Source organism: Malania oleifera, chromosome 8 (genome assembly GCF_029873635.1).
Source record: "Malania oleifera isolate guangnan ecotype guangnan chromosome 8, ASM2987363v1, whole genome shotgun sequence".
In the NCBI taxonomy this organism is placed as follows: domain Eukaryota; kingdom Viridiplantae; phylum Streptophyta; class Magnoliopsida; order Santalales; family Ximeniaceae; genus Malania; species Malania oleifera.
The window spans coordinates 7,220,426-7,292,514 of record NC_080424.1 but is presented as its reverse complement, the minus strand read 5'-3'; the positions used below and the strand labels follow the sequence as shown (position 1 = coordinate 7,292,514).

The 72,089-nt window shown below is 34.8% G+C and overlaps 1 protein-coding gene across 4 annotated transcripts; it reads left to right on the top strand.

Annotated features, from left to right (window-relative positions):
- Positions 1–18,026: 18,026 nt before the first annotated feature.
- On the top strand, positions 18,027–71,416 carry LOC131161947 (histone-lysine N-methyltransferase ASHH2). 4 transcript variants are annotated; one of them, XM_058117994.1, is made up of 19 exons: positions 18,027–18,193; positions 18,376–18,444; positions 18,524–21,423; positions 21,612–21,819; positions 25,273–25,439; positions 25,602–25,681; positions 39,073–39,204; positions 39,307–39,423; positions 40,741–40,833; positions 46,578–46,655; positions 50,353–50,409; positions 55,029–55,983; positions 56,066–56,121; positions 56,744–56,823; positions 56,957–57,039; positions 57,143–57,222; positions 57,794–57,873; positions 61,255–61,300; positions 70,056–71,416. In XM_058117994.1, exons 3-19 carry the CDS (start codon positions 18,648–18,650, stop codon positions 71,292–71,294), a joined length of 6,327 nt encoding a protein of 2,108 aa, XP_057973977.1. In that variant the 5' UTR covers positions 18,027–18,193; positions 18,376–18,444; positions 18,524–18,647; the 3' UTR covers positions 71,295–71,416. The 4 variants fall into 4 exon arrangements, with proteins under 4 accessions (XP_057973977.1, XP_057973976.1, XP_057973980.1 ...); XM_058117993.1 differs by having other exon boundaries at positions 18,030–18,193; positions 18,604–21,423; XM_058117997.1 differs by having other exon boundaries at positions 18,056–18,193; positions 18,604–21,423; positions 25,273–25,376.
- The last annotated feature ends 673 nt before the right edge of the window (positions 71,417–72,089 follow it).

The window sequence follows — 72,089 nt, the reverse complement described above, 5'->3', positions numbered from 1 at the left end:
TCGGCCACATCAACAACCCTACTTTCATCCATACGACTCGACCTGCATTGGGTACCGGGTAAAAAGTCATTTTATTTATAAAACATAACAGCAGAGGATAATATATTTATATCATCCAGAATACAATAACCAGAGTATCAACATACATATTTACACAATACTATCTCATACCCAAAAACAATACAACCATAGGGAATCACACCTCCTTAGTCCAAACTCACCTTGTATGTCAGGGTCCCAACTCCCTATGATCACGGAGCTTTATTACCCGGTCTATCCCTGTTCCTTGAAAAATTTAGATAATTTGGGTAAGACACATCTCAGTAAGAAGGAATAAATTATTTATAGTATGTGGTCATATGAGTTCAGTTATAACATGCTTTACTTTTCAAAATAACATTTCATATGAGAAAATAAACTGACAAATATATTCTTATAGTCATATAAATATACAACACAAACTTTTATAAGCTTTAAAATCATTTCTCAAAATCAATCATTCCAACACATTTTGACCTGCGAAGTTCCTGAGAATAGGGAAGATTACCCACCTATACAGGTAGTTTCCCTCTGGTCTAACACATTATATAGCTGGGTATGACCACATCTGATACCTATCAGGGCACTCACCTTACTCAGTAAGCCCTCAGGCGGAGAGTTTCACTTCGCCTCAATTATTTATGTCATTAACTCACACAGTTCATTTCTCATATTTAACATTCTTTATTTCTCAATTTCCATTCTTTCTTTATTTCTTATTTTAGCCAATTTTATCATTATTTCACTTTCTGTTTTCATTTTACTTTCCGACTTATGAGTATCCTTGGTATCAAATACCATGGCCACCTTGAGGATCTTTCTATCCACACCATGCTTCCCCCCATGGTCAAGGTTGTGTAGCCCGAAGGCTGGATCTAACCGCAGTTGGTTGACCCGGTTAGATCAAAGTATCATATCACATATGGCGTCTATAGTACGACTGGCTGACCTATAACCTTGATCCGGACTCAGGGGGCCTAACAACCCTACAAAATGGCTCAGTCGACTGTCACACCACACGCTCCAAGAGTCCGTGTGGTTGCACTAACACCACTAGCAACGGTACCGTACTCAATATCATAACTATCCATCAAGGTTCACTACCACATACCCGCAATCATTATGCGGTATTGGCATTTCATCAATCATATTTCAGTATATCTCAATTCAGTTCACTATAAATATTCTCATCATTTTCTGTGCACATTCCATCATTTTGTAATAATATATATCATATTTCATGTATTTTCACATTTTTGCAAAATACTCATATCAATAATTTGTACAAACTCATTTCTCATGCAAATAGTTTTCACTCATATATAAATACCACATTTTATTATTTTCTACTAATCACATCAATCATTCTCATTTCAATATTTTCTCAGAAAATACTCATCGTTATATATCACATTTTTCAACACATGTCATGTGCCACACAATTTTCATCTAATATTCATAATATATTAATTTCAGACTCCAAAGTATCACAAATTAATATTACTCAAATGCCACACAATTTATCTGATATTTATATCATATTAATTTTCAGGAAAAATACAATATGCTCATTTTCATATATTAATTCAAACGGTAATTCTAAAAATACTGCTATAATTTATTCCACTTACCTGACTTATTGAGAGTCTCGTTAAGACCCAAATGTTACGCCCTTGACCTTCGAAATTCAAATCTTGCAATTTCACATTTTTTCTAGATTAATTAACTCATTTCCCCCAAAACAATACTCAACTAACCTTCCTTAAACTCCATATGCGCCAAACTATCATTTAAACTATTATTTAATACCCCCACTTAATTTTCTGAATTTTGCTTGCGGGTCCTTAAATTACACTCGCGACGCTCACGCGGACCCTAAATTTTAGAAATCCTACTTTAACCCCAGATGCTCAATGTTTTAGCATTTCTAAATTAATACTAATTAATTAAAAATAAGCACCTTAATAACCCCTGTATCCCAAATTTGAGGTTTTACCCACGATGACCCCACGAGAATTTCGTCCCGCTAGACTTGTAGAGAATCATCCGTAGATTCTTATGGTGGTGTCCATTCGTCGATTGGGCTTATAATTTGCAAGAAATTAAAGAAAAAGGGAAGATTTGCTTACCCAAGGAGATACGTTTATGTCGCTCCTACCACTGATCCACTCCGGTAGAAATGACGGCAGTAGAGAATAGAGTCCAGCGGTATCTTCCGATTTTTGATCGGGCGAAAATTCGCCACGAAATCGAGGAGAGAGGGAGAGAGAATGAGAGGAGAGAGAAAGAGTGTGCGCAGGAAAAGAAGAAGAAGAAGAAAACAAAAAATATATTTTATTAATATTAATAATAATATATTTTATTAATAAAAATAAAAATAAATTTTAATTATTTTTTTCTATTTTTAAATCTGATTAATTAATTAATTAATTTTTAAATTTTTATTTTTATTTTTATTTTTTATTTTTTTGGAATTACTCCACTAATCTTCTATATCTCTTTTTGGGGTTATTACACCAACCATCCTCGTGATCGGTATTAAATCATCAAATTCACAATGAAACACATAATAAATATAACTCCGTAAAAATCCCAACTTTGCTCAATTATATAATAAAATAAAATAAACTCATATCACACAATTTATATAATAATTATAATTTCATAAATTACCTGAGAAATTTTCACAAATATTTATTCAGTAAATTTAAATAAAAATACGGGTATGATCAATTTCATTTTTTAAATTTAATTCCAATATATTCCAAAAAAAATCGAAATGATCAAATCCCCAAAGTTTTATTTAATTCCAAAATTATTCCCAAAAGCCCGCTATAATCAAAACCCTACAATTTAATTTAACTCAGTGAATATAATTAAATTTACATAATCAATTAAAATTAGACATATTTTTAAAATAAAATCTAAACATGGATATAATTAATTTCACATATTCAACTTAAATCGAGCATATTTTAAATAACATAAATCTAATTAAATTCACGTACTCAAATTTAATCGGGAATATTTCAAAATAAATTGACATAATCTATTCCCCTTACCTTAACCCTAGAGTGGTGCCTACGACGTCCAAACGACGAAATCTCTTTGGTTAGAACGTTGAGGAGCGGAGTTAGGACCCGAAAATTATGTTCATTTTTCAATTTGGCCGAGAAATGGAGGAGAAATTGAGAGAGAGAGAGAGAGAGAGAGAGAGAGAGAGACGAATTGGGGGGTGAATGAAATTGATTTACTCTTGAAGCTTAGGAAGGTTATATATATATATATTATAATTTTATATTATATTATATTATATTAATATATTATTATTTAATTAATAATTAATAATAATTAATTAATTAAATTTTTTTTTTATACTTCCATGCATATTATTTTTGGAGTCGTTACATGAACACTTTCTCATACGATCACAAATAAACATAAAGTACACCTATATTTGATTGAGAAGTTATTAGAATTTAACACTATCTAAGCATAGTAGTGTTGTATTGATTCTATTGAAGTTCACAATAACATGTAAAGTTTCTAACTACTTCTAGTGGTTAAATTGCCTTAACAACATTTAGACTTACTAGTAAATATATAAACTTAACTTATTTCATGTAAAACTTTATGATTGTACATTTTAAACATCACTCATTTACAACTTGCTTTAAGGAAAAAAATTGAGAAAAAGGGAAATTTTGTTTCTTTATATTTGACTTTTTCAAAATATAACTTATCCACAATTCAAATAATATCAAATGGAAAAACTCTTCGAGATAATAATTTGCAGAAATCCATTGAAACGTGAGGACCAGGATACGACAAAGCTAGCAACACACATGGTTTGTTCAGCAGGCTAGGCTACAAACTTTTTCTGACAATGTTGCCTCATACAGTTATTTTGTCCATTGCCTTTAAGTTGCATCATTAGTAATTGAACCTAAAGAATTTATCTTTGTTCTTGAATTCTTCACAATAACTAGTATTGTGAATATTGTCAGTGCATTTTTGCAAATGTCAAAGCAAAAATGAAATTTAGAACTCTTAATAGGAAACATTACTTGGGTATGTGCATTGTCATATATATAATAAATTTCTCATAAACACTTTCTCACAACATCACAAATCAAAATAAAGTACACCCATATTTGTTTTAGAACTCATTTGAATTTAACACTACATAAGCATAGTAGTGATGTATTGAAGTTCAATGGGTAAGAATGAAATGATAATACCATATCACAATAACATGTAAAGTTTCTAACTACTTCTAGTGGTTAAATTTCCTCGACAATGTTTAGACTTACTGGTAAATACATAAATTTAGCTTATTTCACGTAAAACTTTATGATTGTATAGTTTAAACATCACTAGTTTACAACTTGCTTTATGGAAAAAAAAAAAAACTAATAAAAAAGGGAATTTTTGTTTCTCTATATTTGACTTTTTCAAAATATAACTCATCCACAACTCAAATAAAGTCAAATGAAAAACTCTTTGAGATCATAATTTACATAATATATTCTACTGAAATGTACGTGTGGACCAGGATATGACAAAGCTAGCAACACAGGTGGTTTATTCAGCAGGCTAGGCTACAAACTTTATCTAAGAATGTTGCCCCATAGAGTTATTTTGTCCATTGCCTTTAAGTAGCATCATTAGTGATTGCACATAAAGAATTTATCTTTGTTCATGAATTCTTCACAATAACAAGTATTGTGAATATTGTCGGTGCATTTTTGCAAATTTCAAAGCAAAAATGAAATTTAGAACTCTTAATAGGAAACATTACTTGGGTATGTGCATTGTCATGTATATAATAAATTTCTGATGAACACTTCCTTATAACATCACAAATCAACATAAAGTACAATTGTTTGAGAATATAAGCATAGTAGTGATGTATTGAAGTTCAATGGGTAAGAATGAAATGATAATACCATGTCACAATAACATGTAAAGTTTCTAACTACTGCTAGTGGTTAAATTGCCTCCACAATATTTACACTTACTAGTAAATACAAAAATTTAGCTTATTTCACATAAAACTTTATGATTGTATATTTTAAACATCACTAGTTTACAACTTTCTTTAAGGAAAAAAAGTGATAAAAAGGGAAATTTTGTTTCTTTACATTTGAATTTTTCAAAATATGACTTATCCACAACTCAAATAACGTGAAACGAAAAAACTCTTTGAGATAATAATTTACAGAATCCTATTGAAACGTGTGGACCATGATATGACAAAGTTTGCAACACACATGGTTTGTTCAGTAGACTAGGCTACAAACTTTTTCTGAGAATGTTGCCCCATGCAGTTATTTTGTCCATTGCCTTCAATTAACATCATTAGTGGCAGCACCTAAAGAATTTATCTTTGTTAATGAGTTTTTCACAATAACTAGTATTGTGAATATTGTCGGTGCAGATCAACCAAAAGATCTACAACCTACTAAAATAACAAACATGGTAGAGAAAGTTGAAATTAAATCATGAAGAGTGCTTAATGAGATAAGTGTAGTGAAATGAGTAGGACATATAAGGTTCTTATATGGTATGATGAATATGTACAACTTAATTAAATGTCTAGTTCTTAAGTGCGTAATTAGACAAGTGCCCACATACTCACAAAGAGGGGATGTGCATTCAACTTATTCATTCAATTACATATTTTGAATTTGTGGTCTCTTTTTTCGTCTCTTATGAAATAAATGATGATATTAATTATTTTTTCCTGCGTAAGTCCTAATATATTAAATGTTATGCAATTATCGATGCCTAATAAATCATCCACTCAAAAAGTTAGAGAATATGGAATAGGATGATTTTTGTAAGAAGGTGGTTTCTTTTCATAGGAATCACGACGTAGAGATGTTGAATATATATATTTGTTAATAGTACGATAATATCATAATTGTGCTTCATTATAATGGAGTTGCTCAGTCTAAGCTCCTTTTATGGATCTTCAAAAAAGTTGTATATTATTAAATATTTATCATTTTTGGCAAGTATATGTTGTCTCGCTGACTTTTGTGACCAATACAAAATACATTTAAAAACTTAGCTGTAGCTTTTATCTAGTTGTTATTAGTCATGCATCCTCTTATTACAAATTCATAGAAATTTATTATCTCGAATGGACCAATTATATAGATAGATTTAACTTGTATTCTTGTCAATTTTGTGTTGTGTAATATGTAAGTTGGATGTCTAGTTTAAAAGAAGATGATGGCAACTTTTAAAAAATTTTAGTAAAATTAAAGGGTAAAATATGCATAACGTGATGGCTTTGATTTATAGTTATGAATCAAGACAAACAAGCTTATATAATTGTCTTGGTGACCCCAAGGTCATGGGTTCAATTGCCCCTTGAGATTTTACCCCAGTGAATTGCCAAGGGTGCGTCAATGGGCAGGTGGCGTTTACCAGCCCTCCTTCCCGAGTTTTGTGCCACACCATAGTGTCCAAAGTGACGCGATGGTGGCTGGAGTCCCTGGGTTATAAAAAAAAAATTGTCAATTTTATGTTGTATAAGTTGTAAAGGAAATGTCTAATTTCAAGGAAGGAGTTGTTCCCTTTTTTAATAAAAAGTTTAACAAGATTTATTGGGGAGAATGTGTCATTGACAATGAATTATTATAATAAAAAATATTTTTTAATATTAAACGACTATAAAAACTAAAACAAAAATTGATATTTTATATTTTTTGTAACTTTTTTTTTTTGTCGAAATCTATAAAGGTTGTGTTAAAATCATATTTTTGGAAGAATGTAAAGATAAATAATTTCACTAAGAATACTTTCCAAATACATTGAATTTCTCCTCTTTTTTAGCCTTGGCAAGATTAATTTTTTTTAAAAAAAAGATAACCACAAAATTCGAATTTTATAAGGAATAATATCATTCTTAAATTTGAAACCTGCAAGACATACTTGAACTACTCAAACTCGTATAGCCAAAAATCCCAATGGTTCATTCAAACAAACAATCCAAAGTTGTATTTTAAGATCAAAATCTTTGTTGATTCAATCAACTAAGAATCCTAGAGAATAATCTCATGTCTAAGAACATATATACATATATAATAGATTAACATAATTTGAGAATAGATAAGAAACAAAATATTGTGAATGATTTATTCAAGAGAATTTTGTAAATTATAATTTGTTTTATTAAATATAAATGATGCAACAAATGACATCTTTATTAGTCATGACATGTGACTAGCTTGAATTCATAAAAATATTTATAACTAGTGAATAGTTAGATTCACTTTTTAGTTAGATTCAGGCATGATACACTTTTTAGTTATTGGGAGAACCCAAGTACTCTCTTCCGGATCCAGGAAACAACTCTTAGAGATCTTTTTTCCTTTTGGAAGATACAAGAGCGAAACAATCAACCTATTGATATTGGAAAACACAAAAGATTCTTCCAATGTATCATTTCTAGGTCCAATGGAATTCATAGGTATAGGAAGAAGCCCTATCAAATAGACAGTTTTTCTTTCGACCATATTTTGATTCTCTTCATCAAGAAGACTATTTTTGAAACCCAAATACATTTCCATTTATAACTTTCATCCAATTTAGTTTATTAGTTTATCATGTTGGCAAAAAAATATTTTATTTCAAATGAATTTGCCCTGCTTCAAAAATTAAATCTTAAAGCAAAAATGAAATTTAGAACTCTTGATAGGAAGAATTACTGGGGTATGTGCATTGTCATATGTATAATAAATTTCTCATGAACACTTTCTCATAACATCACAAATCAATATAAAGTACACCCATATTTGTTTGAGAACTCATTAGAATTTAACACTATATAAGCATAGTAGTGATGTATTGAAGTTCAATGGGTAAGAATGAAATGATAATACCATATCACAATAACATGTAAAGTTCCTTACTACTTCTAGTGGTTAAATTGCCTCAACAATGTTTAGACTTACTACCGGTAAATACATAAATTTAGCTTATTTCACGTAAAACTTTATGATTGTATATTTTAAACATCACTGGTTTACAACTTGCTTTAAGGAATAAAATGATAAAAAGGGAAATTTTGTTTCTTTATATTTGACTTTTTCAATATATAACTTATCCACAACTCGAATAACGTCAAACGAAAAAACTCTTTGAGATCATAATTTATAGAATCCTACTGAAATGTGTGGACTAGGATACAACAAAGCTAGCAACATACATTGTTTGTTCAACAGGCTAGGCCACAAACTTTTTCTGAGAATGTTGCCCCATAAAGTTATTTTGTCCCTTACCTTTAAGTAGCATCATTAGTGACTGCACCTAAAGAATTTATCTTTGTTCATAAATTCTTCACAATGACCAATATTGTGAACATAGTCGGTGCATTTTTGCAAATGTCAAAGAAAAAATAAAATTTAGAACTCTTAATAGGAAGCATTGTCATATATATATATATATATATATATATATATATATATATATATAATAAATTTCTCATGACCACTTTCTCATAACGTCACAAATCAACGTAAAGTGCACCTATATTTGTTTCAGAACTCATTAGAATCTAACACTATATGTAAGAACCCGAATCGTGATATATGAATTTAACTAACTAAGAGAAGGGCAAATTGGGAATTGAGCAGGCTTCGTCGACAAAGCCAGAGTTCATCGAAGAAGGCCCCATGTTTCTCGGCGACAAAATTCAGGTGCTCATCGATGAGGAGAAGCCAAGGGATTTCGGGAAACCGGGAATCTCAGGCTCGTCGACAAGGTCACCGCTTCGTCGATGAGATGTCTATATGGGCTCGTCAACGAGGACGGCATTCGTCAACGAGGATGGCCGAGTCAAAGATGCTATAAATATCAGTTTCCATTACTTCTCGGCTAAGAAATCTCATTTTCTCTCTCTATCTCTCTAGAAACTCATCCTACACACTCTCTCGCTAGATTTCTTCGTCGTACGTCGTGGGAATCGTTGATCCAACATTACCACGAAAATCGTGGAAGGATTCTCTACAAGTTCTACCGATCGAATTTTCGGTTCAGGCATTTTTTGGGTTTTGGTAAAATCGAGGTAAGACTCGATTTTCATTTTTGTTCCAGTAGTTTTGTAGAGAATGGAGTCGTGAGTATATTCTGTACTGTGGGTTATAGGTTTTGGAACTCGGTTCACTGTTTATGGACCTTGGAGTTCCGGATTTGCCATTGGGGAAAAGGTAAGTGGATTCAGTTTATGTTGGTTATTTTTGAAATCGGACTCGGTGGAACTATGGTCCATGGTCCTGTGTGCGTTTTGGTTACTCATTTAGGGGGACCTAACAGGTAAAATTATAGGTTTTTCATGATTATAGTTTTGAGAAAAAGGGGGTATTGGGTTGCATCCCTGGTTTTGTTGGAAAAACCGTATGTATATGATGATTTATATTGTATAATAGGGATGATCGTGACTTCACTTTATTTAAACTGTATATGTTTGGAAAACCATGATCTTAGATTACCAAATGGGTGTGGTATGTTTGGTTATATGAGCATGCATAGTTGTGTTTTGTGGAATGCAATTGGAACTAGGTTCTGAGTTGTTCCAGGTACTGAGAGTGTTCGACTCTATATCCAAGGGCGTGAGCCTTATCGTCTGATCACCGAAGGGTGTGGATCCACCAGTTAGTGCCAGTATGATGCCATGGGAGTCTAGGACTAGCCATGTGCTGGTGATGCCATGTATCATGAGTCAGTTATGGGCTGACACCAAGTATTGTGGGCCGGCTTTGGGCCAAAAGGTGTAACGACACCGGGTTGCTTGATCATGTGTGTGTGTGCTTGTATGCACTGCTGTGAAATTAGTACTGGAACTGCATTTAACTGTGTATGTGTTGTGTATCATAATAACACTCGAATGTCACACACCGATATAACCTGTATTCTTCCTTACTGAGAGGTGTCTCACCTCTACTATACGTACATATTTTCAGGTCCTTCGGATAACTAGAGCTAACTTCTTGGTGTAGGGGCGTAGTGGTTGGTATACCGCGGATAGCGCTTGGGTAAGTGCTAGGACTTTTGTTCTTAGGTTGTCATTTTGGGGTATGGTTGATAACCTATTGAGCTATGGAAAAAATTAGAATAGAGATACATGTCAAAATCTCTAACAAACAAGCTATTTTTTAAGAAGAAACTCTATCAGCTAAAAATGGAAGAAGGGGTAAATATTTTTTACCATATAAATGATTACAACAAGATCATGACCCAGTTAATGAGTCTTGGTGTAAAATTTGAAGAAGAAGATAAAGCGCTTCTTTTCCTGGCATCTCTACCACCTTCTTATGATAGTCTTGTCACATCATTACTTGTTAGTAAGGAAACCTTGAATTTGGAAGAAGTGATGCCTTCACTACAGGATACTGACATCCTAAGAAAGCCAATCGTTAACCTCCAAGGGTGTGTCTTAGTCACACAAGGTGAGAAACAGGAAATCAAAATAGAAATCAAAACTGTGGAAAATCGAGAAGCAAATAGTCCAAATCAGGAGCTCTAGGAAATTCCAACAATACTCAGAGCAAAAAGTAGATCGAGTGTTGGAATTGTGGTAAGATTGACCACTACAAAAATCAATGTCGACCCTAAAAGAAGGAGCCAAAAAATAAGACTGAAGCAAATGTCGCCTCTTCTTTAGGAGAAGGAGATGCACTGTTATGCTCTTTGGAAAGGAAGGGAGAGTCTTGGGTATTAGGCTCTAGAGCCTCGTTTCACACAATAGGCAACAAAGAAATGCTTAACAGGTATGTACCCGAAAATCTTAGCAATGTTCATCTTGGTGATGACAAACCTTGTGAAATTGCAGGAAAAGGAGAAGCAAAAATAAATTTGACAGGTACCATATGGACTTTGACTAATGTCAAATATATCCCTAATCTCAAGAAAAATTTAATATCTATTTGACAGCTTGCAAGTGAAGGTTACTCTACAACCTTCTACAGCGATAGTTGGAAAATTTCCAAAGGCGCAATGACATTCTTGCGCGGTAAGAAAACTGGTACTCTTTATATGACCATAGATGCTTGCATGACAGTTTTAGTTACTACAAGGAATGAAGATTCAAACCTATGGCACCAGAGACTCAATCACATGAGTGAGAAAAGTTTGAAAATCATGAACTCAAAGGGAAAGATATCAGGTCTCTAGTCAACTAATATTAACCAATGTGAGAGCTGCATCCTCAGCAAACAAAAAAGAGTTAGCCTTCAGACATCCGACAGAGCTCCAAAGAAAGAAAAATTAGAGCTGGTGCACCCCGATGTTTGGGGACTGAGCCCAGTTTCATCCATTAGCAGGAAATCCTATTTCATCACCTTTGTTGACGACCATTCTAGGAAGGTATGAGTTTATTTCTTAAGACATAAATCTGAAGTGTATGATGTTTTCAGGAAATGGAAGGCCATGGTGGAAAATGAAACAAGCTTAAAAATAAAAAAACTGAGATCAGACAATGGTGGTGAATATGAAGATAGAGAATTCAAATGGTTTTGCTACGAGCATGGGATCATACTTGAAAGAACCGTGCCAAGTACACCCCAATACAATGGCGTAGCAGAACAAATGAACAGAACCTTGACTGAGAGAGCCAGAAATATGCAATTACAAGTAGGTTTACCAAAGCAGTTTTGGGCAAAAGCAATCAACACAACTGCTTATCTAATCAACCTGAATCCACTAGTACCATTGTAGTTCCAGTTCATAGAGGAGTTATGGAGCAAAAAGGAGGTAAAACTTTCACATTTAAAAGTTTTCAGTTGCGTTGCTTATGTACATATTAGTGATCAGGCTAGGGGCAAGCTTGATCCAAAATCTAAAAAATGCACACTTCTTGGATATGGTGAAGATGATTTTGGTTGCCGCATCTAGGATGATCAAAATAAGAAAATAATCAGAAGTCGAGATGTTGTTTTCAATGAAAAGGTTATGTACAAAGATACGACATTATCAAGTAATCTCACACTATATAACCCTAATATTGTAGAGTTGGATGATTACACTAACAACAACGCGGCACAACAAATTATTGATAATTCCTAAACAGAGGAATCTATCATAGAGGAGTGCTCTGAAGTACCACAGACTCCAACTCCGACACTAAGGAGGTCTTCCTGACCCCATGTACTGAATAGGAGATATTTGGATTACTTATTACTAACTGATGCAGGTGAACCAGATTGCTATGATGAAGCATGTCAAGTGGATGAGGTTAGCAAGTGGGAAATTGCCATGAAAGATGAGATGAAATCCCTCTCCGACAACAGGACTTGGGAGCTAGCTAGATTACCCAAGGGAAAAGAAACTCTTCAAAACAAATGGGTGTACCGCATAAAAGAAGAGCCTGATGGTTCGAGAAGATACAAAGCAAGACTCATGGTCAAAGGTTTCCAACAAATAGAAGGTATTGTTTACCCAAAAATCTTCTCATCAGTTGTGAAACACACAACCACTTGGATAGTTTTGAGCATTGTTGCAGTAGAGAATTTACACCTCAAGCAGTTAGATGTAAAAACTGCTTTCCTCCATGGTGATCTAGAGGAAGAGATATACATGCACCAACCTGAAGGTTTTGTAGATAAAGAAAAAGAAAAACTTGTTTTCAGGTTGAATAAGAGTCTGTATGGTTTGAAATAGGCTCCAAGGCAGTGGTATAAGAAATTTGATGGCTTCATGCAAAAGAATGACTACTAAAAATGCAACGTTGATCATTGTTGCTATTTCAAGAGGTATAAATTAGGTTACATAATTCTTTTGCTTTACGTTGATGATATGCTAGTTGCAGGATCATACATGGACAAGATTAGAAAATTGAAAAGGCGGTTGTCCACTGAATTTGAAATGAAAAACTTGGGTCCCGCAAAGCAGATGCTTGGGATGAGAATCACTAGAGACAGAAAGGAGGGAACCTTGTAGTTGTCTCAAGCCGAGTACATCAAGTGGATTCTCAGAAGGTTCAACATGAGTGATGCTAAGACAATTAACACACCATTAGCCGATCATTTCAAGTTATCAAAGATTCAATCTCTAGAGTCAGAGGAAGAGAAGAAAGAAATGGAAAAAATGTCATATGCTTCAGTTGTAGGAAGCTTAATGTATGTCATGGTTTGCACAAGTCCATATCTCAGTCACGTAGTGGGAATCATTAGCAGATTTATGTCGAATCCAAGAAAAATCCACTGGGAAGCAGTAAAATGGATATTTTGATATCTCTGAGGTATAATTAACAAATGTTTATGCTTTGGCCAAAGTGATCTGACATTGCAGGGATATGTAGATGTAGACTTTGCTGGCGAGATAAATCACATAAGAAGCACTACTGGATATGTATTCACAGTAGGTGCTACTGCCGTTAGTTGGGTATCACAGATACAGAAAATCATTGCTCTATCCATTACAGAGACAGAGTATGTAGCCTTGACAGAAGCTAGTAAAGAGATGATTTGGTTACAGGGCTTGTTGACAGAGTTGGGTTTCAAGTAGGTGAAGAGTGTTTTGCATAGTGACAGTCAGAGTTATACACTTGGCAAAAAATTCAGCATTCCACTCAAAGACCAAGCACATCAGACTCCGCTATCACTTCATCAAATCTCTTCTAAACGAAGGGGTATTAGCAGTTAAGAAGATCTTTGGTAGTCAAAACCCAACAGATATGTTGACAAAGATAGTGACTAGAGAGAAATTAGAGTTATGCTTAGACTCAGTGGGTCTCCTAGATCTATTGAAATCATCCAGAAGATGATCCTTGCATGAGCACCTCAATAAGGGGGTGTGGGCACTCTTTCGAGGGGGTGCGGATGCCTAGAGACTAGGGCGAGGTCATAATGTTGCAGCATCAGAGTAGCGGACAGTTGGTTGCCCACACATGTTTGGAGGGGGTGATTTGTTGACCAACCCATGTGGGTGCCTTTATTTTTTGCTCAGGAAGATACAGCTCGTGGAGCATGTGCAGCCTCAAGCATGTATTTCGTCTTTATTGCTGCTCCATCTCAATGCTTCTCTCCAACATATATACATACACTGCTTTGTAAAGTTGAATGTGTGTGCAAAAAAAAATATTCAGAGTGCAAAATCAATGAGCTGTGTGTTGTGTGCGTGAGGCAGAGAGGTTTGAGCTTGATTTGAGTTAGATTGTGTTCTCCTCCTCCAGTGTATTTTTCTTATTGATCATACAATACGTGAGACTCCCTCTCTCCCGTGGACGTAGGCCGAGTTTGGCCGAACCATGTATTTCTTTTGTGTTCTCTGTGTGATCGTGTTGTGTTTGTGTTGCTGGAATCATCCTCTTTTTCCTTAACAAATATAAGGTTCTTATATGATATGATGAATATGTACAACGTAATTAAATGTCTAGTTCTTAAATGCATAATTGGACAAGTGCCCACATACTCACAAAGAGAGGATGTGCATTCAACTTATTCATTCAATAACATATTTTGAATTTGTGGTCTCTTTTTTCGTCTCTTATGAAATAAAAGATGATCTTAATTTTCCCGCGTAAGTCCCAATATATTGAATGTTATGCAATTATCAATGCCTACTAAATCATCCACTCAAAAAATTAGAGAATATGGAATAAGATGATTTTTGTAAGAAGGTGGTTTCCTTTCATGGGAATCACAACATAGAGGTGCTGAATATGCATATTTGTTAATAGCACGATAATATCATAATTGTGCATCGTTATAATGTAGTTTCTTAGTCTAAGCTCCTTTTATGGATATTGAGGAAGGTTGCATCTTACTAAATGTTTATCATTTTTGGCAAGTAAATGTTGTCTCGATGACTTTGGTGAGCAATAGAAAGTATACTTAAAAACTTAGTTGTAGCTTTTATCTAGTTATTGTTAGTCATCCTCTTATTGCAAATTTGTAGAAATTTATTATCTCAAATGGACCGATTATATAGATAGATTTAACTTGTATTTTTGTCAATTTTTTGCCGTCTAATATGTAAGTTGGATGTCTAGTTTAAAAGAAGATGATGCAATCTTTTTAAAAATTTTAATAAAATCAAAGGGTAAAATATGTGTAGCATGATGACTTTGATTGATAGCTGTAAATCAAAACAAACAAGCTTATATAATTGTCAATTTTATATTATATAAGCAGTAAAGGAAATGTCTAATTTCAAAGAAGGAGTTGTTCCCCTTTTTAAAAAAAAAAAATTAACAAGATTTATCAGTAAGAATGTGTCATTGACAACGAATTATTATAATAAAAAATATTTTAATATTCAATGACTGTAAAAAATAAAACAAAATTGACATTTTATATTTTTGTATTTTTTTGTCGAAATCTATAAAATGAGGTTAAGTTAAAATCATATTTTTGGAAGAATGTAACAATAAATAATTTCACAATAAGAATACTTTCCAAAAATATATTGAATTTGTTATCTATTTTAGCCTTGGCAAGATTAACTTTTTTTTTTTTATAAAAAAGACACCCACAAAATTCAATTTTTGTAAGGAATAATATCATTCTTAAATTTAAAACCCACAACACATACTTGAACTGCTCAAACTCATTTAGCCAAAAATCTCAATGGTTCGTTCAAACAAGCAAGCCAAAGTTGTACTTTATGATCAAAATCTTTGTTGATTCAATCAACTAAGAATCCTCGAGAATAAGATTTATTCAAGATAATTTTGTAAATTATAATTTGTTTTATTGAATATAAAAGATGCAACAAATGGCATCTTTATTTGCCATGACATGTGACAAGCTTGAATTGATAAAAATATTTATAACTAGTGAATAACTATTCATCGAGGCGAATATTTTTGAAACCCAAATACATGTCCATTAGTAACTTTCATCTGGTTTAGTTTCTTAGTTTCTCATGTTAGCAAAAAAGTATTTTATTTCAAATGAATTTGCACTGCATTAAAAATTAATCTCAAAGCAAAAATAAAATTTAGAACTCTTAATAGGAAGCATTACTTGGGTATGGCAGTGTCATATAATAAATTTTTGATGAACACTTTCTCATAACATCACAAATAAACTTAAAGTACGCCTATATTTGTTTGAGAACTTATTAGAAATTAATACTATATAAGCATAGTAGTGTTGTATTGAAGTTCAATGGGTAAAAAAGAAATGATAATACCGTATCACAATAACATGTATAGTTTCTAACTACTGCTCGTGGTTAAATTGTCTCAACAATATTTAGACTTATTGGTAAATATATAAATTTAGCTTATTTCACCTAAAATTTTATGATTGTATATTTAAACATCACTAGTTTACAACTTGCTTTAAGGAAAAAAACTGATAAAAAGGGTATATTTTATTTTTCAAATTATAACTTATCCACAACTCAAATAACGTCAAACGAAAAAACTTTTTGAGATCATAATTTACAGAATCCCACTGAAACGTGTGGACCAGGATACGACAAAGCTAGCAACACACATGGTTTGTTCAGTAGGCTTGGCTACAAACTTTTTCTGAGAATGTTGGCTCATACAGTTATTTTGTCTATTGCTTTCAAGTAACATCATTAGTGGCTGCACCTAAAGAATTTATCTTTGTTAATGAGTTCTTCACAATAACTAGTATTGTGAATATTGTCGGTGCATATCAGCTCAAAGATCTACAATCTACCAAAATAACAAACATGGTAGAGAAAAGTGAAATTGAATCATGAAGAGCGCTTAATGAGATAAACGTACTGAAATGAGTAGGACATGCAATATAAGGTTCTTATATGATATGATGAATATGTACAACGTAATTAAATGTCTAGTCTTAAATGCATAATCGAACAAGTGCCCGCATACTCGCAAAGAGGGAATGCACATTCAACTTATTCATTGAATTATATATTTTGAATTTATGGTCTCTTTTTTCGTCTCTTATGAAATAAAAGATTATCTTAATTATTTTGAATTTAATGTTATGCAATTATCAATACCTACTAAATCATCCACTCAAAAAGTTAGAGAATATGGAATAGGATGATTTTTGTAAGAACGTGATTTCTTTTCATGGGAACACGAAGTAGAGGTGCCGAATATACATATTTTTGAATAGTATGATAATATCATAATTATGCATCATTATAAAGGAGTTGCTCAGTCTAAGCTCCTTTCATGGATCTTTAATAAGGTTGTATATTATTAAATGTTTATCATTTTTGGCAAGTACATGTTGTCTCGATGACTTTTGTGACCAATAGAAAATACACTTAAAAACTTAGCTGTAGCCTTTATCTAGTTGTTATTAGTCATCCTTTTATTGAGAATTTGTAGAAATTTATTATCTCAAATGGACCGATTATATAGATAGATTTAACTTGTATTCTTGTCAATTTTGTGCCGTATAATATGTTACTGCGATGTCTAGTTTAAAAGGAGATGATGCCATATTTTTAAAAATTTTAATAAAATTAAAGGGTAAAATATGTGTAACATGATCACGATTGATAGCGATGAATCAAGACAAACAAGCTTATACAATTGTTAATTATATACTTATAAGCGGTAAAGGAATTATCTAATTTCAAGGAAGGAGTTGTTTCCCTTTTTAATAAAAAATTTAATAAGATTTATCGGCAAGAATGTGTCATTGACAATCTATAATAAAAAATATTTTAATATTTAATATTTAATATTTAATTGATGTTTTATATTTATTTATTTTTTCTTTGGAATCTATAAAATGAGGTTAAGTTAAAATCATATTTTTGGATGAATATAAAGATAAATAATTTCACATTAAGAATACTTTCTTACAGTATTTTTTTTCGTTTGACTAGTCTTCGATAATACCAAAAAATATTTAAAATTAAAATTATAATTTTGGTTGAGCAATTAAATACATAAATTTTGTTTGGACAATAATAAAATTATTTTCTTTTTAATTATTAATTAATTAATTAATTAAGAAACATGCGACACATGCGGCAACTCCTAATCTGAAATCCAAACATGAACTTCCTTTTTTGGTCAGAGAATTTCCCTTCCTTCCGTGTTCCGTCCCACTTCCTAAACCGTTGATTGACAAACGCAACCCTTCGCTCTCCCTCCTCTCTCCTCTCTCTGACCGACCCAAATTTATATATGAACAGTGCGTCAGAAAACAAATCAATACCTCTTTGCCTTCCTCATTCGGTACCTTCTTCTTCATTCCTCCTTTCCTGCTTCCTGTTCATGTGTTTACTTGCATCTTTGTTTGTGGTTTTGCGTTTGTGTAGATTGCTCAATATCAGAAACTTTGTCTTGAGCTATGCTTGTGTTTCTGGGCACATGCATTAGCGCCCGTAGTTTCTTTACTTAGGGTTTTGATTTTGCAGCGTAACGCGGGAGAGGGGCTCTAGGGTTTTCTCTCTATTTTTCTGATTCTTCCGTGGAAGCTGACACCGGTATTGTTTTTATTTTGTTGTTTTTGTCTTCTTATTTTATTTTTCGTTTTGATTTGAGGGGGAAATTTTGATGTATCAGACTTTTATGTGGCGGGAGGAGGGGACCGGGGGATGCATTGTTTTGATGGGTTCTATCTGTGTGAAATTTGTTGTTATTAGGAACTTTGTCCTTTATTAAATTGTTGGGAATTGGTGAAATTGAGATGGGTTCGTGTGAGCACTCTGCTCTAGTTGATGAATCATTATGTGGGTCGCGGCATTTGTTGCCAGCGGGAGAGGCCAAGGGATTGTTGCGGAGTTCTTTGGCTGAGGGGTGTAGGAAATCTGTTGTTGAGCCACATTCATGCATGGATCAGGTGAATGCAGTTTCCCAACAATTACACTGTGAAGGGGAGGTTAAAGAGCATTCTGTTCCTAAGCAGCAGTCTTGCTCAGAAGTTGCTTGTACATTCTCTAAGAAAAATGTGGGCAATATAGATGTGCCTGATGGGTCTTCGTGTTTGCATCAGGATTATTGTATTGATTTTGCAGCTGGTACATTACATTGTTCAAATGCGGATTGTGTAGATGCACCAAATGAGTGTCAAGGATCATCTCGGAATTGTAGCAGTTCTGTATCATTGGGTAATGCTGCAGAAATGTCTAGTGTTAATAGGATTGGGGTGGAGGGTGAGCATCAAAGAACAAATTCATTGGTTCCTGAAAAAACTTCACACGATGAGTGCGGTGCCAGTGAGCTTTGTTCAAATGGTAGTCAGACTGGGATTAATTCATGTAATTTGGAGACTGACATGTTTTGCTCAGAAAAATTAGGGAATCCAGGGAAAAGGGGCTCGGGATCGGGAAATAATTTAGAGGGATGTGAACTGCCTTTGGAAGTGTTACCATTGACTGCAACAACAATTAATTATTCCCAACAGAATGAAGAAAAGGATGATGGAAATGTCGGTGCTTGCTCTGTGGAAAGGGATGCGGAAGTTGTGGGAGAGAAAAGTGATGTTCTGGATGGGATAACTGTTGCTAGATGCAGCCAAATGTTGGGCTTTCAGGGTGGTGAAATGCCCTCGAATTTATTAGATATGGGTTGTTCACCGAATGATTCTCCTCATCAGAAAGAGCAGGACACTGAGAGTGTCTCTGGCCCCTCCATGGAAAGGGTTCTGGATGTTGTGGGGGAGAAAGATGATGCCTCAGCTGCGATAAAGGTTGATTTTCATGCTGCAATATTGAATACAGAAAAAAATGCCTGCAATTCAAATGTAAGGTCATCTGGGATTGCTCTTGACTGTGCTGTTGAAAAATCAGACAGTGTGCAGTCTTCTCAGTGCTTTGGTGTTGTGGATAACGACACTTTTAAGTACTTGACTCAGCCAAATCTTTCAGGAACACATGCTTTCTGTGCTTTTAATTCGAACAGTGTGGTTGATTGCTGTGGTCAAACAGATCCCGAAGGAAAAGATAGTGGTGGATTTGATTATGCTTCTGGAACTAAATGTTCTGAAATTACTCGCTCATCTCCTCGGAGGAGTGCTCGTGTAAATAACTCAAGAAGGAAGACTCAGACAAAAACAGCTGCTAAGAAATGCAGGAAAGCGGCCAAAGGCATGCTTAACAAACGTGGAATCATTGAAATTTTCTTGAAAACAGCAAGAAGGAAGAGAAGCTGTTTTTGCAAACCAGCTCGTTCTTCTAGTTGGGGACTATTGGGGAATATTGCACGAGTTTTTGAGCAGCTTAATGGTCTTGGTGCAAATCAAGTCCAGAATAAAGCATCACAGATAGCAAGTGCTGGCCACAGAAGTGGAAAGCGGAGTAAGAATCGGGCGGGTGAATGCTCACGAGGGCCAATGGTAAAACACTGTGCTTCAACTAGTCGTATTCGTTTGAAGGTTAAAGTGGGGAAAGAAGCAAGCCAAAATAGTCTGGAGGTCATTATTCCAGATGCTGTTGATTCGTTACCTCCTGTTCATACCAATGATTGCCAGCCTGAGACACACTGGGGGACAAGTGCTGAATTCCCATTATTTGCCAATGGTGTTGAAGATGATTTGGGAAAAGAACTGCCCAGGGATAGGCATTTTCAGTGTTTGATTGATTATCCAGATAAAACAAAAGGACATCCAGATGCGTCAGTTCTGGATGTGAATCTTACAAAAAGGGATAGAAGGAGCACAGTGATCCCAGACAGCTCTGCAGGAAATTCTGGTGGCTGTTGTAAGGGGATTTCCTCCCAGTTAGATGTTGAATCGTTGGGAGGAGCAACTGATAACAGGTATTTAGATCCAGGAACTTCCCCTGATTCAGAAGTGATTAACCTAGCTCCAGATTCCCAAGCTGGTGACAAAGTTCAAGAATACTTGCATGATACCACTCTGAATTCTTCTGGAGGTTTTGCGGCACATGGAGATGTTAGAAGTTCAAATTTGTCAAATTTAAGTGGTAAGAAGGGAAAGAAGACAGGTAAGCTTCCCAAAGTGGCTAAGGCTGTTGTAGAGGGCGGATCACTTCATCCAGCAAACAAAAGTAAAGTAAGATCATCGAAGAAACATAGACATCGAGATAAAAGTGGGGACGCATCTGGCAAAAGCAGCACATCAAGCAGTAAAGAAATTTCTAGGGAAACCTTTCCTTCATCAGGAATGACTGAGTTTGGGGTCTGCCACGAGGCTTTGAAACTGGAACATGATATGGATGCCAGCTTACATTCCAGCCTAGATGTCGGAGTTGGGTCATTTGGATCACAGTATTCTAAGAAATTACTGCCTTCTTGTAAATCGAAGGGGCACAAAGCTCCAAAAAGTTCAAAATCTATTGGAAAGAGCAAATGTAGGTCAGAAGCCCCTGATTCAGAGAGGGGGCGAAGAAGAAATGGTTTTAGACAGAAGGAAAACCAAAGAAAGTCAGATAAGAAGAATAAAGTCAAGGAGAAGAATATTCCCGATCAGCTTGTTTGCAGATCGGATAGTCGCTCAGAAGCTGGTGAGTTTGCTTTATTTTTTTTAAATGTTTAATATGGGTGATAACAAGCCTATGTTTTCACTTTGGTTATTGTATATCGTGAGAATACATTTTGGTTGTCCTATTGTTATGTTTCCTGTACTAGCTAAATGTTGCGTGAGTAAAAAAATTGAAACTCTATTCTTACCCTACAAAAAATAACATTGTAGGAAAGTACATATCAGACAATCTTGTGAAAACCAGTCCTGGCAACAAAGTTGCATCTGAAGATGTATCCAACCTGGACATGTTAGCCAATGGTGTAGGAAGGCGCTGTTTATCACCGAGGATTGCTTGGGTGCGTTGTGATGATTGTCATAAATGGAGATGTATACCAGCTACTCTTGCAGATACCATTGAAGAGACAAACTGCATATGGTACGATATCAGCTATCTCACTTTGTCTCTTGCAAATATGCTAGTTATGTGTCTGCATGCCTGTGTAGGCCGGATCTTCTCTTGGTTTTAAAAACTTTCTATTATATTTACATATTGGTGTTACATAACCTTCCTAGTTACTAGTACCTCTTAGTAACATTACAGGGTGACTCACTGGAGTGTTCTGATTTAGTTGTAATTGTCATCACGGTCTGTTTCCTGCTGTGACGGCTTTTATAGACTATTGCAATGTTTTATTGGCTGTTATGCCGGAGAGTGGCTATGAATTGCTTAAAAATGTTCTTCAGCCCTTTTATTGCATTCTTTTTTAACAAAAAAAATTCAAGATTTTAAAACTTAAAAAGAAAATATTTCTGGACTCAATTAATCACATTTGCTTTTCAGTAAATCAAATTGAAACTCAAAATTGATATTGAAGTCATTGAACTCTCTAATTGTTTGGAAGAAGTAAGAAATCATAATTTCCATTATGCTTTTCTTCAGTTTTCAATTAAGTGAAGTGGAAACTATATTTCTCAGAAAATCTTTTGAAACATTTGTGCATAAGATTTTTGGGGTCACTTAATTTTTGCCAAGCATAATGAAAATAGTTAATGGGTGGGATTCAGTGATGGGATTATCATAATATAGAATCTATGAAAAATTGTTGAGGAGTGTAATTATAAGATTAATAACATTTCTTATTGTGTGTAAGGATCTTGCCTCGAGTGCACATAACAAAAACAAAAAAAGCAGCTTTAAGTGTCACTTTGTGGAGTCAACTATGTGAATCCTAATCCCTGATGTAGTATGAGCAATTGAATTCAGAAATAGAGAGAGATTCAGAGAATTATGGGAGAGAATTAGAAGAAGAGAAGAAAAGGGGAGGAGAACTACAGAAGTACAAAGAGATAGAAAGAGAAGCAGAATTATAGAATACAGAATACGATTCAGAGTAGAATTAGAAGGCAGCAGAGAGAACAGAGAAAGAGGACAGTATAGAGAAAGAGAAAGAGAAAGACAGAATGGAGAAGGGATGAACAGAACAAAACAGAGGTGTGGGAGGAAGAAGAAGAAGGAAGAAGAGGAACCTGTGAAAGAGAGGGAAACTGCAATTGGATTCTGATTTAAACAATAACTGTTACAAAAACTTACATGTTCCTCATTTGTGGTCACGATTACTAACATCCATTTGCATAAAACCCCAAACAAAACATGAAATTACACAATACCAAGGAAAGTCTACTAAACAATTCAGAGGAAAGCCTAATACAAGCACAATTTCCTAAATCTATGCCTAAAATAGTTGTGGCAAAATAGGCGGCCGGAAAGATGTAGGCAATATTTGATTGTTTATCCTCAGCAAGTTGAGTTTTCTCTTGAACATCTTGGGTGGACCTAGGACTACCTTGTGACCATTGAGAAATTGATCTAGGCTGATGAAACTCTTCAATATAGGAAGTGTTGTTATGGGTTGGTAGCTGGAGAAATCTCTCAGCTTCCAAAGCTGAGTGGTAAACCTTGGATAGAGTAGTGGGATGTTTTCAATTTGCAAAATCATATACCGTCTGATTCATCCCTCAACCCTTTCTTGAACAGAATTACCATTCTTGTTTCCTTACTAAGAGCATACCAATATATGAGATCTCTAAATTTAAGGTAATAATTTGTGACGCTAGAAGACAGCTGCTTAAGACTACACAATTGGTCTCCTTATTGCTCCCTATAAGAATGTGGGGCATACTTTTATCTTGAAATATATCTCATTTCAGATCATGTGGTAACAGGGGGTTCTCCATGATAGTATTTGGCCCTTTCAACTTCTTTCCAATATTGCTTTGCTAAACCAAGAAGTTTTGATTTAGCTAAGTAGATAGTGTTGTAGTCAGACAGTCGTTACCAAATAAATTAATTCTCCATCTCATCCAATCAATCTAAGAAAACCTGAGAACCTGAACAACCTTAAAAATAAGGACACCTTGGTTTCATCAGTTGTTGCGAATTGACAACTAGTTGGGAACTAGATATATGTTGAATCAACATGTAGAGGGAGAAGTTGCAGGTGAATTGAGGAGAAATAATCTCAAGAGGATTTTCAGCAATAGGTCCCATAATTAAAGAATTTCCAGCAAACTCAGGAAATTCTAACTAGAGCACCTAGACCCACTACTAACTAGAGCACATATTTACATAAAAGCCCCAAGAAAACAAGAAACTACAAAATAACCAAAAGTGCTTAAATACACAAAAGAGAGAGATAGAGAGGGAAACTGCAATCTGATTCAAACAATAACTCTACAATAACTTGCATGTCCAGCACCTAGACCTGCTACTAACTAGAGCACATATTTACGTAAAAGCCCCAATAAGACAAGAAACTACAAAATAACTCTAAAAGTGCTTAAATACACAAAACAAACCTAAATTGACTAAACTTCTAAAATAACAAGAGTTTTCCCAAACTAAAATATAAAAACCTAGATACAATATGAACATCTAAAATTCTCCATTGGTGGTTCTACATTACCCTTAGATGCATTATCGATGCCCCACCAATAAATTTGAAGAATGGTGCTGTCACACTGAATTTATCCTTCCTATACTATGTACCAAATCGTCAAATTGAAGTGCTTCCTTATTAGTAGCCGCAACTCTTTGCAGGTTTTGGGTTTCATGCTAATTCAGAACGGCATGGCTTATTCTTTGCTTCAAGGCTAGAGCATATACATTCTTTACTATTTGCTGACGCTTGTCTTGTTATAAGTGAGGTTCTCCAAACAATCCGCTTGTCCACCAGAAAGAAACTAGTTTTTGATATTTTTAGTGGCTTATATGGTCATCGTTTCTTGTGGGCAAGAGTGGTGTTCTTGACTTCATTCTGGGTTTATTGTTTGTTTATTTTTCCTAGGTTTTTTTTTGTCTTGGGCTTATCACTGTCTGAGCTTCAAAGGGATTGAATGGCAGCTTTGTTATAATATGTCAGTTTGTAGCTTTTCCATGTTTGAGTACATCTTGTCTTCTTCTTTTGTACATTGGCTCAGTCTTTAATAATTTTTTTTTCTTATCCAAAAATAAAATAAAATAAAATTTAAGTGGCTTAAATTGTTGCTTATCTGAGTGACTTTTTGTTAATGAATATATTCAATTTTCTGTTTTTTTTGCCATTTTAACTGTATCCCCAAATGTTCGTTTGTCCATGGATATTGCTTTACCAAATTAGTTGTACAAAATGTAATTTGGCTGCTTTGAGAGTATACAATTTTTGTCTATACAGTTCTTTGAGTCTCTCTTATCATTCATGTCAAGAAGTTATATAATATTTTTGATTGTGTGATCGTTGTTTTGATCTTCATTTTAATTTAATATCTTCTGTGTGTTTTGGATAATGTTTATTTTGTTGCATTATTTATTTTAAAGGACCTGTAATATTGTTATTTGTGATTCATTTTAAAGGATCTGCAAGGATAACATGGATAAAGCCTTTGCTGACTGTTCAATTCCTCAAGAAAAGTCAAATGCAGAGATTAATGCAGAGTTGGACATATCAGATGCCTCTGGTGAGGAAGATGCATGTGGTGCCCATTTTAATTCTAAGGGATTGGAACATAGGCCCCGAACAGGTAGTGCACCTGAGAGCCTGGCAATAAGATTGGTTTGAGATCCAGCACACCTCCCCCCCCCTGGGCCAAAAAAAAAAAAGGCTCTGATATTTTTGACTGGCCTTATGAAACTTTTTATGCCTTTCTTGATGTCGAGTTCTGACATAGATATATGTTTTGCAGTTTCACAACAGTCAACTTGGACACTTATCAAGTCTAATTTGTTTCTGCACCGTAGCTGTAAAACTCAGACTATTGACGAGGTCTGAATCTGACTTGAGTACATATATATTTTAGAAATTATGCCTCATGACCATAATTATGTTTTGTTATTGGCTACTACATTATTGGTAAAAATAAGATGAACTCAATCCTTCAACTGCAATGATGACTGTTAGAAAATGATTGTGCTATATTTTAGATAGCTTGAATGTGCCTAAAGTCGGTGTCTTGGACATGAACATGACCATCATTCTCAAACTATGTGTTGTTCTGTATTGTTTTAATTTTGTACTGTGTAATGTGAGGTGCATACCATTTTTCTAATGTTAAAAAGACTAAATATATGAAGATATTATCCAATACTAGGGAGTGCTTGGAGGTTTATTTCACAGATTTGTTTTGTTCTTTTTACCCACTATAAATATAAATTGGGCAATTTTTTCTTGATGAGTAAAGTGAGAATTCATTAATAGGGCACCAAGGGGTTGCTATCATACAAGCAAAGAAGAGAGGAAAAACAGAAAGTGTTGAATCAGAGTGTTGAGTACCCAAGAATCAAGAATTGTGTGCATTTTCATGTACAGACCAATAACCAACTTGTCTAAGTTGTAAGCTGTCTATCCTTGACGATTGTGGAAGAAGTATTGTTCCTTCAAAAGCTCTAGCATTTCTCGCTCCATACTATCCAAAGAACATTCTTGGATCCGCTTTTGGGAGGATATGTGGTTGGGTGATAACTGCATTATCTTTTTCTTTTCTTTGCCTTTTTTGTCCTTCCATGTTTCATGATAATTATGTCATTACATCTTTTCTGATTTTTAGTGGAGCTACTGTAATGATTTTTTTTGGGTATTTAAATGATAGGGAGATGGAAGAGCTCTTATTTTTTTGCTTTTGTTGTTTCAGGGTTGTTGTCTTTCCAATAGTTGGGATGTTCAGGTGTGGGATTTGGATTCCTTGGGGTTTTTTTCTTGGCAATCTTTCTTTGACTGTTGACTGGATCTGCCTTATCTTTTTCACTTCATTATAGTATTCTGGAAGGCAAAGTTCCCTCTTAAGATTAAAGCATTTATTCACTTTGATTGTTCTTAATAGAGTTGACACCATTTGAGATTTAAGCATTTATTTGTTTGATTGTTCTTAATAGAGTTGACACAATCTGCTAAATGGGAGGCCTTCGAATCCATTAGCTTTGACATATCAAAGTCTTTCCCATCTCTTCCTACACTGTTCCTTGGAGTGTGGAATAGATTGTCTACCCCTACCACTTCTATTGCCCCCCACAGTAACTAAGTCACTCTTCCTCATAGGTGCACTATGTGGCCTACGTTGCAACCGTCTGAGTCGTCCCTCCCTTATCTTATCTTCTATAGGAGCTACACCTAACTTACCACGAATATGTTCATTCCTTAATTTATCTTTCAATGTTATACCACTTATCCATCTAAGCATTCTCGTCTTGGCAACTTTTACTTTTTGGATATTATTTTTTAGTTTTTCAAGATTTATATTAAAAAGGTAGAAAATAAAGAAATTGTTTAAATGTGCAAAACAGTTTTTCATTTTTATTTCTAGATTTCAAAATAATCACAAAAAACCACTTGTTTTTCAGTTTTTCAAAAAATTTGTATAAGGTAGTATTTGGGATAATGGATTTTGGGGCTTGAATTTGGATTTGGGTGGATTTGGAGGAATTTCAATTTATAATCCACAGAAATCTAAGTCCAAAATCTGAGTCACATGCTCCCATCTGTAGAGTAAGAGTTAGAAATCTAGAAAATTATTAAAAGATGTTTTCCAAATTTTCTATATAAATTTAGAAAATTGGAAAACAAGGTGATTTTTTTTATTATTTAAAAAAGTAAATGAAAAATAAAACCATTTCCACAAGAAAATAGTGCTAAAATTTTTTATTGTCGTTCATTTATTTCATACAAGTGTTTAAAAAATTTAAAATTGGCTAATTTTTGTTGTAATTTTTTAGAAAACAAAAATGGAAAATAAAATTTTTTTCCCACAACTATATGGATCCTAAGGTACTCTAATCTTAAGGCTGTTGTTTAGCTGACAATCCTTAATAGAGTTCACAGCAACAATCTGTTCTGGGATAGGAGGCCTTTGGAGGCTTGTCTCTAGAGATTTGCGTGATGTGTTTCGACTGTGACAAGAATCATTCTCATCTCTTTTTGCATTGCTCTGTAGCCTGGAGGTTGTGGAGCAGGTTGCTTGGCCTATTTGGAGAATGCTGGATGTACTCCAACTTTGGAGGCATTTTTGCTCATGTCCTTCAGCGTTTTTTGAAAGAGCAAGGATGCTAGTGGGTTGTGGAATTGTGGTGAGTCTGCTTCAAGGGACTGTGTTATTTGGATATTCAGTGGGATTGGCTGGTTGTCTTCTGCTTTTTTTTTTTTTTGTTTGATTATTTATTTAATTTCTTCCTTCCCTTTTTTGTTTTGTTTCTTAAGAAGATTCCTCATCCTGTCATTGTATTTTATCTATATTTCTATAATCAACGAAAAACCAAGACTTAAGTCCTAGGGGGAACATGAATCATTTTACGACAATTTACATGATTGTGAGCAATTTCCTTCGACAGTTTGAGGGCCATTAAATCCTTATTCACTATCTCATTCCAACTTAATTTTGGTTTACCCCTACCACATTCTATTGCCACTCACAATCCTGTTTTTGGCCTACATTGTAGCATTGTAGGTGACCAAACATCTCAAATGCCCCTCACTTGTCCTATTTATACCTAGCTTACCGTGAATATGCTCATACCTTGATTTATCTTTTAACATTGCACCACTCATCCACCCTAGCAGTCTCATTTGTGCAACTTTTGCTTTTTGGATATGCTGTCTTTAGTTGCCCAATGTTGTAATTCATATAGCATAGCTTGTCTTATTGACGTCCTCTAAAAACTTTTCTATCACACAATACGATCGAAGCACTCCTCCATTTTACCCACCTGCTTTAACTCTATATATTACATCTTCTCTGATTTCTCCTTCAGCTTGCATAATAGATCCAAAGTATCAAAATCTATTAGTTCTATTAATTTTTGACCATCAAGTTTAATCTTTTTTGCAATATTCCTCCTACCATTACTGAAATTGCTTTTCATGTATGCCGTCATATTTCTAGTTATACTAAGATTTCTAGATTCTTAAGCCTTCTCTCCATAGTTATAACTTAGTTCTACCCCATCAAGTTTCATCAATCAAGACAATATCATTTGCAAGCAAGGGTATCAATGAGTTCTTGGGTAGTGAAGGGCAAGAGTTTTAACTTTATGGGCCATTTGGTATTATTGTAAAAAATTAGGGAAATGATAACCAAAAATGAAAACTAAAAATCAAAGACAGAAACTAAAAACTTGAAGCCAACAACCTGTTTGGTTAGCATTTATGAAACAAATGTGTTGTAAATGAAATGAAAAGAGGGAAAAAAAGTTTGGAGCTATGGAAATTCAACGGTCTAGTTCTTCAGGAACTAGATGTTGCTAATCATCTTATTATCTCATTTTGTTGTAAAGCATGTCTTTATATAGGCAAATACTTTGGCATCCCAAAGGTTAACCACATAATGAACCATTACGTGGGCATACCAAAGGTTGTAATCTATTATCTAGATAATCATCCACATAAATATACATGTTTTACTACACTTCCCCTTGGATGACTATACACTATGAATATGCCTCGTTAAAACCTTCGCTAAGGAAAACACTGTGAGACAAAACCTTAGCGAAAGAAAAAGAGTACAATATTTATACTTTACCTAAAAAATACAATCAATTAAGAAATGTCAAGTTGTCGCATTCCAATGTTATGTACATGCTTCTTGAAAATTGAAGTTGCCAATGCTTTTGTGAATAGATCTGCCGAGTTGTCACTTGAACGAATTTTGCAAATGTCAACATCTCCTTTCTTCAGAAGTTCATGAGTGTAAAAGAACTTTGGTGAAATATGTTTAATTCTATCACCTTTTATGTACCCACCTTTGCTTTGTGCAATACATGTTGCATTGTCCTCGTACAATATTGTTGGCGTGTCATTCTCCAGTATTAATCCACTTGTCCCTTTAATGTGTTGGATTATAGTTCTTAACCATACACATTCACGACTTGCTTTGTGTATTGCCGATATTTCTGAATGGTTTGAAGAGGTAGCGGTGATCGTTTGCTTTACAAATCGCCATGAGATAGCAGTATCACCACATGTAAAGATATAGCCTCTTTGTGATCGAGCTTTATGAGGATCAGAATGATATCCAGCATTAGCATATCCTTTCAACTTTGACTTTACTCCCTTTGGGTAAAAAAAACCCATATCAGATGTGTCGCGGAGATAACGAAGGACATGTTTTACTCCAGTCCAATGTCTCTGAGTTGGTGTAGAACTAAACCTTGCTAGCAAATTTACCGTAAAAGCTATATCTGGTCTAGTGCAATTTGCAAGATACAAGAGTGCCTCTAATGCACTAAGATAGAGTACTTCAGGACCAAGGATTTTTTCATCGTTTTCTCGAGGACGAAAAAGATCCTTTTTCACATCAAGTGAACGAACAACCATTGGGGAGCTTAATGGATAAGATTTATCCATATAAAATTGTTTCAAGATTTTTTCTTTATAAGATGATTGATGAATAAAAATTCCACTTGTTAAATGTTCAACTTGAAAATCAAGGCAAAATTTTGTCTTCCCAAGATCCTTTATCTTAAATTATTTCATTAAGTAGTCAGCAATCGTTAAGATCTCTTCTGGAGTTCCTACTATGTTTATGTCATCAACATAAACTGCGACTATAGCAATTCAGAATTTATCTTTTTAATGAAAACACAAGGACATATAAGATTATTTTCATATCCAATTTTCAACAAATATTCACTTAGACGATTGTACCATATTCGTCCAGATTGTGTCAATCCATACAAGGATCTTTGTAATTTAACAGAATACATTTGCCGTTGTTTTGGATTATATGCTTTAGGCATTTTAAATGCTTAAGGTATTTTTATATATATATGTCATTATCCAATGAGCCATACAAGCAAGTTGTTACTACATCCACGAGGAGTATGTCGAGTCCTTCAAAAACCGTTAAACTAATCAAAAATTTGAAAGTAATTGCATCCATAACAGGGGAATAGGTCTCATTATAATTTGTACCAAGCCTTTGGGAGAAACCTTGTGCTACAAGACGCTCCTTGTATCCCACAATTTTATTCATTTCATTTCTTTTACGTACAAAACCCATTTATACCCAACAAGTTTGACATTCTCAGGTGTTTGTACTACTAGTCCAAATACCTTACGTTTGGCTAATGAGTCTAGCTCAGCCTGTATTGCTTCTTTTCATTTTGGCCAATCATTTCGATATTGACATTCTTCTACAGCTTGAGGCTCAAGCTCATTATCATTAATAATTCTTGAAGTAATCGCATATGCAAACACATTGTTAACAACAACTTCATTTCTTCTCCGCATATGTCCAAATTTTAATGAGATCTCATAATTTTCTAGTACCAGAACCACTTCCGGTGTTGCTTCTGTGGAAATTTGGGATTATTGATCTATATTTCTTTTAACCTCTTCTTGAGTGTTAATGAACTCTTTTGGGGAGTCACTTTTATTCATTTCCCTTTTCTTTCGAGGAACAATATCCTTTGCACCAATTGGTCTACCACGCTTTTGGCGCACTTTAGATTCATTAGCTGCTATTCCCATTAGGTGTTTTTCAGGATCAATCAATCTGGCAGGAATATTTGCAGCCGGAACATGTGATTGAGTGACCCTTTTGGTGTCTGTAAAAACATCTGGCAATTGAATGAATTATTTTTTGAACTTCAAGTTCACATGGATTTGTGCGTGTATCAAGATTAGACAAAGTTGGTGTATCCCAAAAAATTTCTTGTGTTTTTAATCCTTTACCTTTTCCTTTTCCTAATGACGGAAAAAATTGATTCATCAAATTGACAATCTAGAAATCTTGCTCTAAAAAGATCACCTGTTAGTGGTTCTAGATATCTAATGATAGAAGGAGAATCAAAACCAACATAAATACCAAGACGATGTTGTGGTCCTATCTTACTTTGTTGTGCAGGTGCAATAGGAACATATACAGCGCAACCAAAAATTCTAAGATGAGATATATTAGGTTGGTGGTTAAATGCAAGTTGTGAAGGTAAAAACTTGTGATATGCAGTTGGTTTAATTATAATCAAAAAGACGCAACATGCACTATAGCATGACCCCAAGCAGATGCAGGAAGCTTTGATCGCATAAGCATAGGTCTGACAATAAATTGTAAATGCTTAATGAAGGATTCCGCTAAACCATTTTGTGTATAAACATGTGTAATAGAATGTTTAACACTTATTCCTATTGACATGCAATAGTCATAAAATGCTTTTGAAGAAAATTCACCTACATCATCTAAACGGACAGTCTGAATGAGATGATCAGGAAAACTTGATCTTAACTTTATTATTAGAGCAAGAAATTTAGCAAAAACAACATTACGAGTTGAAAGTAGACAAACATGTGACCATCGAGTGGAAGCATCAATTAAAACCATGAAATATCAAAATGGTCTGCAATATGGATGGATTGGGCCACAAATATCTCCTTGTATTCTTTGCAGAAAAGATGGAGACTCTAAAGATAATTTAGATTGAGAAGGTCTAACAAGTAGTTTTCCTTGAGCACAAGAAATACAAAAATAATCACCAGGTAAAAGAACTTTCTGATTCTTTAATGGATGTCCATGTGTATTTTCAATGATTCGTCGCATCATAGTTGAACCAGGATGGTCAAGACGATCATGCCAAAGTGTAAAACTTCTAGGCTCGGAGCACTTTTGGTGCATAAAATTTGATTCAATCATCCTTATTTTTATGAAATATAGGCCAGATGAAAAACTTGAAAATTTTTCTAATATGATCTTCTGGTTTGAAACTGTAGATGTAATATAAAGATATTCCATATCTCCTTCATTTTTGGTTTCAACATGATATCCATTGCGACGTATATCTTTAAAACTTAGTAAAATTCTTCGGAATCTACTAGAATACAACGCATCATCAATATACAATTTTGTCCCATTTGGAAACATAATGTGAACTCTTCCAGAGCCCTCTATTACATTTGCAGAGTTAGATATTGTATTAATTTTAATTTCAGCTAATGTTAATTGCAAGAAATATTTTTTAACATGAAGAATTGTGTGTGTCTTGCCACTATCCACCAAACACATGTCATCCTCCATTTTATCAAGTTTATTTTGTATGATCTAGTAAATGAAAAGTAAAATTTAAGAATTAGGAAAAATAACAAAATATTACCAAACATATTATATGTAAAACTTTTAATAAAAAAAAATTACCTGAGTTAATTTTTTCAAAATAACATAAACATGAAGATAATTTAATAGTAGACATTTCCATCCCCAATCAAACGATCAATTTTGCCACTAGGATCCTCAAAAAAATCAGAAATATCAAAATCAACATCCAAAGGAGACTCATACTTAGCATCAATGGGTTCAGACAAATTCACTTTAGCATTTTTCCCTTTTCCTTTTAACGATGCCTTGTAAAGATCAACTAGGTGTTTAAGAGTGCGACATATTTGAGACCAATGACCTTTTGTTCCACATCTATAGCAAATATTGTCATTATTTTGCACTTTGTTATTTTGTTCATAGTTTTCTTTATTCTTTGCCCATTTCCTTTGAGTCTTTTCAGCACATTTGCTTTCAAACTTTGAAGGATGATCATCACGGGTCCAACAATTTTTCCTACGACGACCCCTTTTACCACCACGACCTCGTCCATGACCTTGAGAAAAAGCCATATTCACTTTAGGGAATGGTGTTGAGCCAGTTGGACGAGATTAATGATTTTCGAACAAAAACTCATTATTTTGTTTAGCCACAAGTAAACAAGAAATTAGTTTAGAATATTTTGTAAATCTACGATCTCTATATTGCTGCTGCAAGAGCACAGTAAAGGCATGGAAAGTCGATTATGTTTTTTATAACATATCATCATCGATAATTTTTTCTCCACATGACTTCAATTGAGAGCTAATTTTAAATAAGGCTGAATTATATTCACTTACAGTTTTAAAATCTTGCAGTCACAAGTGTATCCAATCATATCGAGCTTTTGGAAGAATTACCGTTTTTTTGTGTTCATATCTCTCCTTTAAGTTGTTCCAAAGGACTTATGTATCCTTAATAGTAAGGTACTCAATTTTCAATTCTTTGTGTAAATGGTATCGAAGGAAAATCATTGCCTTTGCGCGATCTTGCAGGGATGCTTGATTTCTTTCTTCAATTGTACTTCCAAGATTCATAGCATTAAGGTGAATCTTAGCATCAAGTACCCATGGCAAATAATTTCTTCCAGAAATATCAAGGGTAATGAATTCAAGTTTTGTGAGGTTTGACAGCACAAATTCACTTTGAAAACAAATAAAAATTCAAAGTTAGGTAAATATTAAATGGAAATGTTATTCTCACATATATCCCAACATAAAAATATTTAAGGACACGTACTCAAGATAAGAGATATAGTTAACATATAAATATAGTTTGACGAAAAATTAAAGTTATGTAGATAACAAATGTTAAAGGAAACAAGATTCGCACCTTAGAATAATACCAACGAAACTTGCTATGCCATTAGAGACTTGATCGTACTGATAACGTGTTGTAAATGAAATAAAAAGGGGAAAATTTTTTTTTGGAGCTATAGAAGTTCAACGGTCTAATTCTTCAGGAACTAGATGCTGCTAATCATCTTATTATCTCATTTTGTTGTAAAGCATGTTCTTATATAGGCAAATACTTTGGCATCCCAAAGGTTAATTACATAATGAACCATTATGTGGGCATACCAAAGGTTGTAACCTATTATCTAGATAGTCATTCACATAAATATACATGTTTTCCAACAAAATGCAAATTAAAAACTTTATTAGAAAAATGCTCATTTTCATTTTAAATCAAAATATTATTAAAATATGATTAAAATAATAAAATTACAAATAATACACATTAAAAAATTACTATAATAAATTATGATTATTTTACTTAATTGTTCTACTTTCACAATTTACTTTATAATAAAAATTTAATTAGACGTGACAATTGAAAAATAGTAAAATTATTTTGTAATTGGCTTTATTATTATTTTTTAAAAATGTATGTATATTTTTATTTTAATTATATTTAAATTTATATTATCATTTAATGTTGATTTTAATTTATAAGTGTACAAAATGAATAATTTAATCCAAAAAACTATTTTTGGATGTTAAAATTTTTGACAACAGGTTGCCAAAATAACTGAAAACCATGGAATCCAGTTTTCAATTTTTTGGTCAACAACTAAAAACCAATAGCAGAAATAGAAAATGGACAACAGAAACAAACATTTTTTTATAGTTTGTTTTTTCACTGTGGAGAAACAGAAATAGAAAACTGGAAACAACAACGATACCAAACAGACCCTTAATTTCTCTTTGAAAGGTGATTTGTAGTTTCTCATAGAATCCAAAAGGATGCTTTGGCATTACTTGAATTGGACAATGCCCTCCTACCTTATTATCAGTGTGACTGTTGATACAAGAAGAGGATAATATGTGGAGGAAGGTGGAAGAATCTAAGACATAAGTTGGGTTGGTTTTGGTTTTGTTCTGTTTTGTGCTTGTTTTTCTGTGGGCAGTGGGTGGGCGCCATCTCTTATTATCATTCTTATGTTGACTATCTTTTGAGGCATATCAATGGAGGTTGGAATGAGTTTCTTGAGGATGTTAGATTTGATGTGAATGGAGTCTGCACTTGCTTGTTGATTTCCTGATTTTGTAACTTCTTGCTGCCCGTCTTGGTTCTTGTTTCCTGGGTCTGCTGTTAGTGAGAAATGACCACTTGACCTTAACATTTGATGATCTTTGATCTTCTCCTGGAATTTTCAAGTACGAAGAGGTGAGGATGATAGAGCCAGTTGGGGGCATACTGTCTGGGTTTGTTTCAAGATGTGGGGGAAGATATATTTTTCCTAGTTGGAGTATTTTTTAGTGAAAGATCCTCCTCCTCTCTCTCTCTCTCTCGTGGGATCCAATTTTTGACCATTGATAATCTAACGGGAAAATTTTGGTGAATAAGTGCCGTCTTTTTTAGTGTGCCGTGTAGGGGGCTGATAAGTTATTTTGTAGTGCTCTTTTAGTGCATTTTTATAGGAGTTGGCTTTTGCTTTGATCAGTGTAAAATGGGTGCAACATGATGCAGTGTGAGGAGAGATGGCGGAAATATAAATTCAAGGCATTGAGAAGTTTTAGAAATTATTGTAATTTTTACGCCTATATTTTTGTGGTATTCTTTTGGTTACATTATAAACTATTTGATTTCAAGATTTTTTTGTTAAGGAAGTTGTATCCTAGTAGTTCTAGGTTTCCCCATTTTTATTTGCTTGGATCCGAAGCCATTAGGTGTCTGGATGCCACCACTATGTAATTTTTTGTGGACTTGTTTTCTTCATGAAGCTGCAGAGTCGTGTTGGTCGAGTCAAAGGAGGCTTTCAGTCAAGGGAAATTGAAGTGCTAGATAGTGGTTGTTGGATCGCTTTGCTTTGACGCCAAATTTGTCTTAGATGCATAGAGAGGGGTGAGGGCAAGAGAAAGAAGAGATGGGATAAAGGTTGAGATAGTATTCCGAATAAACCTAAATTCCAAATCTGAAGTCCCAAACAATTGCATAATACCCAATTGGGCTATTTAAAGGTCTGATACCTTGGAAAACAAGCAAATACAAGTAGGAACATCTAATACTAATAGGACATTACTTTTCCAACCCATACAATCTGAAAAATCTCCTGATTTATGACCTAATAAAATTTTACTGAAAAGAAGCTACAGAAGTATAGAAATAAAAATTAAGATAATTCTAAAATCTCCCATTCCTTGAATTTGAAATTTATCCTTTCTTCTCACACTGCATCAGAATGAGGCAGAAATTAAGACGTTTGGTGCATTTTTCCATGCCATTATTTGTTCCATTCAACAGTGTAGGAATCATGCTTTTTATTTATTTATTGATGGAGGGCTTTCTTGAAATAATTAAAGAGGGTTGGATCAAGACTCTTTATTGGAAAGAGAGTGATTATATCTATTGCACAGAGGCTTTTGTTGACTTTGTAGATGTGTTCCTTTTATTTATTTATCTACTTTGCTACAGTTTTGTATCTGCTGTGTATACAGGGTTTTGACCCCTTTGTCCTTCTCATAGCAGTTTTTATCAAAAGAATATCTATATATATATGTGTGTGTGTGTGTGTACATATAAATGGTGAACATTGATATCAGTTATATGTGAAGGTGTTTGTGAAACATACATAAAAGGGAAATTTTGAGAATGTCTTTTAGACATCAGGAAACATTGATCAGCATATTGGTGGATTATAGTACCATGCATAGAAGATGTAGAAATTTTTTTGTAGACAATTTGTACATTGTCTTTTTGACTTAATTGTATAATTTAATGTTGCAAACTACTGTTGATTATAGAGCTTGCAATTAAGTAGTGTGGCGTACTAAATCTTGTTTTTAATTAATGCTAAGCTATTTGATGTAGCCAAATAAAATATGAAGAAAATTATAATGGATTATTGTTATAATTTATCAATTAACTTTGAAACAACATTTAAACAAGTGAATGAGATTTATGATGCTCATATTTAAATGGAGTTGGAGGGTCTACCTTTAAGGCAGCCCTAGAATTCTATTTAGTATTGATTGGGTTTATGGAGTTCTTTTGTTTTTAAACATGATTTTATACTTTATTTATTTATTTTGACAAGATTTTGGTTATGCAAAAGCCGTTGGAAGGAATGGTGATGAGTTTATTGCAACCCTCTCTGGGCATGATAATCTTTGGAACCAATGACTAGAGTGGTCAATAGGGATAAGCCCCTTGACCATTGGTCCTACATTTAGAGCCTGGCTTTGGGGGCCTTAAGTGCTTCTTCATGGGGATTGGCCCGACTCACTAATCCACTGAGGGCATGGTGATATCAACCCGGAGGCTTGAGATAAAGGGGTCTGAGCTAAAATCTAGTAAGGAACCTGCTCACGGGCCGTTAGGTATCATTTTCAAAAATTATGGAAGCAAAAACTAAAACCTAGAAACACAAACTAAAAACCTAAAGCAAGCTACTTGTTTGCTTATCATTTCTAAAACCAAAATATATTAAAAACTTATTGAACAAATGCCTATTTTTGTCTTTGAATCTAATAACAACTAAAAAAAATATGATTGACATAATAACAAAACAAAAAAGAGTACAAGTTAAATAGAAATTATTTTTCTCATTTTACTTAATTATTATTATATTTCAAAATTCATTTTACTAGAAGAATCCTATTATGCATGATAATAGAAAAATAGTAAAAATAATTTTTGGTCGATTTTATTATTTTTTAATTTTTATAAAATTTATGGATATTTATATTTTAATTATATTTTAATTCACATGGTCATTTTATTTTAATTTAATAAAAAATTAAGTATAAAATGGCTCTGGTTTTCAGTTTTGTCAAAAACAACTGAAATTCGACAACATAAGCAAACGTGATTCCATAATCTATCTCTTAACTGTATAGAAATGAAACTAGGAACATAAACGATACTAAACAGACCCTGGATTTGAACTCACAATCTTCATCCTCAAAGTGAATGGGAGCAAGTCCTTAGCATTACGATCCACTTCTGTGGTTTATACTTGGTTGTTTTTGTGAATGTCTTGGGATTATTTTTGTTGATCTCCTTTATCTTGACTTTTTTTTTTTTGCAATATGAAAAACCTAAAAATGTTATTTATAGTTTAATTATTTGTGAGAGGAGTTCTGAAATTTTTGTGTTTGCATATATTTTCAATCATTTTCTTTGTTTTTGATATTTGGTAATGGTATCTCCTTGTATGTCTCCATATTCAGAACATTTTTATATATTTTGACACAAAAGAAATATGTTGAGAAGGAGAATAGAGAGAATTACAATCTAGCATAGGACAAGCACTGCAGAAAAAAACAAAATGGAAATGAGGAAAACCAAAAAATAAAATAAAAACAAAACAAAACCTAATAAACCCTGATTAAGAAAACCCCTGTTTAAAACTTTTGCTTTGTAATTGATGGAGCCCTGTAATATAGCTAGTTCCCATTGACCTTTGGTTGCTTTCCCTTTTAGCCCATCCAATATTATGATAATGATATTCTTCATGTGTCTCCACATTCTAGAACATTGTCATGATGATGTTATTCTTATTTTCTTGTTTTTAAACTGTTGATTGGGTTTGTGGGCATGTGAGCAATCTATTTAAATGTTCCTTTTGTTTTTGTTTATGTTTATTAATAATTCCAACCAGATAATGGTTTGCCACTGCAAACCACCCACCAATGGTCGAAAGGGTTGTGGAGATGCGTGCTTGAATCGGATGCTTAACATTGAATGTGTTCAGGGGACCTGCCCTTGTGGGGATCTTTGCTCCAATCAACAGGTACTTTGGTTGTTTCTAAACATACTATGGTAGTACTTTCAGCATTTTTTTTGTGAATTCTATTTGTAAGGGTAATTTTCTGCATTTGAATCTTGTGCACAGTTTCAGAAACGCAAGTATGCGGAATTGAAGTCTATCAAGTGTGGAAAGAAGGGTTATGGTCTGCAGTCACTAGATAATATCTCTCAAGGGCAATTTCTAATTGAATATGTTGGGGAGGTAATTGGAAATTGGTTATCTGGTGTGTATCTGGCTATCTGTTAATGTGGATTTAATGTTGCGGCAAAATGAGAGGATGTTTGGTTCACTATTTATTCTATTTATTGCCATTTGGAAGAGTTGAAGCTTTGTCCTCCGCTTCATGTTGCTGACAAGCTTGGTATTAAATTCCCAAGAAATTGTCAAAACCTTACGTTGAAATTTCACTTTCCACCACCCTTGAAATTGAAATGGTAGTTGATTTCTAATTTACAAAATTTCCACAAATCACTAAAATTTATTGAAATTTAAAATTTTGACAAAATTTCCAAAGTTTTAACCATAGGATGAAATATCCTTGAAATTCAAAACCCAAATTGAAATTTTTTTCTTAATTTATCTTATTTTCTTTTATTAAAGCTAAATATTATTGCAAGAATGATATGAATAGTTTCAGACATTTGAAATTAAGTTTAGATATTAGCTAAAACAATTTATTTGATTATTTATGCATAAAACATTATCGTTTTTTTTTTTTTTGCATAGAAGGTAATATTTTAACTGATTTTATGAATTTTATTTATAGTAATTGAATATGTTTCTTATGATTACTGTATTACAATTATTGCACCAATTACACCACATACCGCATACTTAACCTTGGTGTATTTTATTTATAGTAGTTTAGTTCTAAATTTGCATTATTAGGTCTATTAATAGTTTTTAAAGTGTCATAAAATTATTCCGTGCTTTTCTTGCAACAACTTCAATAGCACAAGAAGTATGTCCCCGCTCACATCATTTTTGAAAAACGAACTTGAAGTCGATGTTCCATTGAAATTTCTGTATGTTTGAAGCCTTGAAATTTTAGTCAAAATTGAAATTTTAGACCGTGCTCACAAGTTACAACCAGACCAATCAATTCTGGGTTCAGTTCTTTGCAGTTGCTGAAACTGAAGTCTTGATTATGCTGTGTTTCTTGGTATAATTAACGACAAGCATGTCATTTTGTTAAATTTATGAAAAAATAGGTTTCCCTTTTTTTCATTATATTGTCTTTCATCATGAGTGGCATGGTACCCTTTTTTCCCCTGTCGGTGCTGAAATGAATAAACTTTTAATTGTGAACTAAAACTTTTTGTCAATCACCTATCTGAAGGAAAATTTAAATGGGAGTTGGAATTTGTGCCTATGTTTACTTCTGTACAAGCATGCGTGTTTATGTTATTTTACACTTGTGTGTGCTGACAGGTGCCTTGTAATCTCTATCTTAACTAACATTACTTTGTTTTTTTGAATTAATATTTTTTTTTTAAAAAAAACTTATGCAACAACCAGGTGCTTGATTTGCATACTTATGAGGAACGACAAAGGGATTATGCTTCTAGGGGTCATAAGCATTTCTACTTCATGACATTGAATGGCAGTGAGGTAGGGCAAATCTTGTTCTTAAATATTGGTCTAGATGGTGAATACATTATTCCCTGTATAATTTGCAAACATGTGCTGGTTAGGTGCTAGAATATCATCTAAAAAGAGTCTGTTAGATCCTCATTTTAGGAGTTTTTATGGCCTTAGTGTGTGAATTGCTTATTGCGCCTCCTTTGGTGAATTACAATTTTGCTTTTTGTTTTTCAATGTGGTTTCATTTGTTTTTACTGGCATGTGATTTTTTTAGGTTATATAACTGGCCAATGAATTTCATACAGGGATAGCCTCTGATTGTATGCAAATTGTGCAGTTGTAGAAGTGTATAAGAATTTCTATCATAATGCTAATGTTTTTGTATGGCTTTCAGGAATTTTTAATGTTGTAAATATTTAATGCTGTTAATTATCATGTTCACTTTACATTTTGGGATCTCTAAAAATGATTTCTCAGTTACTCATGTTTTTAGAAGTGTATCCTCATTTCTCTGTCATAATGCTAATGTTTTTCCCTAACTTTTGGGAATTTGTGATTCTATAAGGTCCTAAGATTGTTATTTACCATGTTCAGTTTTACATTTTGGGATTTTTAAAAATGATTTATCAGTAACTCATGTTTTTGTATCTGAAAAGAACTACTTTTACAATCCTGAAGAAATAGATGCTCTACTATAGACTAGGAAACTAACTCAAGGCCATGGTTATTGTATCCCTGGCCATCATCATCGGTACCACAATCAAGCTACTGTTTGCCTATGTTAGCGTTGTTGCTAACACTGTTGCTGTCACTGTCCTGTCACTGGCACTATCATTGCAGCTGCCACCACCACCAGTGTCCACTGCCTCCACCTTGTCACACATTTTTTCTTTATGTTGTCAGTGCTATTACTGATGCCATTTGTCAACCCTATTTCATCCACCATGACTACTAATACCATCATTATAGTTGTAGGTTTGTAGCCATTGTTGAGGCCTCCAATTCTTTCACATTGATTTTCCCATGACTGCCACTACCATTACCATGACTACTGCATTTTTTTCCCCCAAAAATAACATTAAATCAGTGTATTTTTATTTGTCTAATTGAAATATAGTTTTAGTTTATAAAACTTTGAATGTGTAGTGCAGTAGTTGGTGGGAGAATGTTTTCTGTAATTTGTTTCATTGAACAACTGCCATCATTAACTAATTTAACTGCTTAATTTATTCTTACTGAATTGAAGCATGACTAGTTATTGTTGAGCGTTCAATATCTTTCCATGCAAGCAGTGGCAGTCCACCTTCATGCATTTTTTTAACAGTCCGCTTTTCACAAGAACAAAATGTTAAGACTGAGGTGGAACTTTGAAATTACCTTGTTTTTGTATATCTTATTTTCCCTAATGGCCTGCTACCTGTGTGCATCAAGTCATAATATGTTCTCTTTAAAAAGGTTCCGTTATATTTTATTTTATTTTTTAAAGAAAAGAGTAAACTTTATGAGAAGAGGAAGAGAGAAATGAGGAGGGGGAAGGCATCATTTTGAAACAACAAAAAAGAAGACATAGAAAATTAAAAGACAGGAAAAAAAGCAGAAGTATGAGCCCAACAAAGCCATCCAATGGCACTAGAATTCTCTGGAGCACGCTCCCTTGAAACAAATTGAAGAAATAGCCCATAAAGATGCAACAAATCCAGCTCTATTCCAAAGTGGCAGCAGAGAGAGAAACTGATCACTGTTGATCCAAGCATCTCTCTTCAATCAGATGCTCCAAGTCTCTGCAAAGACTGCACAATCCACAGCCTTTTAGCATCCTTAGCCTTCCCAAAACCTCTAAAGGAAGCAAAAAAACCTTAAATGTGTCAGGATTCCTGGCACACCCAATACTCATCTAAATATATAAAAAACATATCCAAACAAATAAAAAGATGCAAATGCAATTCACTGTCATGAAAACACATTACACAAAGATCATCAGAAAGATCCTTTTTTGTATTTAGTTCTTATTTATAAGATACCTCTTTAAAATTAAAATTGTCATAAAATTCTTTTAACTAACATCAACAGTGAAACCCTCTTACCGGAGGACAAAAAGGAAGACAAAAATTAGAATCAGGGAAGCTTGTATCATGGATGGGAACAATTGCTAAGTCAACCCCCTTAGTCAAGGCATTTGAAGGGACTAGCCACGTCCTCAAAATGGTGAATGCGAACCTGAGCAAACCCTGAAGAATAATCCTGACCTCTCCCTTTCTCTCCCGTCTCCCCTCCATAATTGGTGCATCATCTCTGTCCTTTGGCTGGCGAAAGATTTTTGCATTCACCAAGGCCCATGTTAACAAATTTCCTCTTTGACTGAACTGACCAAACTTCTGCATTTGCTTCCTCTTGACTCAAATTATTAATAAGAAAACCTTCCTCTTCCTCAGTGTTTTAAAAGGCTCAATCGAGGCTCGTCTCGAGGCTCACCTCAAGGCACGGCATGCCTAAAACGCCTTGAGGTTCAATCTAAAGTACCAAATTCCAAAAAAGCTGAAGCATTATATGCCGAGGTTAATGCATTTTTATAAAAGGCACACCTTTTGTGCCTTTTTAGTTGAGGCTTATGCATTGTGGGTGTGTGATTCTCAAGTAATAATTGGTTAAAAATTTTTAACTACATGTTTGTATAAAAGGAATCTCATAATATGAGTTGATTTCTAAAACTCTTGAAACTCATTCTTTCCAAAACAACAGAGAGTTGTATCTTAGATCAAGAAAATAGTTTGAACTTTGTAATAGTATAGCTAGGTCTTGTCATGATTTATATCATGTATTCAAGTTAGCAATTTTTGAATGGCCAATAAGTAGTTTTCAAAATATATATAATTTTTCTTTCTTACATTATATTTGTGATTTTCTTATTTTTTTCATATTTTAAAAATATATAGAATTTATTTATATTTTTTATCTTAAAAATAAATTCTTTAAAGGCTTATGCCCCCAACGCCTTAAGGCTTACACCTTGCCTCTTAAGGGTAAAAATGCCCCGCCTTATGCCATCGCCTTTTAAAACATTGCTCTTCCTCAAAGTGACTCTAAATCTTCTCTCTGTGCCAACAATATTATATAATATACACACGTGTTCATGCCATTGCTAGTATGTTCATTCTGGTTTCACTCAGTACAGTACAAGTTCTTCTGAAGTATTGCAAAAAACATTAGTGTCAGGAATCATAGCTTTAGAAATTAGAACCCATATTAATGTTCAACCAAGAAAAGGCACTGAGTTGGTCAGGCCGATTGAACTGGTGGTCAAACCAGTACTTTCAACATGATACATATGCGTGCATGCGTGCGTGCGTGTGGGCATGTGTGACATTATTGCAGAGATGCTGGCAATCATAGTTGTCAAATCAAGATTTGAATCGTGAATTGAAATTCCAATTTTGGGAATTGAGAATCGAGAATCGAATCGAATCATAAGATTCAGCACAAATTTCCAAAATCAATTATAAATGACGTGCAATATATACAAACAAGCAAAATAGTAAAGTATATTTAAAATTTGACAAAAAAAAAACTATATTTCATGTGTATGCTTCCCTTAAACAATTGAAAAGTATGGGAATGAGTCAAGAATATTAATAAAAAATGAACTTCTGTGCTGTTTAAGAGAAGGAATCAAGGAAAAATAATGCAAAACTGAAGTGTTTATCGACAATTAAAAAATAATATTTCATGCATATTCTTTCTTGAATTAGAAAGAAAAAAACAATTAACCTAAAAAAATAATAATAATTTGGCAGACTACTCGAAAAACCAATTTTTTTGAGTCTTTGAAATACAATGAAACATGAGTACCACCTGTACTACCTTAGCCAATGTTGGTTTGGCTCCTTCTCAATGGCAGAGCATCATAATCCTCTAAGAGTGAAGAATTGGTTTTGTGAAGGCAACATTAGACCTAAAGTTCTATTTTCTCCTCTTTTCTAGCATGAAATTGGCGTGGACAAGGGATGGAGGGTAATTGTGTGAAAAAAAAGCAAAAAAAAAGAAAAAGAAAAAAAAAAATGTTGTTTTTTGGGGTTTTAAACTAGTTGAGTATGTCAAGATGTGATAGGCCCATAATTGTGTGAATCGATAGATTTGGATCAATTAGTTAGATCCACGAGGTGAATTGATAGATTCGGAAATGATTCAGTTGTTTTTAGATTTGGTAGTAAGATTCGAATCGATTTGGTGTGGAATTGATATGAATTGTAAGAATCGAATCGAGAATCATAGGGTTCTAAAAGCTATGCTGGCAATAATCACCTATTAGCCAATTAAGTCAAAAACAATTACTAAAACATTCAAGATATACTCAGTCTGTTTTGATGGCCCTAATTATTAAGTTTAGAAACCAATCTCTTCTTGGGATTTAAAGTTAGTAGCAAACTGCAATCCCTTTTCCTTTAATTTTTTTTTTTTTTCAAAAAAAGATTTGTACATATAACCAGGTCAGGAATTATGCATGCCAAATTGAGACTTCCCAAACTGTTCCCAGCTGGAGAACCTCCATGTCTGCTGGCATGCTTCATTTTCTCTGTGAAGATTCATGAACAATGGGGTTTTTTGAATAGATATTCACTCAGATACAGATGGCCTATTCTTCTCCATAGCATCTTAATGATAATCTTCTATTGATTCCTCCTCTAGTAGAACCATGTTCTTGGATCCAAAGTCACGGTACCCCAGCCTGACATTCCGTGTAATGGACTACTCCCTGCCTACCAGTTCTTGACTGCTTACACAAACTGCTTCCAAAACTCAGGGGGGCATCGCATCAGAATCATTAAGAACTTCCTTAGGCCTTAATTTGTATGGCTGTGCATTTGCCTTTAAAATGAAGCTAATAATCTCCAAGAAGTTGTATGGCCAGTTTCCCTGAAGCGTGTACCCAAGTGAGGTTTTTTTTTTTTTAATAAATATAATTTAAAATTTTATTTTATTTTATTTAAATCAGAAACAGGCGAGTTGAGTAGCCAGCCCTTTGAAAATCTCTTCCTTGAGAATCATAGTTGATGACTGACAGCTATTAGATTCTCTAACTGACTATAGTGGACCTTCAGTTTTCTTGTATGCTCCTATCAACAAGCACCCTGTGTAGGTGCACTTTTATTTTATTGAAATTTGTTTCAAACAAATATGATTAGAGTTTCTTGAATTTCCTGTGGTGGTGCTTGGAAATTCATTGCCTGCTTGTAGCATTGTTTGGCACAGTTGAAAGTTGAACCCCATTCGTAACTTCCAGAAACAATTCATGAACCTGACAGTGATTCTTCATGGAGTTATACTATAATAGTGCGATTGTTATGCAGACTAAATGAATTCATGCACTAGAATTTGTTCTTTTGTTTTGTTTTGTTGTGTTTTTGTTTTTTTGTTTTTTTTAATAATTCGTGTACTTGCATTTGCATGTTTCTCATAATGAGAATGTATATAACCCTATTTCGGTCTGGTCTAGTATGGAATGAACTTAGAATCATGGAATCGACTCGATTATCAGATTCTAGATTCTGAGTTCATAACCCTAGCCCATTCCCATTTTGGGCGGAACAGATTTACTAATTCTTTGATTCCAGTTAGTAAGAGGGATCTTGCGCTAAGAAATAGACCCTAAAAGCTAAACTAAAAAAGGGTATCTGAGCAATTGCAATAATCGGGTTTGTGTGTGTATTTGTTTCTTCTATGCTGGAAAACTTCGTTGTTTTTAACCACAATTTCTACATTTTTTATTTTTTCAGGTAATCGATGCATGTGCAAAAGGGAATCTGGGGCGTTTCATTAATCATAGCTGTGATCCTAATTGCCGTACGGAAAAGGTGAATATATCATTGATCAGAGCATGATGTTTTTGTAGTTTTATTTCATTTATTTCATTTTTGTATAGTTTATATGCGCTGTTTATGATAATTTGGATGGGCTAATTTCAAATTACATTTTGTAATTGGAAGGGGAGTCCATTATTATTGGTTGTGGGGCTTATATATTTGATTTATTCATATGTTGGAGTTCTCTTTCGTGTTTTGGTTCTCTTTATCGTTACACCTTCTGTGTATTATTTTGTGTTTTTATTTTTTACATGGATGATTGCCCACTTTGTACCCTTGTTTCTTCTAGTATTTTTTTTTTCTATGCATTGTGACAATTGGTTTGGATCAGTGCCCTTGTTTAAGTTATTCTTGTTTACATTCAGTCTTGAGAATTCTTTTAGGTTGGCATTATATTCTTCCATGCAAGTTCTTAAATTTCAAGACTTCTAAAGTATATGACAATTAGTATAAAGCATGAAATTCTTTTGTGGAACTTCAAAAACTATTGTTAAATCTTGATATAAATTTTTGCAACATAACAGTTTTGAGCGTAAAACGGTAGTCTAACATGGTATCAAAGCTATGATCATTGGGAGATCTTGAGTTCTGATCTTGTTGCCCACGTTTATTGTGTGATGTTTAGAGATTATCTTATTTCCTATAATGGGTTATATTTTATCTTTCCATGTGCAATAAGGCTTCATGTGCAAGGGAGTGTTAAATCTTTGATATACATTGTTGGCCCATAACCTCACAGGCTTAAGCTTTTAGGTAAAATGGTAGTCTAACTACTATTAAGTATTATTAGACATAATAATGCATGTCCTAGAAGTAAAATATAAATAAATACATCAATGACAGGTGTTTGGGGAAGGTGCAATGACTATAATATAATAATCATATTAAACATATTCAATTAACATAAATGAAATTCATAAATGAGTTAGTATAATTTATTATACAAATGCATTTAATTTAGACATAAAAGATAATGTTTGGAGTTGGTTGGATTCTTTTCAGTATTCTCATTGTGGGGAAGTTTCGAAGTCTCTCTCTCTCTCTCTCTCTCTCTCTCTCTCTCTCTCTCTCTCTCTCTCGATGATATCTACTATGATATTGGTTCGACAGCCATGATGGAGAATATCTCTGCTGATTAATACAGTTGAAGGAAAATCCTTCAATTAGAATAGAGAGGACAAGGGTAGGAGATTTTGTAGTTTTGATCAAGAAGAATGAGACAATAAATTGATGGGTGAGGGCTTCTATGTCAGTGATACAATGGATTTCCAGAATGTGACTTCAGTATGGTCTCGGTTGAGTAGGTTAGTTTGGAGAAAGAAATTTGGCCATGTTGATTGTGTTGGCTTGGCAGATTTCTTGAGTTGGGAGTCCAGGAAGTTGAAAGGAGGCTGGAGAATTGTAATGGAACTGGATTTGATAGGGAGAAATGTATCTAATCAATCTAATCTTGGGAGGGCTGGTATGGAAGAGGCAAAAATGGGGCAGATTTTGTGGAGAGAGGTTGTTGAAGAAAAATCTCATTTGGAGGTGTGCAAGTTGTGGGAATAAAGAAGGCTTCTATTGTGAAGGCACTCTGGTAGCTGTGGCACAGCGCAATAGAAGAGAAAAGATGGTGTCAGTGATTTGGAGAGATACAGATCTAGGGTTTCCTGTGAGTGAACAATCAATGAAGAAGATTGAGATGTTTGGGCCAGAGAATAGTGGGCCTTCTAATCCTTGTACTTTAGATTTATTTGGTAATGGATCTAACCAGGCTGTTGGCCTATGAATGGTGGGTTTCAGAGTAGTGTGTAGATGAGTACAGGAAGTGTATCATGGGCTTGCTGGGAGAGAGAAGGGCATGTTTTAAAGATTTCAATAAAACCTGGCGCATTTGTTGAATTGTGTGGCCTTTTACTGAAGGGGCCCAAGTAAATCAGGTGGAGGGGATTAAAGAGGTAGCATTCTCATGTAGTAAAACAGGGGGAGAGTCCCATGTACGACCTGAAGGGGACTCTCATATAGAATAAGGGTTTTGACCTTTGATATATTGGATGTTATGCAAGTGGATAAGAGGAAAAATTATGTGTTGGAAACTTCTTATTCAATTGTAGGTCTTTTTCTGGAATTATTTTTCCGCCCAAACTCAGAATGTTGGAATGCCAGGACCTGGGCTAATCAAACTGTCAAGGGCTTCAATGCTGATATATCAAGTTTATATACTGATATTAATGTTCATGTTGGGGAGCTGTCTAATAATTTTTGTGATTTAGTGCTTAAGAATTCTCATGAGGAGCAGGATATGTGATCAGATGGAGGCCAGAATGAGGAAAGCCCTGGCAATGGGTTGTGCCCAAGGTGTTGAGTATTTATGGGGAAAGAAAGGATGAAAGGGAATGTAAGAGGCAGTGGAAATGAAGGTGTATTAGTGTCAATCAGCAGGGAAGGAAAGGAAAGGAATGAAAAAATTGCTTCTTAACAGTTGTAAGTCTAATTAGTTAAAGGAGGAATTTATTTTCAGAGAGAAAAAAAAAAATGGGCATTTTTTTTGGAAGAGGTAGATTATGAGAATGATTTCTCTTGTTATAGTAGTCTTTGTTGGATGCGATTTGCGAAAGTATGGATTATACTTCTGATTCTACTGACACACTTGGGGATATTTCTTATCCACCCTCTTCTGTGCTTGACGGTTTAGAGGGTGTTTCCATCTTTGAGGAGGGGGAGATTGGGTGTATACTTGGTTGTGAGCCTGTGACTAGTCAATGTAGGAATGGGTTATTACCTATTTGGAGGAGATCAGTGTGCAGGATGTTGGCACTCAAAATTCTGGATATGAGAGAGTGGCTTACTGAGCAGGGAAGGAGTGAAGTTCAATTGCATGGTGCTCAAAGAAAAACTATAAAAAGGCAGTGAGAACTAGCAAGATTACAGAGCTCTATCAATCACGAAGGGAAGGGCTTAGAGAGGGTCTTTTTAGAATAGAGTTTGTTAGCTTTATTTTGTTTCTACTTTGTTCAGTTTTTGATTTTTAGTTTTAGTTTTTTCTGTTTTCTTTTTTCCTGCTTTGAGGATCTCGTCCTCTTCTAGGTTGTAATTTTCTCTTTTCTCTTTGTTAATAAACTTCTTTTGCAATTAAAAAAAAGGTTAAATAAAATGTTGAAGCTAATATCGAATTTTAATTTTTCAATAGTTTCAAAAGTTTGAAAGCTCTAATTCATATCCTTGTGATAATTTTTAGTTTCAATAAAAAAGTAGATAATTAAAGAGAGAATTTCAATTTCTGTCTTGTACCTCAAATTTGAATGTCTAGGAAAAATTCTGCCGAAATTTCAAGATCTCCATGAATTTTGGATGATTGGTGAAAGACAGTTTTTTGCAAAAAGGAAATTGAATACCAATTTTAAGAGTGATCTTGACAATTTTGTGGAAATTCAAGACTGTTTTGCAACCTTAGGTAATATTGAAAATGTGGATAACATATTGGCTCTGTTGAATGTATTTTATTTGTTTATTTTTGTTGGAGCATCCCACATTCCCATGAGGTACTACAGTATGTGGACTGGATGTTATAACCGTCAAATTTTGTCTCATGTGGAATATGGTTTTTGATTTATTTTTTTATTATTACATTTTTTATGAACATCATGAAGAAAATAATGAAAAGAAACTCGCTTATGTTCGTTCTTTTCCAAATGTTCTGATGCAGTGGATGGTGAATGGAGAAGTTTGCATTGGACTTTTTGCATTGAGAGATATTAAAAAGGTTTAGTTGCACATTGCATCAGTTACTTTCATGCTATGTTTTTCTTTTGAGTTCGTACTAGCATATCTGGCATTATGATTGCGTTATACTGGTGATTGATTTATGTTGTTTGTACTCTTGATGTTCTGGCTTTTTCTTAAGTAAAAATCTAATTTCAGAGCACTGACTCCTGAAAAAGGGAAAAGAAAGAACCACATAAATAGAAAGGGGAGGATAATAAGGGCAGCTCGGTGCGCAAAGCTCCCATGTATGCGGGGTTCGGGGAAGGGGCGGACCACAATGGGTCTATAGTACGCAGCCTTACCTTGCATTTTTGTAAGAGGCTGTTTCCAGTAAAAGATGTAATAGGTTAAATGTTATTTTCATGCAAAGATCAACTCATCTACCACTTTCTGGAGAAACTGTTCATGAAACTATTTAAAACTAAATTCCAGAAAAAAACTAACCTATAGAAAATTTCCACAAATAACTTAAATAATAACTGGGGATAGAGAGTGGATATTGCCTAGTCAGAAGTGCATGCATGACGGTCTATACTCTTTTGCTAGATGACGATGGTGAGACATGAATATTATTTTTAGTGAATATGTAAAACAGGCCTATAAGATCTGTGTATAATAATAGGTGGGGGATGGAACAGATTTCAGATGTTTGGGAATACCATGATATAAAAGTTGAAGGGGGTTGTTTTTTAGTGGCCATGAGTTTTCTTTCTTTTATATTTTATATTTTATTGCAATGTGCCATTATCCTTCACTCTTGGTGTATTGTGTCATAACTGTTCTTAAACGTCATTTAATGATCTAGCTTCTTTTTCCCTCCATATCCCTTTCCATTGCTATTTGTCTATTATCATTCCCCCTTATCCCAATATTTTAGGGTTATGTTTGGTTTGCAGAATGTCTATCCTCAAGAATACAAGGGTCATAACATAAAAATTACAAAAGGAGATGCGTTGTCATCCTAAAGTGGAATGGCTTTTGCTCGAGTGTATACTTTTTAACTTATTATTATCCTTATACAATTTTAATTACGTTTCCATATTATTCCACACTTTTCCCAGGAATATAAACTCCCGTGAACTGAATGTAACCTAAATCTTTATTTTTGTATTTATATTTATTAAAAATTAAATGCTTCAAAAAAATTTGTCATGAAGAAACCTGTGCATATCACAGGTAATCATCTTGTTTATTTTAAACTGCTATCTAGTGGGATCTTGTGACATTTTATGTGCACTACTGCACATCATAGAAGGTATGAAGTCCATGCTTCCTGATTTGTGTATTTGTTTGTTTATGTTTTTTTGGGTAGAAAAAATGAAGTATATTAAGAGGAGAGAAATATTAAAATTACAAGAAGGAGGATATGACATCCTCGCAAAAAGAAATGAAAAAGGGAATTAAACGAAGGAAATCCAAAAATACATAATGAAGCGAGGAGAAGGAAACCCAAAAATATGGGATGAACTCGTATATGTAGTGTTTTTAAAATTTTCTTTTTTATTTGATAATGAGTGCTCAAACCAATCAAGCCACCAAATCCTGCTGATAGGTTGAGAAACAAATTTCATTAAAATTACCTGATGATTAAGCCTACAAAGGGACAAGGGAAAACAATATTTTCAAGGCAAACAAAAAAGGCATAGAGCTGCCAGCATAATAACAGGCATTAGTCTTGAAACCATTATCCCAAAACACCGCATAGACATCCTGAAACCACAATTTGCCAGCATCTTATGCTTCCAAAAGCCTCTAAAATAGAAGTCAATGAGAGTCTTCAATGATGTCGGTCACACCCAACACTCGCTAAAAAGTTCACATAACCAGTTCCATGGGCTCGAAGCAGCTGAACAATGCGAGAATATGTCAGAATGTGACTCATATGTACTGAAGCACATCACACACTTTGGGAGATAAAGCCTTACACTGTTATTTCTCTATAGCCAGATTCTTGCCATGCTTGCAGAGGCTGTGGATCCTCAGTTATGCATGCCACATGGGGTGCTTTGCGTGCTTCAATTTTTGCCACATAATAATGAGACGTTAATATGGGAATGCTTTAAATGAGATCTTTTTGCCTATTGTGCAGCAGATTCTTAGCATGCAAAGCACCACTGCTATTTGCATGTCTGAGGAGCTGAGGCTGCTTGCAGATATTAACTGTCGTACTTTATATTTGCAAATTATTTAGTGTTGATGCCCTCTCTGGTCACTACCTTAGATGACATTTTTTTCCATCTTGATAGCTATTGGCCTTCAAAATTTTCAAGTATCGATAATAAGGTCATTCCCTTTTGGTTGTTATACTCAGTGGGGGTCCTGAGAGGGGTTTGTTGGATATGATCTTAGCCTTGCTCAAGTGATCCCTGTAAAATTTCAGTTCTGCTGATTTTAGAACAAAATTTTTTCTGGAAAATCTCTGTGATTTTCTAAATCATGCTTTCTGATTGTAACAATCTTCCATTTTACCATTTACTAAAGTTTGCAATTTTTTTTGCTTTCATTGCATAGGGTTTAGATCTTGCACCTTGCCTCCTTGATTGTTGAAGGCAATCCTTGACTCAATGCAAGGGTGTTACTCTGAAACCTGAAGGTCATAGGTTCAAGTCATGGAAACAGCCTCTTCAATGTGGGGCTAAGGCCTGTGCAGATCATGCTCTATCTGAGAACTCTGATATGGTGTGGGAGCCTTGTGCACTAGGCATTGCATTTGCATTTTTATCTTGCTTTGTCTGTTATGTCTAGACAGGAAAGGATGGAAAAAGTTTGTTTAGCATGAAATCGACATTTCTTCAAATAAAATAGTTTATAATATGAGAAAATGTGATATCATTTGGAAGATTGACCTACTTGAGGCAAATACTACTTAAAATGTCCTATATAGGGTAAGCGGTGCGATCCCTCCACTCTAACCCAAACTTTTTATTTTTGATTAGAAAAATCAGTAGGGTAGCAAGGCTGTGCAACCCAAAGGAATCAAGTATTATGTAAATGTCTAACATGTACAAACCACTAAACAAACTGGTGAGGATAGCAAGCCATCTATCTTTGAGAATTGTGAGCAAAGTAGCTTCTTTCTGCTGCACAATCCAAAAAATGATGAGACGGATGAGAGTCAAGGCCTTCTTGCTTGAGCAAATGCCGGTCCAGGCCCAGATCTCATCCTCCACTGTTGTAGCAGTCATCCAATGCAGTCTGACCAGAGCAGTTACCAGATTCTAGAGGTTTCTGGTCCAAGGGCAGTGAAGGAGGATTTGTTAAATGAATTCGGTGTCTTCATCACACGAAAAATATCAGTTAACTAAAGTTATTCCCCTTCTTTGCAGGTTTTTAATTGAAAGAACCCTCCCTGTAGTTGCCTCTCTCGCAAAGAAAGCGACCTTTGTGGGAGCTAGAGAATTTCAAAATGGCGTTTCAGGGGAAATTATCTCTGGCTCCAGTAGGTTTATTCAGCTTACTGTGATATGAGCTGACTGAGAAGGTGCTATTTTTGTCAAGGGTCCACTTAGGCTCATTCGCACTACTACAAGGAACTCCATAAGCAGTAAAAAAAAATCAGCAAAGTTATCTAGTTTCCAACACTCTAGCACAACCTATGAGCATTGAAAACCTCCCTCAAATGGAAAATTTGAGCACTCCCGCGGAGAGCCTTCCTAAGTCTTTCTAGTGGAGGAAGGATCTCAGTTTAATAACATTGCCTCTTCCATTTGCTTGAAGATGGCAAGTGTAGTCTTCCCATAATTTTTTCTAAAATTGCCCTAATTAACAAATGAGCACTGATTTAGTTTGACGTTAGGCTGTTTTACGGAGGGAGATTTTTAAACTGGCAGGTCTTGCACTATTGTCCACTTCAAATTTAATATTCTTCTGAAAATTGTTCAAATTTTGAGATACCTGCTTAAGGCCTGTAAGCATAGGCATCCATTACTTCCCTTACCCAACTCGTCTATTATTTTCATTTGACACTTTATCCGTTTATTTAAACTTTCTTAGTCTCCATCTACCACACATTCTCCTTCAACATTCAGTCAGAATTTCTGCAGTGGATAGACTTTGTTCTTTTCCTTGCCTGGTGTACTACCTGAAATTTTTGATTGAATGTCTCCCCTCTAAAATGGTTGGATGAGTATGTTTTTTCCATTTTTATTTTGTGGGGTGGGGGGGGGGGGGTGGATGATGGTGGCTATAAATAAAATCACCTTCATTCAATTTGCATTCATTATTATTTTGGATGAAGATGTCTTTTGCAACCTGAGTATCTTTAATTATGTGTAGACTTTTATTTTTATTTTATTTTTTTGCTTTTTAAGAACTTCTAAAATAAGAATGAAGAAATTTGGGTCTTATACACGATACATTCAAATTTGGGTCTTACACATGATCAATTCACATTTGGGTTTTTTACATGATCCATTCACATTTGGATCTTAAACATGATCCATTCGGAGCTCTTCTGTCTCACCTTAGATGTGTGCCTTGTAAGACATTGCTCCTTGCACTGATTTCTCATATTACCCCTCCCACCTCCCCATTATCTGTTTGATTCTTTTTCCAGGGTAATCTGTTACTATGATCATCAGATTTTGTAAGTTTAAGCTTGGAAGTTTTCTGTGTCAGGGTGAAGAAGTGACATTTGATTACAACTACGTAAGGGTGTTCGGTGCAGCTGCAAAAAAATGTGTATGTGGTTCATCTCAATGTCGGGGCTATATAGGTGGTGATCCTCTTAGCACTGAAGTGATTGTTCAGGGTGATTCAGATGAAGAATATCCTGAGCCTGTAATGGTTTGTGAAGATGACGAAGTGGGTGGTAGCACCAGCTATATATCATCTACAGCCTTCTCCTTTGGTGGTGCAGAAATGCAGACTGCTGAGATTTTATTGAAAGACGGGGATAAAATGGGCAAACCTGCAACTTCTGTTGCACAACTGGAGGATTCACATATGGAGAATAGAACATCTACAGACAATGTTGTTGATGGTGCAGAATTGCAAGCTGCAGAGATTTTATTGAAAAGTGTCGATAACATTGACAAACATGCAACTGCCACAGAACTTTTGAGTGTTACCTCAGAAAATGAAGACTCTAAGAATACATCTGCTTCATGTGTTCACCAGTTACAAACCTCAATGTTGATGGAGGACTCGATGGAAAAACTCATATCAGCTGCTCAACCGGTGGAAGTTTCCCCACAGACAGGTGGTGTCGCAAGCAAATCAATATTTGGTGTTCAAGAAAATGTTTCAATGGAAGAGGAATCCTTGAAGAAACACTTACCCTCTATCCAAAAATTAGACACTTGTACCCCTGGAAAAATGCCTAGAAAATTGTTGCCTGATTCTGTTGATGTTGATCTGAAGTGTAAATCTGACAAAGTTGACGAGAAGCCAGTTATTTCAAAATCAAATCCTCTCATGAAAACTGCTCGTTCATCTAGTTCAGTTAAAAAGGGAAAATCTGCTCATAATGTATTCAACGCCAACAAACCCCAGCCCGCCAATAAATCGCAGGTGGTGTCTAACAAAGTGAAAAGGTCATTAGAAGGTTCTGCTAATGCCCGTTTTGAAGGAGGTAGGGACTTTTCTGCTTCTTTTCCAAGTGTGTTTGAAGAATTGATTGACTAAATAATTTTTTTGCCTTTTGGTATTTACAGTCGAGGAAAAACTCAATGATCTGCTAGATGCCGATGGGGGAATAAGCAAGAGAAAAGTAAACAGTCTTTCACATATCTCACTTATTTCCTTTTTTTTATATGCATATACATATATTTTTTGAGAATTTGGTGATCCCGTTCTCCATGAAGGCATAGGGGAACGAATATGTGTGTATCATGTGTTCTACCATTCACTGTTATATTTATTTTGTACTTTTATTTATTCTAATTTCTGTAATTGTTTGTTAAGCTTTTAGCTTGAAAAGGTACAGTGAGTGCTGTTTACCTGTCCTATAATTTTGCATGCACGTGCTTTACTCTTTGTTTTCTCCCTTTACTCATCTTTTAGCATTTACTGGTGCATTCTGTGTCATTGCACCTTCATGATGGCTTTAGATTAACAAAGAAGCAGCAATGTTCCACGACAGACATGTTATTGACCAAGTCTCCCTATTCTGTTATCTTTATCCTAGTTCTTATTGTCTTTCCTTTTTTTTTTTTTTTTGGGTGTGCTACTGTGGAGAATATTGTTACTTGGCGTGAAATGTTAAATTTTTAACTACAAAAATTCACATATCATGCCTTTCTCCCATCTTTCATACGTTTTATTTAAATGATGGTCCATTTTTCTAAACCTTGCTTTCCCCCACCCTTTCTTGGTTGGGGTGTGTTTTACAGGATTCCCCAAGAGGCTACTTGAAGCTTTTGCTTCTCACTGCCGCTTCAGGCGATAGGGGCAATGGTGAAGCAATTCAGAGGTACTGTAGAGCTTGCTTTTTTATTTTTTATTTTTTTATTCTTATAATAATTTACATAGCTTAGCTTGGGGCCATATTTGAGTTGCTGATTTTACAGAATGGCTATCAATTTATTTCTTTGTTTGTTTTGCAGTACCCGAGATCTATCAATGATTCTTGATGCGTTGCTAAAAACAAAATCAAGAGTGGTTTTGGTTGATATAATTAACAAAAATGGTAATGTTTCTGAATTATGTCGCACAATTTTGCTTTGCACTATATGATGGAATTGGCTATTGTATCGCACTCGTAAAGAATATAACAAATATTTGCCTTCTAGGTTTACGAATGCTACACAACATAATGAAGCAGTATCGGAGGGACTTTTACAAGACTCCAATTCTTCGTAAACTTCTTAAGGTGTGTGGCTTGAAACACTGTAAATTGTTTGGATAATTTAACATTTTATATGTTATTGATGATTAAGGAATCAGTTTGAGATAATTATGGTGGTTTTGAGGCAACTTGTCATACTCATGGTGGTATAGGGCTGGCAAGGGACCAGTCACGGAATTTGATTATTAATTGTTTTGTAAAATCTCAACTGGGTATTTTTTTCCCCCTCCCTTTTCCTTAGAAGAATTTTTGTCCTAATCTTGATTGTTTAAAAAGGAAAAATAAAAAAAGCACCCGGCAGTTCTTGGAAGTCAACCTTGTACTTAAGAACAGTGCCTGTAAATATTTTTAAAAAATGTTATAACATGAAAATAATTGAAATACTTCAAAGATATTTAGTTCCAGAATCACGTTTGGAGATTATCATGAATCCATCTCATTTTTATTGGGTGAATTTGGGTTATCTAAGTTCAACTGCTCCTTAAATGGTCCAATTGAACCTATGATTTGGTCAAGCAGTTTCATTTATGATTTTTATAGAATCAGACTGGTAATAGGACTCCTGAAAAGTACTGCTTTCTGTCTTATTATGCAGGTCTTAGAGTACCTGGCAGTGAGGGAGATACTTACCTCAGAGCACATTAATGGAGGCCCTCCATGTCCTGGAATGGAGAGGTTAGAAAGCGTTATAATAATCATATATTGTAGTCACGTACTATTTTGTTTCTTCTTTTTCCCTAATTAAAAGGAAGAGATTAAAAGGGACTCTTCCCCATTCATTGCTATTTATTGTATTGATTTATTTAAACATATCCCAATGTTGTAGTATTTTGTTAATTTCTCGTGGAAGAGCTCTCAAACTTGGGTGTAACTTAAAAACATACCATAATTGATTTCAGAAAATAACTACAGCTAGATGCAGGCAGGGGAGCACCACATGCAAAAAAAGACTTGAGCATCATGACTTTCAATTTAAGGAGAGGATTCAAATGGAACCTTTAGTCCATCCGCACAGTAAAACCAGCAGTGCTAGTGTAAAAGCTTCTTTGTTGCAACAATTCTGAAGGTTTCAGGATGTGCCACCAGTCTCGTCACAACATCTCATGTCATGCAAGAACCAAGTTCTTTTATTATCTATCACCCACCACAAAAGGAATGGACCAAAAAAGCTTAGAAGCTCCACCTAAAATGGTTTTCCACAGACCCACCTTAATGAGAGGGCACCTCCTGGGAGTTCTAGCATCACCTACTTTCTCCATGCTTGGAACAATTTTTTTTTTTTCTCTAGACACTTCCTTTTCATATTAATATCCAATGACAAAGAATAATAATAATAATAATAATAACAGCAGCCGCAGCAGCAGTAGTAACAATACATCCAAGAACAACAAACCAAACCTTAAGAGACATGATTGATATTCAACCCTGAAACTGCTTTTGAGACATGAAGGACACAGTGGAAGCTTCTCAACTCCTCTTCCTTGTCTCTCCAGAGAGTATAAAGTTCTCTGGGGAAAAAAATCTGAAATTGCCTTGTAGCATTATTTGTTCCTCTCACTCTAAACCCGTGAATCAAGTTGGAGGGTTTAAGTTTGGACTTTTGGAATTTAAAAGCTGAATTAGGAAAGAAAAAAATAGAATAAATGAAAACGAGGTTTAGGAAAGATCTTGAAATAGTTTTTTTTTAATTAATTAATTAATTTTGTTTTGTTTTGCTTTGCTTTAATTTGTTTTGTTTTTTTTTTTTTTTTTGAGGATTTCATGTCCTAGGTTGTAATTCCTCTCTTAATATATTTCTTTATGATAAAGAAAAAATATAATGTAGTGAGGGAAAATAGTGGATATACACTTGGAGATTTGCCAAAGGGTTGGAAGAAATCCACCTTCTTGTCTTTAATTTACATGCAAAGAAATAGTTTAAAAAGCTGAATTGTATTCTTCAAATTCATCATTTAAAACTGAACTATGAAAGCTGCTGTCCTTCATTCATACCTTGGAAGACCAAGAAAGAAGAAACTAAGGCTTGTTGGAGATGAAAAATTGGTTTTTTGTAAAATACAATAGTAAAAGTAGATAAAAGAATTTAAGTATGCAGAGGCCATCTTAACCAAAATATTGGACGTTTATTGATTATCCGACTCTCAACCTTCCAAACTCTAGGAAAGCTGAACAATTATTATGCTTACAGCAGATTAATATTTTATCATTTGTGTAAAGGCTATCAGAAGTTTGGCCAGCTTTGATGTAAAAAATTGATGTTGAACAGGCCCTGGATGAGCAAAGGAGTTGTTCAGTTCAGCTTGGAATTTAGATTGGTTAGAGTTTGGGTTTTGATAGTTAATTTCAGGCTCAGATTTAAGGTTTATAGCGTGAATAGGAAAAAGGATAAATTTGAAAGAATTAATTGTTAGCTTGTTATAATGAACTAGATTAATGAGATCAGATATCGAGGCCAGGTTCAGTGAGTAGCAAAAGATTGTTCGCATGTCCTTATGCAGAAAAGTATTGCTTGCATATTCCTTTCTTTGACCCCTTGTAAATTCAATCAATGGCAAATACTTGAGACTGGAAACTAGTTTCTTGAAATCATGTATGATGTTATCCAAGTTTAGAGTATGCCAAGAATCTTGATGGCAAGGTCTATAGTAATGCAGAACATAGTTTTCCTTCTGTTAGTTGATGATAGTAGTGTTAATGGGCAAAATTGGTGTTTATACTATTGGGAAACTTCAACATGAGATGATTTGATGAGAAGATGCTTTGCGGGGTAGTGTTTTATTTATTAATTTATTCCTGGAAGAATCCAGGTTGGGTTCTTTTTAATCTTAATGTGCGTAGATCTTGAAACTAGGCTCTTTTAGAAAGTTGCATAATCACTCGTTGCAGTGATGAAGCCACATATTGGTGTGTGGGGCCATTGCCTTCACTGCGAATATCTTACAATCTTATAGTTTATTTATTTTGTTAAGGTGGGTCGAAACCTTTTTTATGTAATACATCGAATCACTCATAGTAATTTTTTACATAATTTTAAATCTATTCAGCGAATGGCCTTACTCAAAATTATATGTAATATTCATCAATTTTTAGTATATTTAAACTGTTTGAAAGAGCAATTTGTTGGTCATGGGTACTAAAATAGACGTTGTTAATAGCATTAATAATGGATACATAATTTCAAAGCATGAAAAATATGTCAAAAAAATTTGTTGAGATTATTTGTTTTAGAATGATTTCAGTGAAAATAATTTCAAATCAATTTATCTTTTTATTTTAGTGAATAAATTGATGCTTGTATTAGTGTATTATGCTTTTAGACATTTTACATGAAGGGAAAAACCCAACACTATTATCCACTAGTACTAGTGAACCTATTTTCTCCACTCTCTTCTTTCTTTCATATATTGTGTCATCAATCTTTTTCCTGAAAAAATCTTGGCATACAAGCTTTATTAATCTTAGCGATCACAAACTTCACTTAAACAAATATTTTCCACTTTATTAATTGATGCTTTAATTCCTTTCCACACCCTTTTAACTTTGAAATTTCCAGTCCTTTTCACCAAAAATAAGGATTTGGAAAGGAGGAGAGAGAGTAAATGATAACTTTGTTTATCATTTTTTTAAAATTCTGCTATCCAGATTCTCTCACAGACATTTTCTTTTGCTTTTAATGCTGGAGCGTCGAAGTGACTGTTGATTGGTGATTTAATCTCATGGATGAATGCTTTAGTATTTCCTTTATTTTTTGTTTTTATTTAACCCTCCCTACTCTTCCTTCCATCCCTTGTACGTCTTTGTCATTAAGTTTTAATACATACTTAGTGTTGTGCTGATTAAGGGGATCAAGTGATAACCGATAATGGCTATAACTCTTGATTTTAAGCCAGTCTGAATTGATGATTGTTAACCATGTGCCATGCTAATTGGAGATATAACTTCCTTCCCATTTTTTTCAAAAATAAAATTAAAAAAAATGTATTAATTTGCTGTCCTGAATTTGCGGTTCTTATTTTTTTACTTTAAATTGACTCTTGATATATGAATTCTCTGCAGCTTTAGGGAGTCGATATTGGCATTGACAGAGCACGCTGACAAACAGGTACGTTCTCCAAATTCTCTCATATAGCCTGTTTAGAATGTTTTTTAATGCACCTTAAGCCAAGTGTTTACTGTGCAATAGATAAAAATCTTTTTGATCGTGATTGTTTACGGAGAAAGTTTATCATATGGTGGTCTATAAGAAGCCCTTGGAGTTACTTTAAAGGGCTTGAAAGTTGGCATGCAACATGAATTTATTCATTATTTCTACTCATAACTTGTAGAGACAAATATTCTTGCATTGTAAAAAATTTTAGTTTGTATTGCTTGTAAGGAAAAGAAATAACGAAACATAAGATAAATTTTCTCCATAAACATTGCCCTATTGAATTAATTTTGATGGAGCAAAAATGATATGGCAACCCACCCAACGAATGAATTTTCACTATCCATAAAAAAATTGATGAATGAAATTTCTCTCCTCCTTTCTGATCTCAACGACTATTCTACATGTGAAAAAGTGTGCATCTCTTTGAGAGCTTATGCATGCGTCTCATGGTATTCATACCTATGTTGTGCAAGTTCACGTTCCTTAGTACATGTGTTCCGTCATGGGGGGAAAACTCTTTTCACATCATAAGCATTACACTCATCTCTTTGAATGAGAATAAGATGAGTTGCATCTGTGATTACATCTCCTTGAAGTAAAACCAATACCTATGTTGTGCAAGTTAAGTTCCTTAGCACATGTGTTCCGTCATGGGTGGAAAACTCTTTTCACATCATAAGCGTTACACACATCTCTTTGAATGAGAATATAGAATGAGTTGCATTTTAATTACATCTCCTTGAAGTAAAATCAATACCCTCTTAAAAGTCCATGTATAAATGAAAAGAATCAAAATATGCTCAACAATTCATGAACCATGCAATGAAATTATTATAACGGAATTATTTGGTTAACTAATCTATTCAATAATATTATAGAAACCAAGAAAATGCCAAAAGAATGGAGGAAAAGTGCGTCAGTACCTCTATATCAATACAAAAGCGACATTCAAAACTATAGTAACTATTGTGGAATTAAGATTATGAATCGTACGATGAAATTATGAGAAAGGGCAATTGAACATAGAATAAAATTTGAAATGAAGATTTCAGAAAATTAATTTGGTTTTATTCGTGGGAGATCAACAGTAGGAGCTGTTTATCTTTTAAGAAGTTTAATGGAAAAGTTTAGGGAAAAAGGACTTGCATATAGTTTTTATTGATCTAGAGGAAGCTTATGATAGAGTACCTTGGGAAATGCTTTGGTGGGTATTAAAAAATAAGGGAGTTTGCAGTAGATATATGGAGGTCATTTAGGATATGTATGATATAGTAATGTCTAGCATTAGGACCATAGGAGGAGAGTCTAGAGAGTTTCCAATCCCAATAGGTGTGCATCGAGGTTCCACTTTGAGTCCTCATCTTTTTACTTTAGTAATTGACGAAATTACTAGGAATATCCAAAGTGAGATACCTTGGTGTATGTTGTTTGCATATGATATTTTGTTGATTGATGATAGTAGGAGCGGAGTGGAATGTATGGTAGAACCTTGGAAAGTCATAGTAGAGTCTAAATAGTTTAAGATAAGTAGGAATAAGACAGAAAATATGAAATGTCATTTCAGTAATGCTAGGAGTAGCAACAAGGAGAATATTAAACTAGATAATCAAGAGATTAATAGGACTGATAGATTTAGATGTCTTGGATCTATAATGCAAGGTGAAGGGGAAATTGAAGAAGATGTAGTACATAGAATTAAGACATGTTGGGTAAAATGGAGGAATGTATCCAGTGTGTTGTGTGATCGTAGAATACCCGTAAAATTGAAAGGAAAGTTTTATAAGATGGCTATAAAGCCAGCTATGCTTTATGGTTCAGAATGTTGGACAACTAAGAAACAATATATACAAAGAATAAAAGTTGGTGAGATGCGTATGCTAAGGTGGATGAGTGGTTTAACATTAAAAAAATAAAGTAAGAAATGAACATATATGCAAAAATGTAGGCATTGCACCGGTTGAAAGCAAGATAAGGGAGGAGCGACTTAGATGGTTTGGGAATTTAAAACACAGGCCTAGTAGAGCACTTGTGAGGAGGAGGGAGTGAGTTATGTTTTTTGGCAGGCGTAAAGATAGGCCTAAAATTACTTGGAATGAGGTAGTGAGGAAGGATTTGATATCCCTTAATCTAATAGAGGAAAATGCTCTAGATCGGGTGAATTGGTGGAAAATGATTCATGTAGCCGACCCCACCTAATGGGACTTGAGGCTTCTTGTTGTTTTTGTTGTTGTATGTTCAACAGTTCATGACAATTTGCTTGGGCATCATTGGCACTGTTGGGTTGCTGCTCCATCTTAAAGCTTAAGCTGTTAGATGATGAATCAACAATGTAAAGCCTTGATAATCCACAGCACGTACAGCCTGATTGCATGCCATTAGACAAACAATCGATGAATAAACAGCTTAAATATGATAAGTTTTAACAACTATACTATAAACATGGGCAGCCTCTTGCCCCCTCTCCCTACACGTTGCTAAATTTCTCCATCGCTATGGCTGCTTAGACCATGGGGGGACGGCTTCTCAAATGATCATTCCAAACTGAAGGAAAATGTTTGATCTGAGATTGGATACAGTGCATAAGGGCGAGTTCTTATTTGTGCTTGAGGGTAAGATTATTATTGGTGAAGCGGTTCTTGGAGGGCATGTCTTGGTGTTCAGAATGTTGGGAAGGGGATATTGAAGCATGCATATTGGTAGTGTCATGAATTGGTTGGTGATTTGATCAATGAAGATGGGGAAGTTCTTGGAGTTAAGAGTTGGGATGGAAAGGTAAGAGCCTGTTCAGTTGTGGTAAACAATCTTCATTTTCAGTTTTAGTTTCCAAAGAATTACAAAAAATCTAGCTTATTTTTCAGTTTTGCAAATTTGTACTAAAAATGGAAAACAGTAAAAAAGTATTGGCACTATTCACTTGTGGAAAATAGTTTTATTGTCCATTTCTAATTAATCAATTACAAAATACCACCTTGTTATCCAATTTTTTCTAAAATTGTGTAGGCAAGTTGGAAAAGACCCTTTGATTGTTTCCTTTTTCTTTCTTTTTTTTTTTAAATTTCTTATATGATTTTTGGAAAATTGGAAAACAATATGTGAGTTGAAAATCTAAAAGCAAAAAGAGAAAAAACCGTTTCCTGCAACTAAACAGATCCTTCATGGAAGCAATATATGATCTGAAGTTGTATTTTCTCCTCATTTTTAGCATAAAACTGATGTAGACAAGGAATTAAAGGTGATTGTGTGAAAATAAAGCAGTAAAAAAATGTTGTTTTTTGGGGATTTAAACTAGTTGGGTCTGTCAGGATATGACAGATCTAGAATGGTGTGAATCGATAGATTTAGATCGATTCGTTAAATTCACATGGTAAATTGATAGATTCAGCAACAATTCAGTTTTTTTTTAGATTTTCTAGTAAGACTCAAATCGATTTGGTGTGGAATTGATACTGTTAGATTACCATAAAATATGAATCATATGAATCAAATTGCGAATTGTAAGATGATACTCATGTTTGCTGTGTTTTTAGATAAGAATTATCATGAAGTTCCACCCACATACATAAATTTCTAATATATATTTTACATTGTAAGCAGAATCTTATGATCCTCAATCTGATCCCGCAGACCCCTTCAATGATCCAACGTAGGATCATGATTCTAACAACCTTGAATAATATTACACTATATTTAGGCCAGCTCTTGGGTTGTCATACATCAGATCCAGTATGTAAAATGGGCAGGATTCAGTTAGCTCATCAATTGTAGGCTCAAAGCACATGCAGGCCATTGCTTCTACTGGTATTTAGGCCCACAATGTCTCTAAGTCCATGACTCGGGTTTGGGTTCAATGCTGGCTCTTCTAAAACTAAAGAATCTATTGATTGAAAAGATCATGTCTTCTTTGCTTCCCAATGCTTGTCGACTTTTGAAAGACCCAGTGATGTAGTAGCAGCATAAACAAACTGCAGCCAAAAGAGAAATTGGGAGAGAGAGGAGAAAAGGGTAATGAACAGCCGTTCTGTTACAGGAGAGCAATAAAGGTACTGCCCAGGGGAGAAGAGGACAGGAGAGTAAGAAGATACATATGGTTCAATTTCAAAACAATAACCAACCCTTACATGGCTTTCACACCTTATTTATAAGAAACCTTAAATTACAAGATTTGCACATTAACCCTAAAGACTCATGAACATGGTTTTAAATCGCGGTAGCAGGTAGTGTAACGTAACAGTAACAGGTGTAAAAGGAAGCAGGAGTAGCAGATGTTACATAATGGAAAGCGGGAGTAACGGCCGTGAATTTTTTTGAAGCACGCACAACCCTGTGCATATTAGTGTACTTGCATATTTAAAGCTTTTAGCCTTTCTTAGAAAGAGTTTTAGTGTATTTTAGATCCTTTAGTTCGAGCAACTAAGTTATTTGGTAAGGGCAACAAGTTTACATTTGTTTTAAACCACCATTGATAGAAAAATTACATGTGCACATATTTATACTTCTCATTGCTCTTATATGTGATAAATTCTTATGTGTGCTAAATTAATTAATAAAACAAAATACATTATACACTCCATTAATCTATTCGGCACATAAGGACATAGGAATAATACAAATATAAAATAGCTAGAAAAGAAAGGGGGTTGAAGTTAAAAAATATAGAACATAAATATCACATTACTAATGTTATCAAAGTAATTTTTTTGGTGTAGCAGTCTTGTAGCGGTTACATAACAGTCATAGTAGCCTTTACGTAACAGTCGCAGTCCGTAATAGCCGCTAAAACCGTGATTTTTCTTCCCATCGATTTTGCGGTGTGTGACGGTGTCAGTAACCCAAAAAAGTCGCGGCCGTTATTTAAAACCATGCTCATGAAATTACAAATAAACCCCTAAAACACCCACCATACACACAAACCTACTACAACTAAACTAGACACATTTGGGTCCTTAGCCTTCCCTAGTGCTGCTTCAAATTGAAGGGATGGAATGAAATCTCCTCTGTAGTCTCAGAACTTGAAAGGTAGGTGATCCCTACCTAACCTGAAATCGAATTCCAAGGCTTTAGTGACAAAGCATGTACCCTTGTCCAATACATGCCAAGTGAAAAACCAAGAGACCCTATCTCTTGGAGTTGCCTCGATTTTGGTTCCCTTGGAGGTTGAATGTTGTTGCTTCCATTGTGGTAACATCATCAGCCTCACTTGAGTGAAGGCATGCGATTCTTTGCACTCATCAGCAAGACTGCATGGGACAGAAGATCCCAAAGATCCTTTTTTTTGTTTGAAAATTTGGGACCACACCCCCTTATGCCAAAGGTCTATGCTGGCTTCATGGATCTAGGGGTAGGCCTCAATTTGAGTCCCTTTAATAAAGGTTAGGTGAATTTCTTTTTGGATTCTCCCTCTCTCACCTCCGTTCTCCCTGACCCCAGGGCAGCCCAACTCGTGCCTCATAACTTGAGGCCCAACCAGTGCCTAAAAGTCTAAGGTCTGTTTTGGGACCCCTGCTCCTCTATAGGCTCATCTCAAGCAGGCCGAGAAGACTCATTGGCAATCCAACCTGGTTGAAGTCCCTAGAGGAGGAAGAGTGCTTGGCTTTAACTCCAGCCCTTTTTACATGTTCAGATGATATGTAGAACTTACATGCCCTCCTTCTAGTATAGAAAATGTTAAAGAGATGGATGTTACCATTTCCTGTTTCAAGGAGCAGGTTTCTGACTGGGTTCTGTGCAAAATGAAGTTGACTAGTGAGGCATTTGGAGTATGCTTTGGAGGTTTTGAAATTGGGGCAATGTGTTTATTTTTGGCGAAATACAAAAGAGAAGAGGGGAAGGAAAATTCTTAAATAAAGAACCTCAGGGCAACAGTTGGAAGAAGGGTGCAGATAGGGAAACTCAAGCGATAGGAGTTTTCAGTTAATTATGACAAGAATGGAAGGACTTGTATTTGGGGGATGTTGTAGCAGCTAGGATGCAGAGGTGCATCTATGTTGAGAAAATTGTTATCGTGGAGTGTGAGGAGCCCGAGTATAAAGGTCTTTGTAAAAATCACAATTGCCTTCTGGACTTTTTTCTCTCATTTAGGGGTCTAAGGCAAGGGGATCCCCTATGCCCCTTATTTTTTATTTTGTCTATAGAAGTGTTGAGCCTTTTGATAAATAAAGCTACCGGAGGAGGCCTCCTTAAATGGCTTAGTATTGGAAAGAATGATTGAGAGTTAGAAGTGTTCTGTCTTGCAGATGAGACCATCATTTTTGTGAAAGAAAAACTAGGGATCTCAATCTCCTTCTTTGTGCCAAATTAAAGATAAAGGAGTTTGGGACCCTATCCTTGAAAGATTTGAGAGAACTTTCTGGTTGGAAAAGGAATCACCTCTCAAAAGGTGGTTAACCTCATCAAAAGCACTCCCAGTCTATTTTATGTTCCCTATCCCTAGTTTAGCTGCTAAGAGGTTGGAAGGAATTTAATGTATATTCATTTAGGGAAGCATGGATGAGGAATTTAAATATTATCTTGTTAAATTGGGGTTGGTTGGTTGGGGGGGGGGGGGGGGGGAGGGGCGTTAAACTAACTATACAGGAAAGGAGGGTTAGGATTTAAATCTTTTTCTACTTTCAATAAGGCCCTCCTTGGGAAATGGTTATAGAGATTCATGCAGGAGAAAAATCATTTATGGAGAGAAGCCATCTCCTCTACACCAAAATTGTTGGGCCTCCAAGGAGCTGAGCTGAGCTTATGGTGTTGGTGTTTGGAAATTCATCCGGAGAGGATGGGATATTATTTTCCTCTCATTGATTTCCGAGTGGGAGACGGGGAGAATGTTTTCTTTTGGCACAATACTTGGAGTGGCAAGTCTCCACTTAGCATAAAATACCCTTCCATCTTCAGGTTATCTTGTGATGAGGAAGCCCTTATTAGGAAGCACCTCAAGCTCATAGATCATGAGACTTCCTGAAGCTTTCCCCTGGGTAGGAATGTCTTCGATTGGGAAATGACTATCTTTAAGAATTTTATGATAGCTATATGAAATCTAGTGCTGGGAAAGCTATCAATGAGCCCAAATGGACCCTGGACAAAAATGGTAATATCCTATTTTAAATATCTCACTTTTCCATCAGAAACCAGCTGCATTTTCCCCTAGAAGCCCACCTGGAGAACTGCAGCCCTCACAAAGGTTGCTTTCTTCATGTGGTGGGCAACTCTTGGAAGGATTCTTACCATTGATTACCTCCAAAAAAGGGGCCTGCCTCGTGTTAATAGGTGCTAATGTGTGGAATACGTTGAATCAATTGAGCATAACCCCTCTTGCATTGCTCTTGGGCTAGAATTTCTCAGAACCTGGCTATTTCTCTAATAAAGCAGGGTTACTGCCAGAACAGTGGAGAGTGAGCTAAGGTATCCACATTTGCAAGGCAAAGAGGTATCCCTCATTCCCTCATTCCCATTGAAGTGAAATTGCCCCTTCCTTTGTATCCTCTACTTCTCTTCTTCTTCCCCTATCCTCGATTTCTTTCATCTTCTCCTCTGGGCAGTACCTCTTACTGCAGTTCTACATCAACCTTTATGGCTTTTACTGCTTCAATATGCCATTGTGCTGCTAAATTTTATATAGGACTAATTTATGTTGTCCTTAGCAAATTGGCATGAGCCGGATAAATCCTTAATAATGAATCAATATCAATATAGAAGATACTAGTCGGGTAGCTTTTGTATTGGCTGACGCATTGGAAGTTGTATCATGATTCGTGAACTCTGTATGCATCGTCATACCATTCTAACATTGCACAGAATGTATGAGCTAAATCTGTATCCTTCACTATGATAGATGAAATGAGATAGCGGCAAAGAGTCACTGTTTGACCTGATGGCATGGCTAGGAAAACTAAGGAGATAGAGTGGTGTCATGGAGGGAGGGACATTGTTTAACAAAAATTGACACAGTACTTTCTGTGTTGATAATTTTATAATTTGTTCTCACCATGACATGTTTTTCCAAACACTGTCTATTGCATGGTTCAGCAAAAAGTGGACGTTGTTATAATTTTACAATTTATTAGTGCAAGGGACTAGCAAATTAGGTTACTCTATTTAGGAAAATTTTGAAACATCTGGTGAATCAGTACAGGAGTTGAAAACTGCGTTAGAGGGGTGAAATTTGTCGCAACTAAGTAATCTCTCTCTCTCTCTCTCTCTCTCTCTCACACACACACACACACACACACGCACATATGGTGAGCTTTGTCGCTTGGTTACATACGTGATCTGTTTCCCAAGGTTTTTGTGTATTATCTGAAGTTGACTTTCCAAATGTAATGATCTCCTCTCTTATTTGAGCACATCTTCCTTTAAAGGATGTGTATAGGCTTATGTATTGTAGGAAGTATTAATGATAGTCATTTTCTTTCTTATATGGGGAAATATGAATCCATAATATTATTTTTGTTAATGTATTATTTCCCCTCATCACTATCTTCAATGCTGTTAACTGTGCTTGATTTTTTTGATTATTTATCACCATGTCCTTTGGATCATTGGTACAAGTATATATCACTATTGAATGTCTTCATCTTGTAGAACTTAACAGCATTGGACATTGGACTTCTTGCGAGTTGGTTCATCCTTGCTTCATTGATTTCTTAATTCTGATGCATAAATGATTGATTGAATGGACGTGCCAAAAGATTTCAGTTAAATTGACACTCTGTGCATGCAGGTTCATCAAATTGCCCGAAGCTTCCGAGATAGGTGGATTCCTTGGAACTTGAGAAAAGTTGGTTGCATGGACAAAGATGATTGCAGGATGGAGCTTCATAAGGGTTTAAACTGCAATAAGAATTCAGCATCAGATAATTATTGGCGTGACCAGGCTGTAAGACCTACAGAAGCCATAGATTGTGTGAAGCAGTCATCACTAACAGCAGCTACAGTTGTAGCTGGTAATCAGGAGGGGGTTTCTGCACCTTGTGTTGGGAATTGCCCAACGAATGGGACAAAAACTCGGAAGCGTAAAAGCCGATGGGATCAGCCAGAAGAGTCAAATTCATACTCAAGTTCTCAGCACAAGGAGCAGAAAATTGAGCCTAGTTTGCCACATAAGTTGGTGTCAGATAATCAACCTGATATGCTTGAATCAAATTTACAATCTGAGTCTCTTGGCAGTCGTTCTATGCAAGATGATGCTAGTAGGGTAGATAATGGAGGTAGGAGCTTCAATGATGATTTTCCTCCTGGGTTTTCTTCTCCACTAAACAGACCAGTGGATCCATATAAAGCCTCTTCAGCTGCCACTAGTCTGCCTTCACAGAATGTTAGAGATTCAAAGTGTTCTTTTGAAGTTGCCACTGGGCAGTCCCCACACAGATTCAATTCTCGTTTGCCTGTCTCATATGGAATTCCATTGTCTACCATGCAGCAGTTTGGAACTCCTTTTGCAGAAACTGTTGAGAGTTGGGTCAATGCTCCAGGCATTCCTTTCCATCCTTTCCCGCCATTACCCCCAGTGCCCCGTAATAGGAGAGACACTCCACCACTTTGTACTGTTGAACCAATGGCAAATTGTTCTTCCGAAGAAGTACGGGGCCAGCAGGGTCTTACGACAAACCATGCTGATCAAAGCACTCCAAGCACGTCCAGTTCAAGCCCACCAGGCGTAGATGTCGATGGGAATTGCCGACGTGCATGTAAACGAGTTAGGAACTCCTCATTTGATTTGGGAAGGAGGTATTTCAGACAGCGAAAGTTGAATAATTCTAAATTAGGTCCCCGTTGGCCTAGGAAAAGGAATGGTTGGGGATTTATGGGAAACAACTCAATGAATGAAATGTGCAACATTGCCATGGGAAATGCTGCAGGTGATCACAGAAGTGTGTATTCTTCAGAGGATGTAAGCAATAGAATAGAGAATGGCAGTAATATTTTTTATTTGCACCAACAGCAACAAACTCAGCATTGATTTATAGGAAAAACTGAAAGGAGCCAATAGATTTTCATCTATACTCCCTTTAAATGTACTCTCAATTCTTTGTTACCTGGGATTTAATTTTAGTGGAAATCACATTCGATTTCAGAATTCCAGTCCTTTTGTTCTAATAGTTATAGATGATGGCAAAAAGTTAATCCGGTGTCCAATGTGCTCACTTGGATATATTGATCCATTCATCCAGATCTAAAGAGGCAGGTATTCTTGTTTATTTTATTGTTTCAACTAAGGAGAATTTAAAAGGCTCACAAATATCTCAGGATTATATAAGTTCAAAAAACGTTTTGAAAATCTTTTTTGGTGCACTCATTGTATTATTTGCATCTTTTTCTCTTTTTCCCAATCAGATGCTGAAAGATTTACGAGTTGTTGTCTCATGGTATTGGAAAAATGACTTTGTTGGGTTTCAGAAACACGGCCTTTTTATTCCATTATTGTCAAATACCATGCTAGTTGCACTTTGGGTATGCAATGGACCTTGGAGCCAGAGTACTACTATTTTCTGAGACATGCGTGCACACACCATACAGAGGTAGAGATGGTAAACAAATGTCGACATTTCATTGGGAGGGTAAAAGAAATCGATCTTTCTGGATTACTAATGTGCTTCTAAGGGAGTGGCTCTTCGTCAGTTTAATGCAGGGATTCACTATTAGGGAATGACGGCCTTACTCCTAAGCTTATGATAGTGATTGAGTTCATATTGGGCTAGAAAGGGAGAAGGTTTTGTTTCTTGCCCACCAGGCTTTTTGGGCAAGGGCCTGCTTA

Bases quoted from the DNA above. Each gene is read 5' to 3' on its own strand.
- LOC131161947 (XM_058117994.1), top strand. From the start codon at position 18,648: ATGGGTTCGTGTGAGCACTCTGCTCTAGTTGATGAATCATTATGTGGG. The intron at 55,984-56,065 runs GTAGGGACTTTT...TGGTATTTACAG, and splicing joins TAATGCCCGTTTTGAAGGAG to TCGAGGAAAAACTCAATGAT. The intron at 56,824-56,956 runs GTACTGTAGAGC...TTTGTTTTGCAG, and splicing joins AATGGTGAAGCAATTCAGAG to TACCCGAGATCTATCAATGA.